This window comes from Pseudochaenichthys georgianus, chromosome 11 (assembly GCF_902827115.2).
Source record: "Pseudochaenichthys georgianus chromosome 11, fPseGeo1.2, whole genome shotgun sequence".
Taxonomy (NCBI): Eukaryota; Metazoa; Chordata; class Actinopteri; order Perciformes; family Channichthyidae; genus Pseudochaenichthys; species Pseudochaenichthys georgianus.
This window is the reverse complement of record NC_047513.1, coordinates 20,379,707-20,451,795: the sequence shown is the minus strand read 5'-3', so window position 1 is coordinate 20,451,795 and position 72,089 is coordinate 20,379,707. Positions and strand designations below refer to the sequence as shown.

Sequence of the window (72,089 nt, the reverse complement as noted above, 5' to 3'; positions counted from 1 at the left end):
CCCCCCCTCCTTCCACCGTCAGCGTGTCCCTACCTGTGCAAGGAACCAGATCAGAGCCCATTCATAAATCTCTCTGTCGCTGTCTCCTCTCTTGTCTGTCTGTAGACTCAGGTGTAACGAATAGTGAATGAATTAAGACATATTTTCGCAGTCTTTTCTCCACTTTTATCACGCCTTTCGGTCAGGTGTCTGTTATTTTGGACTTTAACCTTCCACAACTACAAATCTCCGACCAGAAGCACATTCCTTAGTTATGTATCAGGTGCCCATTTGTGCTTTGAATACCTCCTAGTAATCAGAGGAATGCTGCGCAGCCAGGCAGAGAGAGGGCGGGACAGTTATACAGTAGTGTGTGTGTCTGTTATCACACACAACTCTGAGATTAAGAGAGGATCCAATCACGAGTGGAGACTAATAGATAGAGTATGTTTGGCATCTGGGATGCACCTTCGAGTAAATATGCGTTATCAGGAAAATACTTGCACTCCATCACTGACTTATCATCCTTATTAGGATTTATCTCACAGTGGTATTGGTATTTTAAATAGAGATAGATGCCAAGAGTTCAGCTGGTACAAATGACTCATTGGATGAAACTATGCGGCCTCATGGCTTCATGGAGAGGACGGGGATCGGAGGTTCCTGTTTCATCTACAGCGTCAGAGATTGACACCGGGCCAAATGGTCCTAATCGCTTGTGAATAAATCCCTTCTACTGGAGGGTTGATTAGCAGGTTTACGTAACCTGCCTGTAATCCAAACTTGTTCTACAAAGAGTCCACAAGTATTTCAATTGCAGTTGTTATATTGTGGGCAAATAATAGCAACACAGTCCCACTGCTGCTGCTCTGATCTGAGTTTTAAACAGCTGTTTCTTGTATTTTACTCTAAATCCTGTTTTACATGATAGGCTGACACTCATGAATAATGGTTTACTCTAAATAGGAATGTTTCCTCAATCAATCAGTTCTGTCAGAGTGCACCCGTAATTAAGCTGTATTTACTTGACTCTGTTTTTCTTCCTGTCAGATGAACATGGATCCTGAGGCAGAGCATCTTCCAAGCTACTTCAACTCAACAGAGAAGTGGCCCGGAAAGATTCACGAACCGCTGGACCAGGGAAACTGTGCTGCATCCTGGGCTTTCTCCACCGCAGGTAGAATAGCTTAAATGAAGGGGAAATGCAATGTTTATAAGATGCAGGAAAGACAAAAAAGGGGGACATTGGTTAAAAAAGAAATCCCCAAAGACTAAGGTCTTGTTCCAAACACTGTGATTTTACATACCATAAACATACTTACAGGAGGATACAACCATTATTCTTAGAATCATCCGTTTCAGTTTTAAAATAGTTTGTCAGTTTTTTGCATGACATGTTTTAATATTGTCCATCCTCTTCACTAGCTGTGGCATCAGACAGAATCTCTATCCAGTCCATGGGTCACATGACTCCTCAGCTGTCACCACAAAATCTCATTTCCTGTGACACGCGCAACCAGGGAGGCTGTGCGGGGGGACGCATCGACGGAGCCTGGTGGTACCTCCGGCGTAGAGGGTAAGGGTTTTATATAAATGGGAAACAAAAAAGGAAAGCATCATACAATCTGTTGGGGGATTTCTGATGAAACAGTTCTTTCCATCCCTCCTCTTCTCTCACAGAGTGGTGACTGAGGACTGTTATCCGTATCAATCCCCACTGGAAGCCCCCGCGGAGGTGGGCCGCTGCATGATGCAGAGTCGCTCAGTGGGCCGGGGGAAGAGGCAGGCCACCCAGCGCTGCCCCAACACACACAACTACCACAACGACATCTACCAGTCCACACCGCCCTACAGGCTCTCATCCAATGTAAGCAGTGCACAAACACTAAACAGTACGTGATGTAGTCCCACTGACTCCCCTCACACGCTCATGTTAACCCTCCAGAGAAACACAACATGTTTTAATCTCCAGTGAACATTCAGCTGTACATGTGTGGGATGTCCTCTTGCTACACTGGACTGTAATCTTTCACAAGTGTGTTTCTGCACATTTTATCATGCATTCCTGACTGCGTTGAGAATGAACATGATCAAATGCTCAACAGCACTCTTCACTGAATCAGTGAAGGGCAAGGAGTTTAATTTTTATGAAATATAATACAACATTTATTGAATTCTAAATGTAGTTACATCAGCTTAAATTATACTGGATTTACTGGCCGGTGAGTGGATAAAAACAATTTACAGAAAGCACTTTAGATATCCTTATTAATAATCATTATCTGTGTTGCTGGAATTAGATTTCTGTGCTAACCTCCTTATATCAGGTTACTTGGTTCTTTCTGCAAACCAGAGGGCATATTGAGGTCGAAGAAGCAAAACAGAAACGGAGAAACAAAAGTGTTGCATATACATTTAAATGATATCTCCTAAAGCTTGAGACTTAAATACCTACATAATTATGAGCTCTAAATGGTTAATGTTAAAGGAAAAGTGTCCAAAGTGTTTTGAGAAATGGACGTTTATCTAGCATTTCAAAAGCTAGATGATAGGGATCATACCTTTTTCAGTTTGAGACCCCAAAAGACAACATTTGGTATCTCCATAGGACTTACACTTACAACAATAAAGCATGAATACAAGCAGCCCTTATCTTAGATGAACAGACACGTGTCATGAGGAAGAAAGCGATTCTTTAGGACTGTTATGCATTATACTCTGCCAATTAGTAACCCAATAAAAACGGGTCACGACCCATCTTGGGATCGCGACCCTCACTTCAGGAAAGACTAAATCAGATCTTCTAGTAGTCCGCTTCATGGAGAAAGCACCTCTGCCCTCCGTCTTTAGCACAAAGTATCATGTGACATCCTCTAAACTGTTTCCAGAAGCCGTCTCTGCATGCAGCTTCGTGCATCTTGTTTGAAATTCAAAGTTGACCACTGAGCTGCAGCCGACCTGTGGTTTTATCGGCCAGCATCCATCTCCACTAAACGACGGCTAATGCCTCTCAAAACCTTTAGTGCCTGTTGTTTTTGTCTCACGATGGCCTCTGAAGTCAATAAGCCAGGCATTAAGGCCTGGGGCCCTGCTGGACTCAATCTCGTTATCTGACTTTAAACATCCAGGGGGTTTGTTTTCCTCCTCTCCATTTCACTGACATGTAATGATCTGTTATCCCCCTCTCTCTCTCTCTCTCTCTCTCTCTCTCTCTCTCTCTCTCTCTCTCTCTCTCTCTCTCTCTCTCTCTCTCTCTCTCTCTCTCTCTCTCTGCCTACAACATTTTCTTCCATCGTCTCTCTTAGGAAAAGGAGATCATGAAGGAGATTATGGATAATGGCCCCGTGCAAGGTAAGGCGTGAACATTTGCTCCTCTGTGTGTTACATGTTAAAGTTAAAAACAACAACACTCTCAAGAGACTCACAAATAAAAACACGTGCACCATGAAGCCTCGTGTTCGGTATCTGACTTGGGTGATGTCAGGGTTGACCTTGTCATCCTGATGGTTTTGTCCCAGGTTTCCACTTTGACCCCCAGTCACCTGGTCAGAGATGATAGGCCTGCATGTCAGTGTGGTTACAATTACCTTCACTTACTAGCCCGCCTCAATGTCTGGTGTGTGTGTGTGTGTGTGTGTGTGTGTGTGTGTGTGTGTGTGTGTGTGTGTGTGTGTGTGTGTGTGTGTGTGTGTGTGTGTGTGTGTGTGTGTGTGTGTGTGTGTGTGCGTGCGTGCGTGCGTGTGTGTGTGTGTGTGTGTGTGTGTGTGTGTGTGTGTGTGTGTGTGTGTGTGTGTGTGTGTGAAGTCGTGAGTAACTTTTTCTTATTCCAGCTCACTGGAAAACATTCTCGGGATGCAAAAAGAAATTCACTTTATCGAGGGTTACCTGCCCCAAATCCAGTGTTCTCAGTCTGAAAACCTCCACACACACACACACACACACACACACACACACACACACACACACACACACACACACACACACACACACACACACACACACACACACACACACACACACACACACACACACACACACACACACACACACACACACACACACACACACACACATATTCAGGGGTGACATTGGAATTTGTTTGTTTAAATTACATCATTATAATACTTTTAGATTATTTGCTGTTTGAATAATATATGTATAACTCCGTTACAAGAGATTTTCATCAGCTGAAAACAAACATTATGTGTGTGCTTGTGTGTGTTATATCCGTCTGTTAATTCACCATGCGTGTTTGTTCTTGCAGCTATTATGGAGGTCCACGAGGATTTCTTTGTCTATAAGAGTGGGATCTACAAACACACTGACGTCAGCTTCACCAAACCTCCACAATACCGCAAACACGGCACACACTCGATCAGAATCACCGGGTAAGTTGCCAGCATACAGTAACAGTTCAAACCGTTTTAAGTGTTGTTGCCACTGCTCTGTGAACCAACAGTCTATTAGTCATGGCATAACCGTAAGTGGACATTTGCTCCGTGCACAAACACGATAAGACTCAATATAAACTTCTTTGAGGTTGTGCTTGTATTTTGTGCCTTTTGATGATAAAAGGTTTTGTTCAGTGGGAGTTATTGAAAGGAAAAACATGTGTTACACAAGTAGTGAATGGGGTCCGGACAAAAACATCAGCTTTCCTTCCTCTCGATCCAAGTCTGCTGGTTTCCTTGTTGCTACATGCTCCACAGATGCCGTTTCAGCAGAAAAAGTGTTTATTAAGGATGAATCGGGTTTTAATCTGCGCAAATCTAATCTTCACCTGCACGTGTTGCACACTGCCGAGAATTTACGTGACAATAAGCTTCCCTCCCCGTCTGTTGCTCTTGGAGACACACCTTGGCTCCACTCCTCTGTCTGGCCCAGACGAGCGCCTCCTCCTCCCCCCTTTCTCCTCTATCTAGAAACTACGGCAACCACAAATATGCAGACGGGCAGACGGCTGACACACCTGGATTACCTGCCCCCACCCATCCGCCTCTTGTTATTCCCCCTCGCTTTCCTGCCCCGTCTCTTTGGTGTCTCCCTCATCACTCCTCAGCTGGCCATCACACTCACTCTTCCTCCTCCTTCTCTCCTCTCCTCACCCAAGCCAAAACACTCTTACTATCATGTATCTGCACATGGACAGGTAGTGGTTTGCTGCTGTTTAGGTGTGTTGTTCGGAGGGCAGTGGGAGGTGTTTGACCTGTAAAAAGTCTGACACATCGTTCAAACATGTTAAATATTTGACAGGGATTTTCTCTGCGCGTCCAGCTGGTGTTAAAGTGTGTCTGTCTTGACAATGATAGGTTGCCGCTCACTATTCTCACTTTACAAATTAGGAAAATTAGCATTTACCTCGTAATGGTTGTCTAATGGCTGCGGAAGAATGTATTGAATGTTTGGAAGCATTTGACTTTACTGTAGAACCTCAGCATCTGAGCTTTCCCATCAACATCAGGAATGACTTCACAGCGCTATGATAAAAGCAGTCTCTCTACTTTGATCTGATTGGCCTTTGGTGAAGACCCGTTTACAAGCAGCTTTTGATGTGCGTGTATATTTGATGACATTTCATTTCATATGGCCTGTATAGGCATGTGTATGATAAAACCCTCAGCCTCCAACCAGTACTTAACTTGTTTTTAAGTGTCTTCTTGAAAGCTATAGATGCACATGTATGTAAGACTTCGCTTTGTGGACAGTAATTACATCTATCAGCCTGTTTGTCATAAACTCTGGAGGTATGCAGGGTATTCACAGTTTTCCTGAATGACTCCTACTCTTTGGTTCCTTATACTGACGCGGTCCTCACCACTGACTGGGCGACTGGATGTGGATGTACCAGTGACATGGGTTTAGGGACGGATGGAGCGAAATGAAGAGTGAGGGGTCATGGTGGTTTGGGCTCCAACCCGCCAGCCACAGGCATCAGTGTGTTGACATAGGCCAAATCCCATAGCGATGCGTTCTTTTAAGCCCAGGGCCTGGGAAAGTTTGTGTGGAAAGCATTGAGGTCCACTGTGGTGGAAAGGGCATTGTCTGGGCCGCTGATCCTGACTGCAGCGGACAGAGAGCGGGGGATCAATCCTCGGAGAAGGGGTCAGGGGTGGGCCGAGGGGCGTTGGGGAAGGGCGGGGCATGTGGGCACAGCGGTATGCCCATCATTGTCCCGGAGTTAGCAAGTGAGCCGATTGGAGGCCAGATAAGAGATCAGCAGTGGTCCGACTCTGTCTGCCTCTGTCCATGCCAACAAATATGCAGCAAGGCAGGCATGCATGTGGGATCACACACACATATACAGGTGTGAATGCTCCCTTTCTCGCACACACCGATCCCATCCTTTCTCCCGTCGGTTTTCTGATTGTATTGGGCATCTGTTGTTTACCCAGCTGTCTTTTATTGTGACTGCTCCTGCTCTGTGTGACATCTGACATGGGCTAATAAAGATGGTCGCTGACAGAGGGTTGGCACTATCTGCCAGTGTTGTGATGGCGGGCTTCTGAGTTTGGCAGAGTCTGATCAGAGCCACTCTTATTTCCCAGCATTCCTCTCTCTTCTAATAAATAACAAGCGATTGGGCACTGTCAGTCTCTTGGGAACCGAAAGGCCTAGAGTGCAAAAACAGGATGGGAATTGGCTTTGAGAGACTGTTTTGATCATGACGAGCAGAAGCGGCGGGCGTCTAAAAGTTGGCAGTGGCAAGGCTAAGACCAAAGTGCAGGGCGTGATGGGAATGTATGGGCATTGGTCAAGGTGCCTGAGAACGAAGCTGCTGGAGAGGATGGACGGTAAAGATAGGCCTCTAAGTTAAGATACGCACTTGTGTGTTTTTTGTCCTTTTTTCTTCTGCTCTCTATGCTGGGATAAAGGTGTGCACTTCCTCATGAGCTTCCCTCTCCCTCCCGTTTCATACAGAAAGGAAGGAAAAGGGGAATTCCATGTTCATTCCATGTTCATTGGAATGGATGTAGGAGTGCAACTAGGCGGTGTCCAGATATAAATACTCTGTTTTCAGGATGTTGTTAACAAGATGAAAGAGTTTTCCCCCACTTGAACACTACTTATGTCTCTTCCTGCCTTTCTTTATCAATAATGCCAAGCCTGTTCTAGGGAGACACATTCCTTTGAAGTGTTTACTTTGACAAGTTTCCATAATTCGAAAATAGCTTCCCAACTCTGATACCGCTGTTTTGACATGTTCTGATATTTTTGTTTTCATGTTGTTTGACTCCAATGCATGTTAAGTAACCTTCTTCTCTGCTTCCTGAACCAGGTGGGGAGAGGAGAGAAACTATGATGAGTCATCAAAAAAATACTGGGTAAGTAATTTCAGTGTGTAAAACAAACCGAAAACCCTTTGCTCAAACCCTTTGCTTTTTCTAATGAATAAAGAAATACATTTAATGAAGGTGTTTTTTGCCTTATGTTCATGATTATAACCTGATACTGTACATGCATTCTCAAATCAAAATCTGCATCATCTGTACTAAGTTTCATACAATGTCCTCTTCAGATTGCTGCCAACTCCTGGGGAAAGAACTGGGGAGAGAACGGCTTCTTCCGTATCGCCCGTGGGGACAATGAGTGTGAGATTGAAACGTTTGTGATCGGTGTGTGGGGAAGGATCACGATGGAGGACATGCACAAACATCATCACCAACATCGTCGCCGACACATTTAGAGACACAGCAGATGCTAAAACCCCACAGAGAACTTTGTTTTGAATCCAACATATAGATGTGTTTTACCCCAGACGAGAACCGGACAAAGAGTCTCAGAACTTCAGCACATCCCGTACCTGTCACAATGGCTGGGACAGACACAAAATTAACCCCAGAGCCCCTGAAACCCTCTCTTTTTATACCTTACATCACTCTGGGGGTCAATACACCCCCTTGTCTCCTCCATGTTTACCCTATAAAGAGACTAACCCTCCCCTCTCCCTGTAACTCAAGGTTTTTGGCACAAAAAGCAACAAAGATAAACTCAACTAACCTAAAGCTCTTAAAAATAGCCTTACAACCTCAGGTACCAATGATCCAAAGACCACACTTCCCAGAATCCTTAGCGTAACATCAAACCATGCTTATGTCAAAGTTTGGCGATGACAGGAGAAGAAGCTCAATCTTATTCCTCTTTGTCCTTCTTTGTCAACATAACCCTTTAGTCTTTTCTTAATCTAGGATCTAGTCAGACTCAATTTCAGAGGGACGGTTTGGAAAAGAAGAAATCTGAGAGCCAGATTATCAGACTTCAGAGAGACGCACCCAGCAAAGTGTGTAACATGATAATGTAATATACCTTACTGACATTAACCTGTCAGCTATACAGACGCACAGTGTGGCTGATTCCCCCACTTTTAGAGAGGACGCTTGGATGGAGTTTGTAGACGCAGGCGTTAGAGTTTCTCACACATTCCAGTAAAAACATAAAGTCTAAAACTGAAAACAGAAGATTTGATGTGGAGTATAATATTACAAAAACTCTGATTTTGTATTTTCTGAAGATACAGAGCCACAGACTATGACCTGCCATCAACATGAGTCCCAACACCACCAGTGAATCAGGCTTAATCTTCACCCTTCTTCTACACATATTTATACAGTGTTCATGCACAAAGTAAAATGTGTATAATTTTGCTGCAGGTGAAATAAATATTTTGTAGACAACACAATTAACAATCAAATGTAAAAAAAAAAAAGCCATGCTGCCATTCTTGACTCCCAAATCTCATTAAAAATATGAAATTGATGCGTAAAGAGGGTAGAAAGATTTGATTGCCTTAAAAACCGAGTTGTTTTGACCACTGCAAAGAAAGAAAGTTTGTGTATAGTAGTCTTAAATTGCTCCATTCTGTGTACACTGTTACAATTTGAGCAAACAAGTTATTTTTTTGTAGCTGTTATATTGTGAAGTTTTATTTTACTACGTGTTTTCCGATGTACTGTATGTAGTAACTTTCAGAGAACACACTCATCACTCTGTTGCTTTTCTGCTACTGCATAATGAGGAGGATGGGGGGGGATACTGCTGCTGCTGAGGGCCACTCTGCTAAAAGTCGCTGCAGAATCCGTAGTTTTAAATGTAATAAAAACCCCTTTTTAATAAGGGAAGAAACACCTTAAGACATTACGTTTGCAAATGAGCTGTTTGGCTTAATGTCATCCTTTTTATTAAGAAAGCATAACATGTTCAAACTTATCAGATGTGTGTTCTTTATGATGTTTTTCAGATCTTTTTGGAGCAAAGCCTCACTTGGGAAAAATAAATCATGGTGTATTATTACCCATTACCTTAGATAACATCCCGGTGCACTTCAGCTGTAACTTCAAAAGCCTTTTTCATTTCTATATCATCACGTCTTGTGATCTTAAAGGTCCCTTTATCTCTTTCCTTCAGGCGTGATGAGCAGATAGGCATAAAAGCAAAGAGAGCTGTCTGGATGGACAGGCAATGTGCAATGTGGTGGAGAGATAAGCAGCTGTGGCAAGTTTCTCATGCAGCGTCCTGGATCTTTGTTTTCATTCGTAAGTAAGTGAAGACACGGGAAGATGGCAAGCAGCCTGTTAACACGCAATAAACCACAGATTTATAATAAATGACAACAAGGATGTATTCGAATCTGAGACATGATTTTGTCAGTGTCCATTTATTTAGCTTATAGTATGTTGGATTAACGGCTTTACGGTTCATGTTACCTTGGAACTAAATGCTATATATGACACTTGATTATGTAGAAGAGGGGTTAAAAGAAAACAACCTCTGATCTAAGTATACTCTCAAGTAAATGTTCAGGAACAATACGTGCCACATTCATTTAGATTATTTGTATTTCAGATGGGACCAATACTTTATCTTTATTACAAAAGGTGATCTGCAAAACCCAAATATATATTCCACAGCGACTTAACTAACATTCAGCAGCAGTTTTCTCCAACATCACAACCTCTCCTCCGAAACAAACAAACAAACAAACAAACAAACAAACCGGGAGCTGCAACAGAGATCCACTCGGAAGTTGTGTATTTTATGTAAAATGAACCACTCCATATTCAGTGATGTGTAGACTTTATTTATGACCAGATGTGTAAATTATATACTTTTATTCCTCGTTTGCCTGTGCAATCTTTTATTATCTTCCTGTCTCTTGTATTGTGTGCACTAAATGCAATACCACATTAGTGTTCACCTGTTTGGCACAATAAAGTCTTTCCCAAACGTAGTCTCATGGTGTCACGCCTATTGTCTCATTGAAGTATTAAAACGGAAACGCAGTATAAAGCTCGCAGTAGGTTAAATGGTTAAGAAGGAGTTATTTTTAGGAACATTAGGGATCAGGGAGTCACAATGGGAGGGTGTGGGGGGATCGGGGGAAAGCTCCATGGGACGAGGCTGGGTGGGATGAGGACAGTTTTTATAAGATCCTGCTGTGTCAGCATACTTTTCCGTCACTGAGGGCAATTACTCTGACCGTCAGTCAGTGGGAGACCAGGCCAAAGAGTTAGAATAATCCTTCATAAATATTACAAATGAAACAATTAAAAATAATGTGGGGAATATATGTTTTGAATCATGTCATATTTTAGCAACTAGAAGCAAAAGATCTAGAAGCGGAGCCTTCGTTCACATATTCATGTGAAATGGTGAGATTTGGGGAAAGTGGAAAGAGTCCCTTTTTCTTTTATACAAACTTTGAAGATTTAAAAAGTATTATGTTTTTCAATGAAATTACGTGACAGAACCAAAAAGAAAACAGAAAGATAGATAAAATAATAGATATAAAGATAAACGTTTGAGTTTGTTTTTCCTCCGTTTTTTATAGCAAAAAGAAACAATTGTCAGTGATTTATGATCTTGGAAAATGGATATTGATTGTGAAAGTTGGTTTTGGACTCATTAACTTTTTAAATGTGTAAATGTGTACACCAATCTAGATATGGCTTCCATTCATTTATGTTGTCAGCTTTGCTTGGTATGAATGACTTTTCCAAATTAACAATAACACTGCTCAAACACACAGACATGCCCACTGCGGTGTCTCTTTCCTGTGTGCTTGTGTTTTATTATTATTATTAGTATTATTATTATTATGTTTGCATTTTAGCTAATTGTGTTACCACCCTATTTCTTTAATTACACAATCCACCTTTCTGCATTTTTTAGCATGTTTGAGTCTCTGTATACCCCATAAACAGCTGGGGCAACATCTGCCTCGGAGACTAATTGCAGGTCTGTACATTTAACCACATTTAGTCAATTGTCACATATATCAACAGGCTGTAAGTGAAAACTACCAGGTGTCATCCCACACTGAAGTTCAAGAGACACTTTGGCTAATAGAGGGGTGAGCAGACGCCTCGGCGGGTGACCTTCACCTTGCATTCCTGCATTTAAACCTCAACTATGTACTTTTGAATGACATTTATATACATTGGTCAAGTTAAACTAAATTTACACTGAAAGCACATATTTGGTCTGGCCAGTTTCTGTTAGTATTAATTGAAATAAATGTCTGTTGTTGCAATTGTATATTCAATTTCAGCCTTAAAAATATATTCTAGAGATCTAGCAGTGTCCCTCTCAAATGCAACCACAATAAAGTATAGCTTTAAACTGTAAAGCAGAATGAGGAATTTGTAATGGCAATACTTAAAAAAAAGAATCTCATATTTTCCCCTTTTACACTATTTTTTTACACAAACATACAGAAAGTTAAAGAGTCTATGAGCAACCTGCTTACCTTGTTATGATCAAAAAGATCATAAAAATGTTAGGGCCTAAAATACTTTCCAATGCTTTTGAAGATGATTTCGCAATGTGATTTGAGTTGATGAAGGCTTTGACCTGAAAAAAACTAATACTGTTTAATATATTTCTAATAAAAAATGCAGTCATATAAACTACATGAGAGTTAAATAAAGACATTATTTTAAGTAACTTTAGATTAATGAAATATCAGCACCATTCTTGTTTCGTCAATTTCTACAAATCTGGTGCTATAAAACCTCATATTATAGCCTCGCAAAAAGTTGCCAAGTTATCCCACTGGCCATTAGGACCTGGCCTGAGTGGAAGCTTGACAGCGGGGTTATGAAAGAATCCGCAGAGAAGCTCACAATATTACAGAGCTTATCTCTCCGCAGCAGCCACAGAGACCAAGTATGGAAACTTGGATCAAGGGATCTGTCCTGTAACTGTTTACATTTCTCTCATTGTTTCTACGTCACCAAGTAGCCGAAGCATTCATTACCCTGGCAGCTACTGCTCCTCTCCTCCCAGCTGATGGTGAAGTATGGACGAGTACCAAGAAAAAGGAGGAAGCCATTATTAAAGACGGGGGCAGGGGAACAATCAGAGGCTGGAGACCCCACCCTGGCCCCCCCCCAGTACAGGAAGGGGATCCTCTCCTCAGGTTGTGCTGTATGTACTCACATGCAGGCACAAACAACACTTTTCCATGAGCTGACTGTACTTTAGTGTACCGTGGGGAGAAAAACAAACATATTGTGGAAGATCGTGCTGGCTGCCACAAGCCAAGCTAGTTAGCATCGAGGACAAACTACACTGAACAAAAATATAAATGCAACACTTTTGTTTTTGCTCCCATTTTTCATGAGATGAACTCAAAGATCTAAAACATTTTCTATATACACAAAATAACCATTTCTCTCAAATATTGTTCACAAATCTGAAAAAATCTGTGATAATCCATCCCACCTCACAGGTGTGGCATATCAAGATGCTGATTAGACAGCATGATTATTGCACAGGTGTGCCTTAGGCTGGCCACAATAAAAGGCCACTCTAAAATGTACAGTTTTATCACACAGCACAATGCCACAGATGTCGAAAGTTTTGAGGGAGCGTGCGATTGGCATGCTGACAGCAGGAATGTCCACCAGAGCTGTTGCCTGTGAATTGAATGTTCATTTCTCTACCATAAGCCGTCTCCAAAGGCGTTTCAGAGAATTTGGCAGTACATCCAACCGGCCTCACAACCGCAGACCACGTGTAACCACACCAGCCCAGGACCTCCACATCCAGCATGTTCACCTCCAAGATCGTCTGAGACCCGCCACTCTGACAGCTGCTGCAACAATCGGTTTGCATAACCAAAGAATTTCTGCACAAACTGTCAGAAACCGTCTCAGGGAAGCTCATCTGCATGCTCGTCGTCCTCACTTGAGTGGGCAAATGCTCACATTCGATGGCGTCTGGCACGTTGGAGAGGTGTTCTCTTCACGGATGAATCCCGGTTTTCACTGTTCAGGGCAGATGGCAGACAGCGTGTGTGGCGTCGTGTGGGTGAGCGGTTTTCTGATGTCAATGTTGTGAATCGAGTGGCCCATGGTGGTGGTGGGGTTATGGTATGGGCAGGCGTATGTTATGGACGACGAACACAGGAGCATTTTATTGATGGCATTGTGAATGCACAGAGATACCGTGACGAGATCCTGAGGCCCATTGTTGTGCCATTCATCCACGACCATCACCTCATGTTGCAGCATGATAATGCACGGCCCCATGTTGCAAGGATATGTACACAATTCCTGGAGGCTGAAAACATCCCAGTTCTTGCATGGCCAGCATACTCACCGGACATGTCACCCATTGAGCATGTTTGGGATGCTCTGGATCGGCGTATACGACAGCGTGTTCCAGTTCCTGCCAATATCCAGCAACTTCGCACAGCCATTGAAGAGGAGTGGACCAACATTCCACAGGCCACAATCAACAACCTGATCAACTCTATGCGAAGGAGATGTGTTGCACTGCGTGAGGCAAATGGTGGTCACACCAGATACTGACTGGTTTTCGGACCCCCCCAGACCCCCCCAATAAAGCAAAACTGCACGTTTCAGAGTGGCCTTTTATTGTGGCCAGCCTAAGGCACACCTGTGCAATAATCATGCTGTCTAATCAGCATCTTGATATGCCACACCTGTGAGGTGGGATGGATTATCTCGGCAAAGGAGAAGTGCTCAATATCACAGATTTTTTCAGATTTGTGAACAATATTTGTGAGAAATGGTTATTTTGTGTAAATAGAAAATGTTTTAGATCTTTGAGTTCATCTCATGAAAAATCGGAGCAAAATCAAAAGTGTTGCATTTATATTTTTGTTCAGTGTAATAAGAACAGGCGTAGTTTGGCAGAAATAAGGAAACAGGAAGCAAATCAAATACCTCCATGCGGAATCCTGAGACAGACAAATGGACTGTATAGCTTTGATGTATTGTTCTCTGCTGTGTAGACTAATATTTCCACATCGTATACTTCCCCACATATTAAGCACTCCCCAAGGGGAAACATTCCTTTAGTTGTCTGAATTTGCTCCAGTATAAAGAGAAGATTATGACTGTAGATAAAGGATCAATGTTTCTCAACAGTCTGCATTTTTATCTGATATTTAATCCTGATTCAACCTGTAATGCAAGGCCCAATTCCCTCATTGAATCAAAGTGCTCTGCTACTTTAAGTGGAGTGGTTCAGTGCTGCCATCTTCTGGCGGCCTTTCAGTTCATCAACAAAAATCTCACCAATATTTGAGGACCAGCTTTATTGAATTTGCCAAATTACAGAAAGATTTAAGAAAAAGGAAAGTTAAATAATACCATTGTTCATTTACAATCATTTGACACATGATTATGTTATGTTCCTCATGACTACTTCTAAAAAACAAATCCATATTACAAGAATATAACTTTAGAAAACATATCAAGCAGACCGTGAAAGGCCTCCAGCATCAGACGTCATCTCTTCAGTAGATCAGTCAACACTGCGCCGTGTCTTTCCTCGACTCAAAGTGGTATTGTCCTCTTTTAAACAAACTGTCTGTCGCCCTCTATCGAGGGCCGTTCCCTCTCCTGCACTCACACATCCTGTAGGCACATATGTAGAAAATACCTGCAACGGACAAGAGCAATATGTTAAGTGATTTAAAGTATTTATGATCAAAACCTCACATTCAGTAGGTCTAATAAATGAATATGGTTCTGAATACATTTGAGTCAATGTAGGTCAGTTTTTATGTGATTACACTGATGATTTTTCTGCTTGAAATCTCATTAGAACTATGTAAAAATATATTTTAAGATTTGACTCATACTATGTCAATCAGACTAAATATGGTGTCAAAATACATTACAAAAAGGTCATTTTCTTCCTTTAACTCTGGACAAAGCCTTGTCCTTTCTCACCTGCAAAGAAGTTCATGAGCATGGCCACCCAGCCCAGGATGTAGGACCAGGAGAAGCGCCAGTCCCCAAAGCGTCTCCCGAGGAAGTTAATTGTCACTCCAGTGTAAATGGCCATACCGAGCAGAACAAAGAAAGCTGTGGGGAGAGGGATGTAAATGTCAGTAGGGATTGATGTTTCATTTATGGTTTGTGTGTTGATTTAGAAGAAACCAGACTCACTGGAGATGAAAAACATGATTCCTGCAGCAAAGGAGCGGTTGAACCTTTCAAAAGAGGAGAAGTGAGCAAAAGACATGATGCCAGCTATGATGCCGGCAAAGCAAAACATCCCTGAAAGGATCATGAAGGCCCGGGTCGCATTCCAGTAAGCTGGAAAGAAACAGGTAGAAATCAGCAGAGCATCAATATAAATAGCTTTACAAACATGTAAATACCTTTAAAGGAGACATAATTGTATTTAGGTTCATACATTCGATTTGGTCATCTACTAGAAAGTGTTTGCATGCTTTAATGTGGAAAAGAAAGAAAGATTATTATCGACATATTGTCTGTCTGGAAAGAACTGTATTTACCCTCTGTCTGTAACGTTACATTCAAGCAGAGTTCGAATAAGTACTCAAATTAGCTGAGTGGAGTAGAATTATATGTAGTATAAAATGGAAATACTTTAGTAAAGCAAAACAAGGTCAAAATAATCATTACATTACTTAAGTAAATGTAATTTGTTACATTTCATCAATGACATTTAGCACCTGTCTCTTTCAAACCCCCTTTCAAATCTCAGTCTCTTCCTTAATTACTGACATGCCTTTTCACTTCCTCTGAATAAAACTACAATTATTGAGTTGTTTTTTTCTTTTCTTTTCACTTTAATGTTCACTTAATTACCTCCATGTATTGTTCTGTGAAAGGAACTTTAAATTCTTCCCATTATGATTTTGGTTTTTAGCTCAGGCATGCTCTAACCACTTCATCATTGGGCAACTTAATAAAGCTATTCAACCGTTTGGCTTTAATTATTCTGAGAAACAAACTTGTTATTTTCATACTCAACAAACTCAAACCCAAATATCAGACGCACATAATGAGGCTGTATATGGAAATCAGAAGTGTGTTTCTTACACAACAAAATAAACATGTATAAGCATATAACAAGCCTAATCTGGTGCATACAGGAACTTAAATTAAAAATGATTCGCAAGGGGTTTAGGCTCAGAGATCACTGTCCAGACACACAGCGGTATATCAAAACCTGCATGGAAACAGAGCAACCCAACACAAATTCCTGATAGTCATCTTATCCCTAGGCGTCCTTACCTATGCTGTCAGTCTGCATGTAGCACTTGTTGGAGATGCAGTACCTCCACAGGCCCTGATGGGCATAGTTTCCAGAGAGACGGTACTGCATCCAGTAGTCCGTTGCAGTGGAGACCACCAACAGGATATTACCAACTATGGCACAGAAAAGGCCCCCTCCCATAAAGCTGTACATCTTGAGCTGAGATAACGGGCCCGCTGCAGAGCAACTGTAACATAGGAAGGGAAATTATGGAAGTTAAGGATATTGTATAAAAATCATGTACTGCACACAAATGTTCACCCACATAATTTCAATGTTTCAAATCTAATTTAAGAGATTTTGCACTGAAGACAAGGATAATTTTGTTGTCAATATGCAACAAAGGAGTTGCTTAACACAAGACCTGCAACCCCAAAGGCTGATTATACAATGCTCAAAAAACACACTATGAATTAAAATATGTTCCAGCATCTTCATACAAATTCTCCAAAAACGAAACAAATGATCCAATAAAAAAAAGGGATGTGAAATCAAATTGAACTTGATCATGCCTTTGAAGCTCTGTCTGAATAGCACACTTGATGCCAGCCTATCATACATCCATACCCATTAGGACAACCACAGAAATATGAAGCATACATCCAAATTGAAAATATTATTTCATAAATGAAAAATACACAAGGACACTTATAGTTGCCCGTGCGTTATGTACAATAACATATTGTACCAAACTTTTACTTAACCATATTTACCTCTGCTTTAGTGGAACCATCACTACTAGTTGAACTGATTAGAGGAATAGCTTTGATGTTGCAGTTTGTTGTTCCCCTTCCCAATCCTCAGTGCTTGTTCGGCTGTAATGAAGTTTTATCTGATTCTGCCAGCCTCTGTCCAATCAAAATGTATTTACACACAAAAAGCACCCTGATATTGTATCCCTTACCTTGTTTCTGGAAATACACCCTCTCTACTGCCCACCAGGTAAAGATAGAAGCGGGTGGAAGGGAAAAGAGAGAGAGAGAGAGAGAGAGAGAGAGAGAGAGAGAGAGAGAGAGAGAGAGAGAGAGAGAGAGAGAGAGAGAGAGAGAGAGAGAGATGCTGCTCACTTTGGGGAAAAGAGGGGGAGTCACAGACAATACTACAACCAAAAAGTTGTCCCCTGGTTTTTCTGTCGATTAAAGCAAAATCCTTTGCAGCAATCACCCTCACTGTGTGGGATGCACTTGAATGAGACACCACAGGGACCACAGTGAATGTGACCTTGTACATTTGAGTGTGTGTATGTGTGGGGTTTGTGGGGCCTCGGAAAAGGGGTGGTGACCCATGTTTCTTTTTTTTGTTTGTTTATAAATGGTGTGCTCTAGAACAGGGGATATGCATAGGTATGCACTATACTGTCTGCGTCAATGCAACATGCTGAAACACACACTTCTCTTTCAGTGCTGTCACTGTGTCGGTGGGACACATATAGAGGCAGCGCTCAACACAGACAGTGTTTCTCTACCTGTAGTGTCGGATCTATCATGTATTTGTATTAAATAATGAGATCTGTAGGTTATGGAGTAGACGGAATAAATGACTATATCCTACATCTTAATATTTAGCAACAAATGTGACTCGCAGAAACACAAATAATACATGTGCTTTTTAAGTGTCTATTCCTCTCTACACACACACTTTATTATTCTCCAAAAATTCAAGATAATACCGTATTTCAATATTTTTCAATCCAAGTATTGTTGTGTCTCGTCAAATGTATTTCCTGTTTTATTTTGTATTTACCTCTTGCCTTTCATTTCAGGCCCTGTTTTCTTCCTCCCCCTGTGTGTTTTTCCCGCCATCATCAGTGTATGCCCCGCCGCTGATTGTTTCCACCTGTTCCCACTCACCTCATGTTTAAATAGTCCTGTCTCTCCCCTGTCCTGTGTCAGTTCGTCTTGTTTGTTTCGCCGAATGGTCGTGCCAAGCCTCAGCTAAGAAAGGATCGCTTTTTCACCCATGTCAGGTTTTGTTATTTTGTTTATTTTGTTGGCTTAAAGGTGGGGTAGGTAAGTTTGAGAAACCGGCTCGAGATATACTTTTTGTTATATTCCATGGAATGTTCTTAACAACCCGATAGCAATGAATATCTTTTAAGTGCTTTGACACAAAATCCATAAAAAAATGTCATCTGTGGAAGCCGTAGTACTGTAAAAAGCACGACCAATCATTTTAGCCGGCCCAGCTAAAATAACTGGATGGCCTACCTGCCTGTCAGCCTTCCATCTGTGCACACACTTATCTCGTGCCCTCATTGGTCATGTGCACATTTGTGTGTGTTGGAGGAGGGGCTCTGTAAGGAAGTGGCAGATTTTTTTTCAAATTCTAGCGCACTCGAGCTGGTTTCTCCAAAATTACCTACCCCACCTTTAAGGTTTTATTAAGTCGTCTTTTTGTTACGTTTTTCCTCCTTGTGAGCACCTACTCTGTTTAAGAGGGATTACCTGAACTGAGAAAAATAAATATACTTTTTTTATATATTCAAGACTTTGTCTCTGGGTCGTGCATTTGGGTTCATCAATTTGTGTCGAGGTCCTGACAAGTATAATTCTATAACAACTGAGGACAGGGATTATGACAGATTCTCAGATTTTCTGTTTGTCTGCATTTGTTTGGGTGTAAGGGAAACATTTTGTGTTGCAGCAGCATAAAAAGACATGGCATTGTACAATACAAATTAAAAGACAAGAAAGTAGAAGATATACATGATATGACATTTTACAATAACAAGAGATAAAGCAAGGTATTATATTTACATAAGTATGTGACGGATGGAATATTAAATATTAGACTCAATATATAAATGTAAAATGTACAGTGAAGAGAAACTATGGAGCAGAGTTCGCTGCCAGCCAGAGGTGATTTGTTGTACAGTGTTATTGCAGTGGGCAGGAATATTTTCCTGTATCGGTCCTTGTGACAGCGGAGCTGCAGCAGTCTGTTGGAGAAGGAGCTCCGCTGTCCGTCCAGCTGCAGGTGGGGAGGATGGGTGGGGTTATCATGATGGACAACAGCCTGTTCAGTGTCCTCCTCTCCACCATAACTTCAAAAGTGTCCAGCTTGATGACGATGATAGACCCAGCTTTCCTGATCAGTTTATTGTTTCTGCTGATGTCACCGGCTCTGATGCCCCCCCCCCCCCCCCCCCCCCAGCAAAGAAGAGTGCACTGGCCACAACAGACTGTTAGAAGATCTCCAGCATCTTGCTGCACACGTTGAAGGATCTCAGCTTCTTCAGGAAATAGTCTGCTCATCCCCTTCTTGTACACAGCGTCAGTGTTGATCCTCCAGTTCAGACCGTTGTCTAAGAGCACTCCCAGGTATTTTTAGTCCTCCACAACAGCCACATTCTCTCCCAGAATGCACAGGGGCTGGAGACGTCCTCTTCCTCCTGAAATCAATGACCATCTCTCTGGTCTTAGCCACATTCAGAAGCAGATGATTTCTTCCAGTCCACTCCACAAAATCACCCACCAGCGCTCTGTACTCCTCCTCCCATCCATCCCAGAGTCATCTGAAAATGTCTGCAGATGGCAAGACTCAGAGTTGTATTGAAAGTCTAAGGTGAACAGGAAAGGAGACAGTACAGTCCCCTGTGGGGCTCCTGTAATACCAACCACCACATCAGACAGCACACTGCCCAGCCGCAGAGCCGGCCCAACCCACTAATGGCGCATTTCCACTGCAGCGGGTAGCCCCGTTTAAGCGTCCTGGACCGTCCTCAAGCGGCCAGGCCAGTTTTTGGTGGCATTTCCATATAGCCTAGTACCGGCTAGCGGGTACTTTTTCTCTCTTTTTCCGGCCCCATAAAATCGTGGTTCTATCAGACCAGGCCAGGGCTGTGACGTCAACACTCGACTGCTGATTGGTCAGAGAGAATCGTCACAAGATCGCGCGCGAGATCATCCCTCGCGTCACATATATATCAAGAAGCAAGCTTGCAGCATTTTGTAAACGGAGGAGCTACAAAAATGGCAACGTCGAAGAAAAGCACACCGTGGTCGACCGAGGAGGTGACGACGTTCCTACATCTCATTGGGGATGATACAATCCAGCGGGAGCTCGACGGAACAACGCGAAATGTGAAAGTGTTCCAGGATGTCTCTGCACAGATGTCCGAGCGCGGATTTTCCTGCGATGTAGGGAAAACGGAACGGCTTTACTGGAGTCCCTGCAAGGTACGCTCACTTCTAACAAAGAAGTCTATTTTATCCTTACATTAATATTCGACAACCCGTGCTTTTATGGAGCCCCGAAGAGCTACATAGCTAGCTAAGGCAGATAGCCTAGGCAGATAGCCTTAGCTAGAGCTATTGTTTGCTAACACCATATGTGCCATTGTTTACATTCAGTTTTTCTTTTCTATAGTTGTTGTTGCTATTTAGTATTGTGCTGCAGTAGTTTGTGGAATTAACAAGTCATTTTGCTGTTCTAGATGATTACATTGGGACTCGTGAGGAGGAACATTCCCGAACAACGGCAGTGTTCCGTCCACATCGTCATCGAATCCAGAACGGACCCCAGCCGAAGAATCGACACCGACTCAACCACCAACACCGAGTGCCATCACGACACCGCAGCGTGTGGTTCTAGGTAAGAAATAGAAATGGCAAAACGACTGGAATTGTGTTTTTGTTTTTTTAAACCGTGGATCATCCATCGTCAGTAATTAAAATAAGCTATATCACTGTGTGGAAATGCTCTGTTACAAGTAAAGTCTTAGCTAGTAAGCAGCTAGTACAGTTGTGTGTGACATCCTATCATATACATATATTTATATTCATTATCAACAGGCTGGACATAATGTAATTCACTTTCACAATCATTGTAAACATCTAGGGCCAGAACTTTCTTTAGTTCACCTTACTGTTGTTCTGTTTATACATGTTATTCTTATATCCTTGTGTGAACTGTACCTGTCCTGTGTGTTTTCCTTATTGCTAATTATTATCTTATTGTCACCCAGGCAAGAGGAAACGAGGAGGAGAGGATCGGGCCCAGCATGAACGGCACCATGACTGGGCAGCCGACGTGGCCCGTCTCCTCCCTGATACTTCAAAAAACCTTAATAGTTATTGTACATATTATATATTTGTTATCTAGTTAATTTTTAAATGCAACATTTGTACTTCCTTGTTTATTTATTTTCTTTAAAATGTTCATTTTATATTTACAATTCCATGTATATTTATGCTGGCTGCAATACAGTTTTACATTTTTTATTTGTATTGTTTAATGGCATGCCTTTTTGATACAACATTTGTATTTGTATACTGCCATCAATAAAGTACTTCTTTGACTTATCTTATCTCTTGTTGATAATGAATGGCACCCAACATAAAAAATTATAAACATACATGAATTTATAAAGCAATAACAAACACCATCAGTTAGGAAAAAGCCCCTTACTTTTAAGAGATTTAAAGCAAGAAATTTAGTTTGCTAGCTTGAGGTCCTCCTCTAAAACATTATTACATGTTTATTTTGTAATAGTATTAAGAATACATGATAAATACATAATACATGTAGAAATTGCTCAATTGTAATACCCTCGTTCTACTAGACTCAAACAACACATTCCTTATATATTTAAAAGACGAGAGAACAAAATAAACCTATAACCCATTCAAGCAAGCTTTTAACATGTCTAGAAGAAAGATTGAGGTTATATTTAATATTATTTTATGTTGTGGATACTTTAGTCTCCATCCATGTTTACAATTGTCCACACTATTTTACACTTGCATTTATGAATATAGTTTTGCTGTGTTTTACACTTTAGTATTTATGTTTATAGTTAGCTTTGATATTTGCTTAATTGATTAGAAAGATTTTCTTTTCATGATCTGATATTTCCTCAAATGTTATTATGGGGCAGTACTTACTGGTGCTTGAAATTCAAATATTCAATTCAGATATTTGTTTAAAACATTTGACAAACACATGTATATTGAAAAAAAAAAGGATTTATTTATGTTCAATACAATGAATACAATACAATGCTTGCTGTGATCACTTTCCTTCTTGCTGTGATAACAAGCCACACACCAAGAAACAAGTAAACGATCGCTTCCACATCCTCCATTGTTGTGTGTGTTTTGTGAGTTGTGTCGCATTGAAGATGACGCCACTGCAGTTTTACCCAGCGTCGCTCCGACCAAAAAGCTGATCGCCCCGCCTACACTGCGTTGCTACCCCAGGTCCTAAACTGTAATGGAAATGCGCCACGGCCTCGGCCGGCCAGCGAGGCAGCCCGAGGCCTGAGCGAGGACGCTTAGGGACGCTTAAACGGGGCTACCCCGTTGCAGTGGAAATGCGCCATAAGCGACATAAGCAGCTGCTTAGGGCCCCGCAGCCACTAAGGGCCCCCCAAGCACAAAAAAAAAAAAGAATCCCCGGTACACCGTCGCCATGATAAGTATATTTAATTAATTGTGTTAATATGCCTAGATTGCCTACTCTCAAAGTCATGTATTATATTATTGAGTCAATAATATAATACATTAACCGTGCTTTACCTGAACCTCATCATGACACTAGAGAGGACGGCAGGATTGTAATTTCCCGTGTTCAGTGAATGCAACAGAGGCAAGACACCAGACCAACCAGAGAGTTGAATGGAAATAAACATCTGTCTTATTGGCTGACAGGTACCTATCCTGTGAGCTGTGACAATGTTTAAAATAAACCGTCAGTCGGACTCAGTGTTTTTGAAGATGGACATAAGAACATTTTTTCTTAAAAAAGACGACAATTCTCAAGTGGTGGCTCACACAACAACCCCAGAGCCACCACTTGAGCCAGGTAAACAAGGTATGTAAATGTCAGTAAACTTCCAAGTTATGCGAACATGTAAGCAAAGCATAAATTACAGCTACTTTGACGTTACTTTGAATCGCGGGGTAAGTTAACCGTTAGCAAGTAGCTATAGCTAGCCAGATATATTAAATAAACACTTTGTCATACAATCTAAATGTAATGTTTTTTAGCATTACCTGGTGATTTCAAAGAAAGCTCTCTGGGAAATGTTGACTTACTGTTCAACATGAAGCTAGAAGCTACCTTACAATAAACAGTTGATCCGGAGTCCTGTCAGTTAAAGTGTTTCATGTTTTTAGCACTGAAATATATGGATGTTATGTGACAGTATTTCTGAGAAAAAGTCAGCTGAATTGGTGGCATAGTTGCCACTGCTTTACGTATCAACAGCATGTTTGAACGTATTTGCGGCAGTAAATGTGGCTGTTTGGCCACTGACGTTGCCATAACAACACCTGAATTTAAATGTGCAACCTCTTTTTGTAACAGATTTTTGAAAGAAATTATAATTCTCCGGAATGATATTCCTATTGACAGCTAGTTCCTATGTGAACATTATGAGATGGACAGCTAGAAAGAATAAATGAAAAACAATTATGAAAAATACTATATGACAAAACAAGAATAGTTTAAGTGATTTGTAAAATATCCATAAAGAAAAATCTGTTTACAGTTCTGTTTCATATGGGTGTTGAGAGATGTATCCATAGATCTCTTAATGTTGCTCTCAAAGTGCATCAGATTGATGCTTTTAACTTCAATATTTAAAAAAAAATCTTCCTGGGGGAGGATGCCCCTGGACCCCCCTAGAGGAGATTAGGTCCACGGTGTTTACATGCTTATTTATACAATATGTGTGCTTATGCTAACATCATAAGCAGGGCTGCATATAACTGGTGCGCAGGTGCACCTCCGCCAAAAAAAGAGCACCGTGTCATTTGAAAAAAGGCACATTTGCGTACCAACATTGAGAGAGAAAAGAGAGAAGAGAGAGAGAAATATATTTGCGAGTTGCATATGAACCTATGATATGAACTCAGGGCCGGCCCGTAGCACTTGCGTAATAGATGTTCCCCTTGGGCGCCAGACCTGGGGAGGTGCTGCGCTGGCAGTTCTGGGAGGGTCGAAAACATTTTTGACCGTTGGTGCTCATCCTAATTTTCGGCCTTGATGTAACAATATTCATAATTAAGTAAAATTAATGTAACACCCTTTTCCCCCCGGTTACACGTTTCATTTGCCCTGTACGATGGGCAGTGGCGGTTCTAGACCAATTTGACTGGGGGGCCAGTTATTTTCTGACGGGGGCACAATAAATGAAAAAGAGAACTAGACAGTATGAAGTAATTGTGCATAAGAAAACAATGCAATACAGTTATTGGTATTTGTTTCAGTACACTTATTTATTTCAGATAGATCTTATAGTTATTACCGTTAGCTTCAGCTTAAGTTATAGTGCAATGTTTGCACTCACACCATATTTATATAAAAATAAAGGCAATGAATAGTTACATCTCTACTTTACATAAGGGTGTCTGCACAATCTCACATTACAGCAACAAAATCCTGCATTTTTTTTGGCAAACCGACTACCAGAAAATCTACATTTAAAAAAAAAAAAAAAAAAAACTTTTCATTGTTAGGGGGGGGTCAGAGGTCAGTGTTAGGGGGGAACTGGCCCCCCCCCCTAGAACCGCCCCTGACGATGGGCGCTGTAAGTGATGAAAATGGGGGATGTTGGCAGGGACGTGCACAGACATTTGGAGGGCCTATTGTTATACTCTCACATCGGACTTTAAGAATCCCAAGCAATTTTGGACTAAAATTAAATCTATTTTAAATAAATCAGGTAAACATTCTATTAATAAAATAAGAACTGCTGATACAATAATTCATGACCCATTATCCATTGCCCAAATATTTAATCAGCATTACGCTAATGTATGTTCCACACTACTATCTGACTCCTATTTGACGACTGGTATTTCTAATAGTGACTCATACTGCAACAGTTATTTTTCTTTTAAGAAAATTCTACCACACGAAGTTCATAATGCTATCACAGAATTAAAAGTGGATGGCAGTGCAGGACTCGATGGTATAGAAAACAGGTTCATAAAACTGGCGTCCCATATTCTCATGTACCCACTTGCTGATTTGTTCAACCTGTCTTTGTCCACCTGTGAGTTGCCGACTATTTGGAAATGTGCACGCATCATTCCACTGCATAAAGGTGTTGATTTACTTGATACAAATAATTATAGACCAATCTCTATAATCTGTTCTATTTCCAAAGTTCTGGAGAAAATTATTTATAATCAACTGTCACATTATCTCAATACTTATATGTTATCTCCGGTTCAATCTGGTTTCAGGCCTAATCACTCCACAACAACTGCCCTACTTAAATTTACGAATGACTTGTACTCTGCTGCAGATGATGGTGAACTCACAGGTGCCATTTTTATTGACTTGACAAAAGCCTTTGATTTCATTGATCGATATCTGCTCTTGGATAAACTTCACGGCATTGGCCTTTCTAATAATACAGTGTTATGGTTTAACTCGTACCTTCACAGTAGAAAGCAATGTGTGGTTGTTAATGGAAAACAGTCTGACCTGTTGATCCAACAAAAGGGTGTACCCCAAGGATCAAGTCTGGGCCCACTTCTGTTCTCTATTTACATAAATCTTCTTGTCTCATTAATTGTTGTACTCACCTTTATGCTGATGACACTGTCATATATACATCCAAATCAGATTTTTCACAAATTCAGATCTCTCTTCAATCGGATTTTAATATCTTACAGGACTGGCTATCACACAATAAACTACTGCTTAACAAAACAAAATCTTATACCATGGTCTTTCGTACCAGGCAGAAGCTCAAATCCAAACCTAATGTAGTAATGAAGCTTAGCGCAAGTTCAATAAGGAAGACCTAACACGAGTCACTTACACGTCACTCGATGGCTCCCTTCCCCCCTCATTAAATATGAGGGCGTCACCCTTCAGCAGCCAATAGCTGCACATGCTAAATTCCTTAAATGCCTGCTCTTCCTCCCTGTCAGTTGTCATTTGCAGATGACCGCAAACAGTAGCAGTACCACAATACTCCTCCTCGTGAGAAAAAAGAAAAGAAAAAAAAGCACAAGAAAAACTAGCTCAAGATGTCCAACTCGGACAATTCAGATCACGAACATGGTATGGAATTATTCGATCCCGGTTCGGCTCCCCACAGCGGCCTATCACCAGAGGCAGACTTCCTCATCGCCCGGCTCCTGCAGCAGGACATCCCCACAGCCCCAGGCCTCACTCTCTCGCAGCTCCGAGAGCTCTCGGATCAGGTCTCCAGCACAGCTCCCCAGTCCGGGGCAGCAGCTCCAGTCAGCTCCCCAGAGAGCAGGGCGAGGACGCTGCCGCAGCCGCGGAGGCTCGCCAGTCCGGGAGCGTCACTAACACACCCCTCATGGAGAGTAGCGTGGCCGGCTCCCTGCAATCCCCGGCTAGCTCCATGATAGCTATCGATGCTCGCCTCCAGGCCCTGGAAGACTCGTCACAGGAGCTTCGACTTCCCTGGCACTCAGGTCAGGTACTAGTGTTAACGAAAATGTTTGCACTCACCCACACAGGGTCGGGTTGTAACGGAATAGATGTAACGGCGTTACGTAATCAGAAATACAAAATCATGTATATTCAGCGGGCGTTACATTTGAAAAACGAGTAATCTGAGTCAGTTACTTTCGTAAACCTGAAGTGAATACTTATTGGAACTATTGGTTGAGAAGTTTCCTCACAAAATGTAATATTCATTACCAGCAGAACCGTGTGCACACTGCACAGCGCCGCAGCGTGTCTGTAAACGAGAGATGCAGCGTGTCCGTGAGGCCCCACCCCCGCACGCAGATGAGAGAGAGAGAGAGAGTTCTCTTTCAAAATATATTGAAAGGTAGAAACGGAGATGGTTAGATAAAATGTGGAAGATAACGTTTATGTAGCATTTATTTATTGTCGAAATGATGACAAATTCATGACCGAAAGAACGAGATCGCGGATACAAGCGGCCGAGATGGGTTTCCTCCGCCGGGTGGCTGGTGTCTCCCTTAGAGATAAGGTGAGAAGTTCGGTCATCAGGGAGGGACTCGGAGTTGAGCCGCTCCTCCTTCGCGTCGAAAGAAGCCAGTTGAGGTGGTTTGGGCACCTAGTTAGGATGCCACCTGGGCGCCTCCCTAGGGAGGTGTTCCAGGCACGTCCAGCTGGGAAGAGACCAAGGGGTAGACCTAGGACCAGGTGGAGGGATTATATCTCTTCGCTGGCCTGGGAGCGCCTTGGGATCCCCCAGTCAGAGCTGGTTGATGTCGCCAGGGAAAAGAAAGTTTGGGGCTCTCTGCTGGAACTGCTACCCCCGCGACCCGACCACGGATAAGCGGGAGAAGATGGATGGATGGATGGATGGATGATGACAAATCAAATCAAAGTGAATGGCCTGCGAATGTATAGGGCAAGTGACTGAAAAAAAAAAAGAAGTTATTACATCGTTTCAGATAATAAATAATAATGATAATTCATTCTATTTAGGGGCGCCTTTCAAAGCACCCAAGGACACCTTACAATGCATAACATATTCCAAGGAAAGGTTTTAAGACAGTACAAGAATGCAGTATGGGTGAGTTTTACGTGTGGTGCAGATGAGAGCTGTCCAGAATGACACTAAAATGTCGTGTTGTGCTCTTGATAAAACAGTAAAAACTCCCGTTCACCAAAACATACCCATCTGTGAAGAAGAAGAAGAAGAAGAAGAAGAAGAAGGGAACCCGGAAGTATTCTAAAAGTAATCTGCCAAAAATCTGGCCCACCCTATATTTTTACAGGCCCACCCTAAAGTACATTTCTGCCTACGCTACTGTTTTTTTTGCGAGCAACGTGACCAACAACCAATCACATGAATCTCTTGCCCCCGAGATACAAAGCAATAGCAATGTTAAAACGAAGTAAACGCTGACGCTTCTGCCGAGGCGCCAACAAAATTGAACATTGCTCAACTTTTGAAGCGAGCAACACCAGCAACGCTCCACGTCGCTTCCCAAAATACAGTCCTGCTAAAAGTGACGTCACCCTATTCAAAATGAATGGGCAGAAGCGTCGGAAGCTTTAACGCGCGCCACCGTGTGGACGGGCCGTCACAGTAGCTCTGCGCCAGAAACCTCGTGGAGGAAGAAAAAATAAATAAATAAATAATAATAATTGGAATATCACCCCTCCACTCCCATTATCATCCCTCAGCTAGCAGCTGCGCTATCTACTCACCCAGATTCCGTGTTCGTTGACTATCTCTCCCAAGGCTTCAGGGTATAGGGGTCCTCCCATCTCCCACAGTGACTTTCGTAGCAAGAAATTTACAGTCAGCCGCTAAAGAACCCAACATAGTTTCCCAGTTCATCGACAAAGAACTTCTCAAAGGATATATAATCTGCCCTTTTAGCTCTTCCCCCTTCTCAGTGTTCCGTTCAAATCCCATCGGAATAAGCCACACGTAAATAAAAGGCTGATTTTCGATCTGTCCGCTCCCCGCTCCGGCCATTCAGCCAGTGATGTACCTGAACGCGTTCAATGAACGATCGTTCATGAACGCGTTCATATTTTGGGCGAACGTGAACTGACTGTATTTCCGCTAGATGAACGTAATTGAGAACGCGTTCATTCTCAGCGCTGTATAACGGCGTTCAAAAGTGCGTTCATTCTCAGCACTGTATTATAACGGCGTTCAAAAGTGTGCCAGATTTCATATGCCTTTCAGCCGCAAACCCAGTTAAAACACACCGTAAACAGGCTTCAAAATAATGCGGAAAACCACCCAATCTAGCAACAGCAAGCTGCCTGTGACGCGTACGCGCCTGTCACCCCTGGCTGTCGCACTAAAATATAAATATACTAAATATATCAGACTCCTCACAACAAACAATGTGGAACCGCGGAACCGGCGAGCATTGAATTAATTAATTAATTAATTAATTAGTATGGACGAAGCCGAGAGCAGCTGCATCAGCACTCGCTCAGAGTGAGACTCTACGGCAGTGGTGGGGAACCTCCGGCCTCCGTCCGTATACGGCCCGCGAGACAATTTGGTACGGCCCTCGAGGTAATTTATAAACACACGCAAAAAATAAAAAAATGAAAAATCTAGACCGCAAAAAAATTAAACAAGCTAGTGCCTGTTTTTCCTGGCCACGGTCAGGGTCCTTGAACACAACACGAGCCTAACGTGTCATCACGTGGTATATGTCTCGACTGACAGGGGTGCAGTTCTGACGGAGAGCACCAGAACGCCACTCCAGCACTTCAGAAATTGCAGTACCGATAAGGCCATACACATGCCGCAGTTTCTGCGTGTCTGTGTCTTTAGTTGAAAGCCCAGTGGCGATCTGCTCATCTGTCATACAGTCAATAACTTTGTTGTTATCATTAGCATCTGGTTAGCTAGCTATGCTAACGAATATAAGAAGCTTTGTCTACAACCAGTGAGGTAAAGGCACATCTTTATATGATCATTATAGTTATAAAAAAAACAAGAGAATAAAGTAAACAGGTATAAAATACTATATGACAGTTATTAATAAAGAAGAATACAGTTTCAAAGGGGAGTGATTTGTCAAATATCCATAAATTAAAAGAAAATCTGCTTACAGTTGTGTTTGGATGTTGAGAGATGTGTCCATAGATCTCCTAATGTTGCTCTCATAGTGCAACACATCTTGCCAGGGGAGCATGCCCCCCGGACCCCCCTAGAGGAGGTTAGGTCCCCCCCACTTAAATCATGTTCACATGGATAGGAAACTAAATACATTTGCACACATCTTGTGTCCATATCTTTCTGTTTTGGTGGTCACGCCTCACCCTGCAAGTGCATGCATACGCGAGTCATGGTGAGATATTTGGATTAAGAGGTTGCTTTTTCTTTGCACAGAATGAAATGAATGGGCTGTGATTTTAGTTTTTTTAAGCAGAGGTCAATAACTTGTACGGCCCTCTGAGGATATTGTAAACATTGAAATGGCCCATTAACATCGTACAGGAGACAAATAATAGCTCGCAGCAACGTATTGAAAAAATAACTATGAACTATAAATTAGTTCATTTTTGAAACCATGAACTTTAGTTCAAAATTTTGAATTATGAACTATGAACTGAACTAGTTCATTTTAAAATGTGTGAACTGTGAACTGAACTAGTTCATGTAGAAAGTGAACTTTCCCAACACTGCATTCAGCAGCGTCAATAGCATCATCCCTCCAGATCAGTTCTCCCTTCACCATGCCTCAGTGGATAATGCAATAAAGATGATCAAGTTCACAGGGCACGGAGCTCGGCTCTCCAAAGCGGACATTACCGATGCCTTCAACATCATCCCCATTCATCCGTCTCAGTGGAATTCGTTCGGTATTAAGTGGGAGTTCAAACTCTATTTTCGCAGAAGCAGCCCCTGCATCTTCAATTCCTTCTCGGAAGCGCTCTGCTGGATCCTGCTGAATCCCGCTGAACATCGTCAGAATCCCCTCCGTCCTTCACCTACTGGACGACTCCTCCCCATAGACCCGCCACAGGACAGCTCAGGGATTTCACTGGCCAAGCTTAAACACTGCTTCAGGAGTTAGGTGTCCCTCTCTCCAAAGAGAAAATGTTAGGTCCCGACACACGCTTAGAGTTCTTAAGCATCATCCTCGACTCCATAGACATGAAGGCGTCTCTCCCCTCCGACAAATTGCAGCGCATCCGGGACATCACTAAGTCATACTGCGAGCAACACGTTATCACAAAACAACAGTTGCTCTCCCTTCTCGGACACCTCAACTTCGCCATGCATGTCATCCCCCAGGGGCGCTCGTTCATCTCCCGCCTCCTGGACGCAGCATCAGCGGTCGACAAACTCCATGACTGCGTTTTCTTAGACGAAGGCTGCCGCTCAGACCTACGTTTCTGGTCCCTCCTGCTCGCCCACTGGAACGGAGTTACTTTCTTTTACGATGACCTCGTGCGTTCCTCTGACTCAATGAGGTTCTTCACGGATGCCGCCCCATCCGTGGGTTTTGGGGGTTTCTTCCAGGGAGAGTGGTTCGCAGGGTCATGGCCCCTGTCAATTTCTACCTCAAGCAAGTTCTCATTAAATCCGGCCTATCACCTATATCATACCTGGGACATTCCTTCAGGATAGGTGCAGCCACCTCTGCTGCTAATCAAGGTCTCTCTACCTAATCCCTACAACAACTAGGACGGTGGTCCTCCTCCGCCTTCACAACCTACATTCGCCCAGACATCAGCGCCGTACTGGCTTCCCAAAGATCTCTCAGACCCTGACTATGGTATCTATGCATATAACTGGTGGTGGCTCATAAACACATTCACAAGTATACATGTCTCACTAAGGTACCTGATATTCAAACTGCATTCCCGTCCTAATTCCGCGGGCCCCGCCCACAGGGAATAATGTCTCGTCTCACGCTGCAACTACATGTAACGGGCTTCATCTCCGGCACACAGGTATTTCATTCCCAGGCCTTGCTCAAACGTATCAGTGTAAAATGTATTTCCTGCAGTCAGGCGTGGACTCGGGCCACCGTACACCCCCGTGTCAGTTACAAAACAAAGGAAAGAAAGAAAGAGAAAAGAGTAAAGAAAAAGATATATATATATATATATATAGCCTGCGAAGTCAGGCGTGGCGGAAGGCCACCGTACACTTCGGTGTCGTGGACGTTGGGCCACCGTTACAAAATGAAACCGCTCGCTCCTCGGCGTAGTCAAGCCCTGCTGGCCAGGCATGCGACCCGCAGGTCGTTTTCAGGTAAGACAGGCACTGATTTCGGCAGTCAGAGTCTCAGCATGACCCGTAAGCTCCGGCAGTGATTCCGGCACTATGTCGCTCATATACGTGTTAATCTATTATCTTTCCTTCCCAGATCACCAGTCACCCCACAAGGTAAGCAACTCAGTTCATCTCAGTATTTCATACTTCACTGGTTTTGGGGATTTCATCGGAGCGGTGCTTTCCCTCCTGAATGATTATCCTGCAAACCGGGGCCTAATCGCGAAACACCATTACATTCTCCTGTTGTATTATCATGGCAATCATTTCATTCATATGACGTGTAAACAATAAATATGTAATTCTTACATCACGTCTCTCCGGTTTGAAATACATGTAAGGATGGCACTTCTCTGCATAAAGTTGATAGCTTTAAATATCTTGGTGTATGGCTAGACTCTGAACTTTCATTTAAACTACATATAAAGCATGTAATACAAAAAGTCAATTACGGAATCGGTGTTTTACACCGCTCTCGCAATTGTTTTACGCTCAGTGTCCGAAAGAGAATTGCTTCTCAACTTATTCTTCCGATTATGGACTATTGTGATGTCTACCAAAATGCACATAAATCAGATCTTGCTCCACTCAACATAGCCTACAATAGACTATGCAGATTTGTTCTTGGTTGTCCTTTTCGTACACATCACTGCACAATGTATAACCAACTTAAATGGCCTTCTTTAAATGTAAGAAGACACACGCATTGGCTTTAGCTGATATTTAAATGCATTTATCTTAACTATCCCCCTTATTTAAAGCAGTATTTTGTACCCTACTCACCAAATCATCAAGTTAGACATTCTGTTCAGATTTATTTCCCTGTCCCCTCTGCAAAAAAATTGATTTGCAGAAGAGCGTTCATGTTCAAAGCCCCAACTGACTGGAATACTTTACCTGCTGCTATTAGATCTATTGCATCATTGGGTATGTTTAAACATGCATTATCATCTCACTTTCAACTGGTCTGTACTTGTTATTTATGAAACTGATATTGATAAAACTGATGTGCTTGACTGTCTCAAATTGTAATGATTGTATGCATTGCTTGAATTTTACTTAACAGACTGTATGTGGTTTGTCTTGTGTGTCATGTTTTGCATTTTGTCTTTTTCCAATCCAATCCATTTTATTTCTATAGCACATTTAAAAACAACAGAGTTGAACAAAGTGCTGTACATCAACAACTGTATAAAAACATAGCCTAAATACATAAAAACAGACGGGGCATGAAACAAATGTAATACACGAGACAATGAAACCAGATCAGAAGCCACCGACTGAAAAACTCTCCTATATGATGTAAAAACAATACAAAACACTAGTAAGGTAAAAAATAAATAAATAAAAACCACATTTAACAGCACAAGTGTCACCTGGTCTGTACAGTAAAAGCCAGGGAAAATAAGTGGGTTTTTAAACGAGATTTAAAAACAGGCAGATTTGGAGCAAGTCTAACCTGGAGGGGTAATTCGTTCCATAACTTTGGAGCTGCAACAGCAAAGGCTCTGTCTCCCCGCTGCTTTAGCCTCGATTTTGGGACTACCAGAAGGAGTCTGTCAGCCGACCTCAGTGACCGTGTGGGTGTGTATGGTTTTAAAAGATCTGCCAGGTACGGTGGGGCTAAAGCGTTCAGGGCCTTGTATGCGAACAGCAACATTTTAAACTGTATTCTAAAATGGACTGCTAGCCAGTGTAAAGAGGCCAGTACAGGCGTAATATGTTCATGCCTGCCTGTCCTTGTAAGGAGGCATGCAGCAGCATTCTGGACCAGCTGTAGGTGTGACAGGGAAGCCTGGTCACTCCAATATAAAGAGCATTGCAGTAATCCAGTTTAGTGGATATAAAACAATGTATTACTTTCTCAAAGTCATTAAAAGAAAGGAAAGGCTTGACCTTTGCTAAAAGTCTTAGCTGAAAGAAACTGGATTTTACCACAGAGTTAATCTGTTTGTCTAGTTTAAAATCACGATCAATCCGTACACCCAGGTTTGTGACAATGGGTTTCACTAGAGATGTCCCGATCCGATCACGTGATTTTCAAAAGATCGGAATCGGGAGGAAAAAAATCGGGGATCGGGATTTTTTTTTAGATAAAACATTTTTATTATTTTATTTAATGTTACAAAACAAAAATGACCATGTTCACGTCTTAAAGTCATCCTAAGGCCTTAGTTTGGGTTTAAAATTACACAACATCATGTATGTGTTGCTTCTTTTGGGCTTGTTTTCATAGACCTGGTTGCTTATTTCTCTCAAATCTGGCAACAGAGTGGGCGCAGTGTCTAATAGTAGCAGTAAGCTAACAAGAAGCTACGTTCAGCTGGTGACTCGGGACAGAGAAAATGTCAGGAGTTTGGAAGTATTATAACATTTAAAGCGAAGGCAGTGTAACAGCCAGATGCAATGTTTGCAAGGCGGAGGTTCCGCGTGGTGGAAAGAACAGAGCTACATTCAACACAACCAATCTAATACGCCACCTGAGAAACAAACACCAACAACACAACGAGTACACAGCGGCCACTCAGGTAACGGCACTGAAACAACCAACACTTTCAGAGACTTTTAAAAGGAAAGAGAAACTGACCCAGAACAGTGAAAAGGGCAAAAAAATAACAGCCAAGATAGCTGAATTCATCACGTTGGATGACTAGCCGTTATCTGTTACCTTTTTTTCCTCTTAATGCATTGCATAAAGATCGGATCGGGAAAAATCGGTATCGGCAGATTGTCAAAATCAAATGATCGGAATCGGATCGGGAGCAAAAAAAGGTGATCGGGACATCCCTATAGTTTCACATATGGGACAAGAGAATCCAGCACAGGTGGGGCATTGGGGCCACCACTGGGTCCAAATATTATGACCTCTGTCTTTTTTTCAAGGCCATCCAGGCTCTGATGTCCCGCAGACAGTCAGACAGACGTTGCTGAGGGTTTGGGTCATTTATTTTCAGGGGCATGTAGATTTGCGAGTCATCTGCATAAAAATGAAATGAGACACCATATTTCTTAATGATAGCGCCCAGGGGGAGCAGGTACAGGGAAAATAAAATCGGCCCAAGAATGGAGCCTTGGGGTACCCCGTATGGGAGAGGAGCAGAGGAGGAAGTAAATTCATTAAGATTTACATTAAAACTTCTTTCAGACAGATACGACTTAAACCAGTCTAGAGCAGTACCACTGATTCCCACAAAATGTTGCAGGCGAGAAATGAGAATACTGTGATCTACAGTGTCAAAGGCAGCTGTCAGGTCTAAAAGTATAAGAACAGCACTGTTCCCAGAGTCAGTAAAAACAGGTCATTAAAAACTTTTAAAAGAGCAGATTCAGTGCTGTGGAGGGGTTTAAACCCAGACTGGAATACCTCAAGAATGCCATGCACATTTAAGAAGGACTGCAACTGCTTCAGTACCACTTTTTCTAAAATGTTGGACATAAAAGGAAGTTTAGAGAGAGGTCGAAAATTGTCAAAAACAGAGGTGTCCAGGTTTGGTTTTTTAATCAAAGGCTGGACCACAGCATGTTTTAGGCACTTTGGTACTTTTCCTGTAGTCAGGCTGCTGTTAATTATATTAAGAACGTTAAGTCCAACAATGTCCCAGATTTCTTTGAAAAATCTCGCAGGGACAACATCTCTGGGAGAACCTGAGGGTTTCAATTGAGCAACCATTTCTATTAGAGCAGGATGTGACACAAGCTCAAACTGATCCATAGCAGCTGAGCAAGTGTCCATGACAGATGGATCATGGGAAGGAAGTGAGATGTTTGCTCTGATGACGGCGACCTTATCAATAAAAAACTGAAGAAACGCCTCACAGGTTTCAGTGGAGGTTACTAAGTTGATGGATTGTGGGACATTTAGTATACAGTTTATAGTGCTAAAAAGAACACAGGGTTTATGACAGTTATTACGTATAACATCTGAAAAATACTGCGTTTTTTCCGCTTTAACAACTTTCTGATAGCTACGCCAGGCCCTTTAAGATATCATAAGACACATGCAGCCTGTCTTTTTTCCATTTGCGTTCAGCCCTTCTGCACTCCTGTCTGGCAGTACGAGTGGACTCATTTAACCATGGTTCAGACTTAACTTTAGGGCGAACAGCTTTTAGTGGAGCAATAGTATCAAGGATGTCTTGACAAGAGGAGTTAAAGAAAGAAAGTAACTCCTCTGTATCACCAGGAGGATATGCTCTGTCATCCACAACATTTTTGAAGGCAGCAGAAAACTGAACAGCGGTGGAGGGTTTAAGCATGCGACGAAAATGAGCAGACTGTGGACACTGTTTACCAACAACACAAGGGATAGTGACGTCAAATAGAACAGGCATGTGATCGGAGAAGATTGGGTCGCATATCTCAACATTACATATTGATAGACCATAAAACAGGACAAGATCAAGAGTATGCCCGTGTTCGTGCGTGGGGCCAGAAATCGATTGAACAAGATTAAAGGCATCAATAAGATTTAAAAAGTCTCGAGCAAACGGTTTGTTAGGACCGCAAACATGTATGTTTAAATCCCCCAAGATAAGAACCCGGTCATATGTATGCATAATGCCGGTCAGGAAATCGGAAAAATCGTTAATAAGGTCCTTGTTGTACTTTGGGGGACGGTAAATCACTGCACACAGGACCGGATCAGTGCGGCCCAACTCAAATGAGTTCAGTTCAAAACTAGAGAACGAGGCCGGCAACTGTTTACAATAAAAGTTTGACTCATAAACAATCGCTATTCCTTCTCCTCGACCAGTTATCCTCGGGGTATCCTCAGGCTGGACTCACCCACGTCTAGCCAAGTTTCCGTCACGCAAAGGAAATCCAATCCACGGGAGATGAAGAAGTCGTTAAGAATAAAAGTTTTATTTGCTATCGACCTAGCATTAACCAGTGCCATCTTGGTGGGAGCCGGAGCAATAGCCACACGGTGGGCCCGATCCAAGCGGACTGCGGTCAACTCAGCAGTCTCTCGCATAATTTGCTTGGTCAAATAAGCAGCGCTTCATTTATGAGTGCGCGATTAATAGCGTATTTACAGTAATCGCCGAGAAGTGGCGCTGACGGTAGTACAATTGCTTATGCTATATTTGTTCAATCAATGTTTATTTATATAGCCCAATATCACAAATGTTACATTTGTCTCAGTGGTCTTCACAGTTTATACAGAATATCAGTATGACAATACGACACCCTCTGTCCTTAGACCCTCACATCGTACAAGGAAAAACTTCCAAAGAAAACCCAGTTTAAAGGGAAAAATGGGAGAAACCTCAGGGAGAGCAACAGAGGAGGGATCCCTCTCCCAGGACGGACAGACGTGCAATAGATGCCGTGTGTAAATTGAAAAGATAATACATTTGCAACATAGGTAGTCCAAATGTTTGGAAATGCATGTGTGTATAATAGGAAGATGAATCCACGAGGATATCCATCCAGGACCTATGATCCAGGACCACAGCCACGACTCAAGATCCAGCGCTCGCGATCCAGGACACAGGACCGCAGGATCATCCATGACTCCGGATCCCAGCGTATATAGACACCAAAAAGAAAGACATTTGGGGAAGCTGGGTTAATCGGAACATGAGTGTACACGGGTATAGACAGAGAGAAGGAAGAAGTAAGATGTCCCCCGACAAACTAAGCCTATATCAGCAAAACTAGGGGCTGAATCTAATCAGCCCTAACTATAAGCTTTATCAAAAAGGAAGGTCTTAAGCGCACTCTTAAAAACGGATAGGGTGTCTGCCGCCCGAACACAAACTGGAAGCTGATTCCACAAATGTGGAGCTTGATAAGAAAAGGCTCTGGCTCCCATTGTACTTTTAGAGATTCTAGGAACAACCAACAACCCTGCATTCTTGGAACGCAATGCCCTAGTAGGACAGTAGGGTATAATGAGTTCTTTAAGGTAAGATGGCGCCTGCCCATTAAGGGCTTTGTAGGCGAGAAGAAGAATTTTAAATTCTATCCTGTGTTCTATAGGGAGCCAGTGTAAGGCAGCCAGAACAGGAGTAATGTGGTCCCTTCTCCTAACTCTGGTTAGTACACGAGCTGCAGCATTTTGAATCAGCTGAAGCGACTTGATTGACTTCTTGGTACTCCCTGATAATAAAGAGTTACAATAATCCAGCCTAGAAGTAACAAATGCATGGACTAGTTTCTCTGCATCGTTTTGAGGCAAGATATGCCTGATTTTTGCAATGTTACGTAGATGGAAGTAGGCGGTCCTTGAAATTGATTTTATGTGGGCGTTAAAGGATAAATCCTGATCAAATATAACACCAAGATTCCTTACAGTCTCACTGGAGGCTAAATTAATGCCATCCATAGTTAGTATGTCTTTAGATAATTTGTTTCGTAGATTCTTCGGGCCAAGTACAATAACTTCAGTTTTGGTCGTGTTTAACATCAAAAAGTTTAAGGTCATCCACGTTTTTAAGTCCTTAAGGCAGTCTTGAATTTTATTTAGATGATTAATTTCATCAGGCTTGATTGATAAATATAGTTGAGTATCATCCGCATAACAATGAAAGTTTACAGAATGATTCCTTATAATATTGCCTAACGGAAGCATATATAATGTGAACAAAATAGGTCCGAGCACTGAGCCCTGTGGCACTCCATGGCTAACTTTGGTTTGCGTGGAAGATTCATCGTTAACACGTACAAACTGAGAGCGTTCAGATAGATAGGACCTAAACCAGCCTAAAGCAGTTCCCTGTATGCCAACTAAGTGCTCTAGTCTTTGCAATAGGATATCATGGTCGATAGTATCAAATGCAGCACTGAGATCGAGCAAAACAAGAATAGAGACAAGTCCCTTGTCTGAGGCTATTAGAATGTCATTTGTGACTTTAACCAGAGCTGTCTCTGTGCTATGATGTGTTCTAAAGCCAGACTGAAAATCTTCAAATAAATCATTGTTTTTTAAGTAATCACACAACTGTTTTGCGACCGATTTCTCAATAATTTTTGAGAGGAACGGAAGATTAGAAATAGGTCTATAGTTGGCTAAAACCTCTGGATCGAGGTTGTGCTTTTTAAGAAGCGGTTTTATCACTGCTACTTTGAATGATTGTGGAACATAGCCTGATAATAAAGACATATTCATAATATTTAATAAAGAAGTGCTAATTAATGGAAAAACTTCCTTCAACAGCTTAGTTGGAATTGGGTCTAACATGCACGTTGATGGTTTAGAAGAGAGAATCATTGAATGTAATTGTTCAAGGTTAATGGCTGAAAAGCATTCTAGTTTACTATCTAGTGTAATATTAGAACTTACGATTCCGGGAGCTGTTGATAACACTATACTGGTCGAAGGCAAGAGGTCATTAATTTTGTTTCTAAGAGTAACAATTTTATAGCACTATCAACAACATGATCAATTTGGGGTGGTGTACATTTTGTATAAGTTTCCTCCCCTACATGCAGACATGCTATCGAGTTAAGTATTGGTGGAATCTCTTCCTTAAATGTGGCTATAGCACTAACAGATAGGTTTCTGCTGCAAGAGCTTTTGACTAATGCTTTGTAGTCTAGTAACAGTACTTCAAAAGTTACTAAGAAATGGTCGGATAAAGCAGGATTATGCGGTTCGACTAATAGTTGCTCAATTTCAATACCATAAATCAGAACAAGGTCGAGAGTGTGATTATAACAGTGGGTTGGTTTATTTACACTCTGACAGAAACCAACATAATCTAATAGAGTTAAATGCAACAGTAAGGCTCGACATTAAGGATGGCCCGATGGCCCGGGGTCATCTAGCATTTAGCTCGGGCAATGAAGCCTCACCTGCTGGTGGCCCGATCGGGCAATCTATTATGCCAGTATCATGCAGCTAGCGGATCCAGTAATGAGTGACCCGACAGTAAAACTAAACACATCTATAACTAGTTTAGGTAGTTTGAGAAGTAATTAAAATAGCTACGTGTGATATTCTAACCTGAAGTGTGTGTATTGTCCGCTCACCGCTGCATGTGATTATGCAGAGCTGCGTGTCGACTCGTCAGCAGCAGCAGCAGCAGCAGGTGATCTCTCTCCCGTCAGATTAGACTTCACTCGCGTTTATGTCCATATCGATCAGATCCAGCTAGTTCTAGCTAATGATAGACTACCTGCTTATTAAAAGACACCTAAACAATAAGTGTCGCTATGCAACTGGGTGAGGCCACAAAGTATAGCGCAGCATTATGCATTTGTTTACATGCCCACCGGAACCCCGAGGCATTACCAACAGATCAACGCACAATCAACCCATACAGAACATCTCTTTCTCCACGTGTTCGACATTAGAGTTGACTATTCTTGTCTGTCACATAAGTGGCGCAACTGAATACTACCCGGACAATGAATCGAATGCAACCACATTTTCGCGGGAATTTCAGTTTGTTACGGATTCTGATGCTGAATACATAATGATCAAATAATTTAAAGTCAGAGTGTATTACAATGTGAGCTGCAGCCCCCCCCCCCCCCGAAAAAAGAGAATCAAAGTCATAGGTATGTGCCCAATAATATTTTCTTCAAAGTAAATATTCAATATTTTTTCTTCAAAAGTAAATATTTTCTTCATAAGTAAATATGGGCATAACATGTTTTAATAGATAATTTGTTTATGGTGGTCCCGAGACAGGAATATAATTTCACATTTGTTATGATATAAATGATTTTTTTATGGTGGTCCAGAGACAGGGATTATAATTTGACATTTTGTATGTGTTTGCAGATGTGCTCATCAAGCACCTGGAGAAAAGATTCCAAGATCTCCAGAAAGGGAGTGTCCCTTCAAAATGTTCCACCTTCAACCCCAGTCAGTGGCCCTCTGACAGACAGAGGGCCATTGAGTCGTTGAATCAGCAAACACAAACAAGAAGAAGTGAAATTAAGAATAAAATTGAAATTGTACAATATAATATTGTGGTGGTTCATCTTATAATTCTAGAGAATGCACCAGACAGCATCTAAGACCTGCAGGTCCCCCAAACCTTTCGTGAGTCATTTCGTCCGCGCGCATTTTTCAGGGCCATCTCTATTGGACTCAGGGCCATCTGTAAATTAGCTTAGATGGCCCACAGGGCCATCTCCCAAAATCCTTAATGTCATGCCCTGAAGGCTATTTTTATCATCGTCAACATGAATATTAAAGTCACCTACGATAATTACTTTGTCTGTTTTAAGAACCAAAGTTGATAAAAACTCAGAGAATTCTGATAAGAATTCTGAATAAGGACCTGGTGCACGATACACTGTAACAAATAAGATTGGCTGCAAAGTTTTCCAGGTCGGATGCGTAAGACTAAAAACCAGGCTTTCAAAAGAGGTATAATTACATTTTGGTTTAGTATTGATAAGTAAACTTGAGTCAAAGATTGCTGCAACTCCACCTCCTCGGCCCGTGCCTCGAGCAATATGAGTGTTGACATGGCTGGGTGGAGTGGCCTCATTTATGCTGACATATTCTTCATGTCTCAACCAAGTTTCAGTGAGACAGCATATATCAATATTATAATCTGATATTAAATCATTTACCAATATTGCTTTAGATGCTAGAGATCTTATGTTTAAGAGACCACATTTAATCTTCCTGTTTTGTTGCACTGTAGTAGTTGTTACATTTACTTTTATTAGGTTATTATGTATGACACCTCTATTAGGTTTTACCTTAAATTGTCCTTGGGCAGACACACACACCGCTAATATTGGGTATTTTATTGGGTTCGGGATTCCTATGGGTGACTGCCTAGGAGAGAGCGCAGAGAAGCGTGTAATTTTAGAGAAGCGCTGCGCCGAGCCGCTTCTGGGACGCGACTGAGCCGTAACACGGCGCGTGTGGTGGAACAGCACCCATTGACTAGAGTGGCCGCGATCCTTACGACCGCCGCGGCGCGGCCGTAACGCGGCGCAGACGCTCCTGGTGCGTTTAGGGGGTAAGAGGAGCTACCTTTTACCGGTCCGCACATGCTAACATGGGCTTTACTTTAGCTGAGTTACTTTCTAAGATGCGGAGCCGGGCTTCTATGGCTATGATTCCCGCCTCCAACCTAACAACTATACTACATTTAACACATGTATCCTTACCAGTAAGGGAGGCCGGGAAGTAACCAAACATGAGACAGGAAGAGCAGGAAATAGCACCAGAAGGTGGGGAAAGAGCCATGGCTAGCTATCAAGCTAAAGTAGCTACCGTTAGCAAACCCGAAAAGAGTGTAGGCAACTGTGGAATTACAGTCGCTAAGAGAAGGACAGTTGTGAGTGCTTAAGCTGTAGTAACGTGTGATTACAACGTCAGGCAGTTGCCGTGATCAAGAGTTTTAAAACGATCGATTAAGTTTAAGTTAATAAGCTATCAGCAACAGAACAGGCACACGGGATACCCGGAGATGACAACAACAACCGGAAGTTACAACGTGCAACGTGCTCACCGCAATAGGTTCCTCCTTCCGCTCAGTCAGGAGAGGACTCAATGATATTTGATGAGGGATCAAATAATTTTTAGCCATAAGTTCTTAATACAATTGGTATTGTTCGACTCAGTACATGTTAGACTACTACCACAAATACAATCAAGTACTTTTACTGTGTACTATTTGAGTAATACTCTGTCAAACTCCCCTCCAGAGTACAATAATACATGTTTTCTGTCATCTTTGAAGAGAGATCAAATGATTTTGTACAATAAGTTCTTAATGAAATTGGTACTGTTGGATTCAATACTACTTGGACTAGAAACACAAGTACAATCAAGTACTTTTACTGTGTACTTTTTGAGTAATCCTTTGTCAAACTCCACCCCTGAGTACAATAATGCATGTTTTCTGCCATCTTTGATTTGAGATAAAATGATTTTGTGCAATAAGTTCTTAATGCAATTGGTACTGTTGGATTCAGTACTACTTGGACTACTACCAAAAGTACAATCAAGTACTTTTACTGTGTACTTTTTGAGTCATCCTTTGTCAAACTCCACCCCTGAGTACAATAATGCATGTTTTCTGCCATCTTTGATTTGAGATAAAATAATTGTGTGCAATAAGTTCTTAATGTAATTGGTACTGTTGGATTCAGTACTACTTGGACTACTACCAAAAGTACAATCAAGTACTTTTGCTGTGTACTTTTTGAGTAATCCTTTGTCAAACTCCCCTCCAGAGTACAATAATGCATGTTTTCTGCCATCTTTGATGAGAGATTAAATGATTTTGTGCAATACATTCTTAATGAAATTGGTACTGTTGGATTCAGTACTACTTGGACTACTACCAAAAGTACAATCAAGTACTTTTACTGTGTACCTTTTGAGTAATCCTTTGTCAAACTCCACCTCTGAGTACAATAATGCATGTTTTCTGCCATCTTTGATGAGAGATAAAATGATTTTGTGCAATAAGTTCTTAATGAAATTGGTACTGTTGGATTCAGTACTACTTGGACTACTACCGAAACTACTACGCTGCTTTTAATTGAACTATTCACATCTTAGACTGCACTGTAACTTTTATCCATGTATTTTTTCTTGTAATGTTTATTTTATTAGCTTTTCTTTTTAATGACTGATTTTAAATGCCATTTTCTTAATGTCTTTAATTTTTTGTAAAGCACTTTGAATTGCCTTGTGTTGAAAAGTGCTATATAAATAAACTTGCCTTGCCTAATAAAGATTTCATGTGACACATAAAATGGATTTGTTGATGGGAATTAATGTGAATAAATTAACTCTAGGTTAACGGTACTCTTGCTATCACTACTCACCGACACTATAAACCTTGTCCCTCATGCTAGCCCTGACAACACCGGTAAGCACACCTTCATCTGGCTGCAGTTTTACGTGTCCTGACTTGTAGTGGTTCTCTCCTCTATCTACACTCTTCTTGTCATCTTTGTAAAACGATATCAGACTGGTAATTGACACAGCCATGACTTCTAGTTAAATTCAGTGTTGCTAAAATGAAAAGCTTTGTTAAAATATGCAAGCACGCGGAAGTCAAAGTCAGCTTTATTGTCAAAAATTCAACCCTGTCTCCGAAAAATTACATTCCCACAGAACTAAACTGCATTCTCAATTACGTTTAGCTAGAAACGTATTTTCTCCCACGTTACGTTCGTTATGAACGTATCTTAAATACGTTTATTTTCTACATATCTTTGCCATTTATTGTCTTGCTTATAATAATGATAATAGTCATTTATAAAAATCATTTTAGAGCACACGTTTGAAATCGAGAATCGGGCTTGATATATGGTTAAATTAAAATCAGTAGGCGAGGCTGTAATTTCGGCAGCAGTTACTCTCATGAGCGAGGCAGAAAATAATAGTTTTAACATGCCAAAAAGCTGCTGTGTCGTTTATTGCACCTCAAACATTAAAACAAATCCAGAGTTACGTGTTTCTGTACTTCCTCTAAGAAGAAAGGACAGTAACAGAAGAGCTCTGTGGCTTCAGGCTTGATCGCCGTTCAAATGACAGCGTCAGCAAAGATATTAATAGGAGGATGTGCAAAACAGACAAACGAATTAACCTTTATTAACACATTAAAGAATACTTTAGGTTAAGGTCTTATTTTAAACAAGAAAAAAGCTTTCGGGGTATCTATCTACCGATGAATATTAAGCCTGACAAAGTACTTAACGTCTAATGTATTGCTTTCCTGCAATGTTAACCATGTTGAAGCACTTATTTTAACTGATATTATACACATTAATTATACTCTTATGTATGTAGATAGTATAAGACATGTGCAGAATATGACAGTTTAATGGTGGAGGTACACACATATTGATAGATGTCTTCTAATGCACTGTTGAGGAACCTGCGACCCAAGTTGTGTATATGATCAATACACCTTAGAAAATCTTGAAAGGGATGTGCAAAATAGTCATTATACAGTTTTTAATGAACTATTAGTAGAGAATAACGAGTAATGAATATACTTTATAAAGATCTGCAGATAAATGTTTAGTCTTCTCAAGCACCAACTATCAAATATCTCTCCTGATTGTGGGCACTTGACAATCACCTTCCCTGAATTTTACTCGGGTGTCACTAAAGTCTGCTTTAAGGGTTGTTTATATTTCACATCATTAATCAGAATCTGCAAAGTAACTAAACTAAATGTAGTGGAGTAAAAATACCAGGTTAACCTCTGAATTGTAGTGGAGTAGAATTACAAAGTAATGGTGTCTAGACATTTGTGTTAAGTTAGTTTATTTAGTTCAGTCCTTTTGTCTTTTGCCTTGTCTTGTGATTTCCTGTTTTATTTTGTAGTAACCTTTCCCTCTCGGTTCAGAGCATTCCTGCCCTTGTGTGTTTTTCCCTCCAGTGTGATTGTCAGCCCCTCCCTTAATTGTTGCCACCTGTGTCCCCTTACCTAGTGTGTATATATAGTCTGCGTCTCCCTTTGTCCTGTGCCAGTTCGTCTTGTCTCGTCAAGCCTGCCAGTCATTCCTTGATCGTGTGAAGTATATTTTTGATAGTCCATGTAGATGTTTTTTGGTTTAGAGTTTTTGATCCTCCAAGTGAGCGTTTTGTGTTTTGACCTTAATTAAAAGACCTTGTTAATTCTGATCTGTTTCTGGTGTTGTGCGTTTGGGTCCTGAGCCTTGTGACATTCTTAACACAATGAGCTGTCGTGTGGGTATATATTAATGCTGCCCATTATGGATACAAGCGATTTTCACCCATTTAGTAATTACATGTTTTAAATTTGTACACACCAATGTGTTTCATATCGCCTAAACCTCCAGGGCTGTACACAGTTTAATACTGGCAACTTCTAATTCTGGGAAAAACATCTTTTAAAACTACAATTCCCAGTAGATACGTGCCATAGAGAACATGTTGCGAAACACAATAGCCAGCATGTGTATTTCTCGGGGGGCGTTCGAGTCCAGTTTTGAATAGTCTGCCGTGATTTCGTTCCATTTCAAAGAGCTTGACGCTTGGCGTAACCTTGGCGCACTGCCACTCCAACATCACGGGGTTTGTCAACGGGACTGTAGTCCCAAACGATAGCTGGGGATTATGGGTAGGGTAGTGTCTTCGGCCATCCTAAATCTCGAAATGTCCCATCTCTTTCTGGTGACTTTATTTACGGCTAAAGAGCATGCTAAAAAGCCCAAGATTATAGAATTAAACGAATAAATAAAAACAAGGATAATTGTGTGTTATTGTTGAGTAAATAACAGTGTGTTATTTCGAAAAGAATAACAAATTAGAAGGAAAAAAAGATTTAAAAAAATACAGATTTCAGTATTTTGAGGCTCTAAGCCCCATTTATTTTCCTCACAGACGACAAAAAAAGTCCGACATTATACGATTTAAAATAAAAACAATATAAATAAAAAGATAAAACACTGGCATGTAATTTACGTTAGAATAAATAGAATGGTTTTGAATAATAGATGAGAGTAAAATCTACGTCACTTTACAGCCCCGCCCACTTTTGGGGAAACCAACGCTGTCATTTGAACGGCGATCAAGCCTGAAGCCACAGAGCTCTTCTGTCCTTTCTTCTTAGAGGAAGTACAGAAACACGTAACTCTGGATTTGTTTTAATGTTTGAGGTGCAATAAACGACACAGCAACTTTTTGGCATGTTAAAACTATTATTTTCTGCCTCGCTCATGAGAGTAACAGCTGGCGAAATTACAGCCTCGCCTACTGATTTTAATTTAACCATATATCGAGCCCGATTCTCGATTTCAAAGGTGTGCTCTAAAATAATATTTATAAATGACTATTATCATTATAAGCAAGACACTAAATGGCAAAGATATGTAGAAAATAAACGTATTTAAGATACGTTCATAAGGAACGTAACGTAGGAGAAAATATGTTTCTAGAAGATATGTAGAAAATAAACTTATTTTAAATACGTTCATAACTAACGTAACGTGGGAGTAAATACGTTTCTAGCTAAACGTAATTCAGAATGCAGTTTAGTTCTGTGGGAACGTAATTTTTAGGAGACAGGGTTGCAAAAAGTACACAGTAAAAGTACTTGATTGTACTTTTGGTAGTAGTCCAAGTAGTACTGAATCCAACAGTACCAATTTCATTAAGATCTTATTGCACAAAATCAATTTATCTCAAATCAAAGATGGCAGAAAACATGCATTATTGTACTCTGGAGGGGAGTTTGACAGGGGATTACTCAAAAGGTACACAGTAAAAGTACTTGATTGTACTTTTAGTAGTTGTCCAAGTAGTACTGAATCCAACAGTACCAATTACATTAAGAACTTATTGCACAAAATCATTTGATCTCTCATCAAAGATGGCAGAAAACATGCATTATTGTACTCTGGAGGGGAGTTTGACAAAGGATTACTCAAAAGGTACATAGTAAAAGTACTTGATTGTACTTGTGCTACTAGTCCAAGTAGTACTGAATCCAACAGTACCAATTACATTAAGAACTTATTGCACAAAATCATTTTATCTCAAATCAAAGATGGCAGAAAACATGCATTATTGTACTCTGGAGGGGAGTTTGACAGGGGATTACTCAAAAAGTACACAGTAAAAGTACTTGATTGTACTTTTAGTAGTAGTCCAAGTAGTACTGAATCCAACAGTACCAATTACATTAAGAACTTATTGCACAAAATCATTTTATCTCTCATCAAAGATGGCAGAAAACATGCATTATTGTACTCAGGGGTGGAGTTTGACAAAGGATTACTCAAAAAGTACACAGTAAAAGTACTTGATTGTACTTTTGGTAGTAGTCCAAGTAGTACTGAATCCAACAGTACCAATTTCATTAAGAACTTATTGCACAAAATCATTTAATCTCAAATCAAAGATGGCAGAAAACATGCATTATTGTACTCAGGGGTGGAGTTTGACAAAGGATTACTCAAAAAGTACACAGTAAAAGTACTTGATTGTGCTTTTGGTAGTAGTCCAAGTAGTACTGAATCCAACAGTACCAATTTCATTAAGAACTTATTGCACAAAATCATTTTATCTCTCATCAAAGATGGCAGAAAACATGCATTATTGTACTCTGGAGGGGAGTTTGACAAAGGATTACTCAAAAAGTACACAGTAAAAGTACTTGATTATACTTTTGGTAGTAGTCCAAGTAGTACTGAATCCAACAGTACCAATTACATTAAGATCTTATTGCACAAAATCATTTGATCTCAAATCAAAGATGGCAGAAAACATGCATTATTGTACTCTGGAGGGGAGTTTGACAGGGGATTACTCAAAGGTATACAGTAAAAGTACTTGATTGTACTTGTGGTAGTAGTCTAACAAGTACTGAGTCCAACAGTATCACTTTTATTAAGGATGTATCGCTAAAAATCATTTTATCTCATCAAATATAGCAGAAGTTGCATGATTTTGTTCTCAGGAGGGGAATTTGAGAGTATTACCCAGAAAAAAGACAGTAAAAGTACTTCATTTTATTGTACTGAGTCAAACAGTGTTAGTTTTCTTAAGAACTCATGGTAAAAATAATTTGTATCGCATGAAGCAGAAAAAACATGCATTATTTTACTCTTGCGTTAGTGCCGCTTCTCAGCGATTACCGTAAAGGCGCTATAAATCGCGCACTCAAAAATGAAGAACTGTTCATTTGACCAGGCAAATTTGAGAGACGGCTGAGTTGACCGCAGTTCCAGCGGCCGCAGGTTCAGAGGATTCACTCCACGTCTGAACGGGAATGACAGCGGCGGGGGGGTTGGGTTTCCTCAGCAGAGCCGACGACAGGTACCAGCCAAGGGTCGATAGGATCCAGTAAACGCCGAGAAAAAACGAGTCGTTGAACCGCTCCATTTTCAGTCCGGAGGGACGAGGATAGTGCCAACCAAGCTTTCAGCTTCACCAGCTGGCCTCCAGCTGGCCTCCGCGGAGGAGCTCGGTATAAGTGAGCAGGTATCCCAGACAGGAACGGGGGACAGAACGTTTTTTGATCACAACGATCAAACTCCTACAGGTTCTTGGCAGAGAGGCGAATATCCAGGAGTGTTTGACGATCATACGCCAGTAGAGAGCTTACACTATCAGTGACAAGTGACATAAATAGTATAAACATAAACCAGGTTGCGAGCGACAGACGGCAAGCCACATACACTGGCGCCATCTTGGAACCTGATGAATCAATTTTTGTTTATGTCTGTAAGTTGTTGCTATTGTCGGGACCCCCTTGAAAACGAGATGGTGCATCTCAAGGGGTTTATCCCAATCAATAAAAAATGTCTATATAAAAAAAATGTCTATATATTGCTCTAAACTGCGTCATTGGCGTCAAAGCTATGAACTGCATTGTTGTAGTTTAGCTGCAATATAGGCTATATGTAACATCTAACATTTACAAAAGTCACCTGTAATAGTTAGCTTATTTAGGACTAGATAGATGCTGTTTGCAAGGTGATGAAGGGACCTTTAAAGACAGCGCCACTGCAGCGCATGCGCACTTCTTATCTCATAATTATGACTTTTTATCTCATTATTTCGCACTTCTTATCTCATTATTATGACTTTTTATCTCATTTTGACTTTTTTATCTCATAATTATGACTTTTCATGGGGATTTTTTTTTTCTTCAAGTGGCGGAAATGGGCTTCCATAGCACTGTATGCATCGCTAAGGTTAATTTAAATTGGCTATGCTCGAAGTAGTGTATGTGAAATCAACCTCACAATAAGATGTGTATATTACAATTATTAATGTCATATTGCAAGATGATTACTTAGATATTACAATATGGTTGGTTGAGCTGGAGCATTATTGAGCTTACACGTTAACGTCACAGTCATCTGAAGAACGAACCCAAACCTTGTTGTTTTTATTAATTGCATTACCAAATGGGTATCAAATAAACAGTAAGCATTGGTAACACAACTTCCAAAGTTACAGTAAAATAAAAAGGACCCTGACTCGGACAATACACAATCCAACATGTTGAACAGAAGAGAATCAGTTATATTGTTTGTACACTTGGTACTTTACATATATATATCTGCAGTGGCGACTGGTCATTAGGGGCAGGTGGGGCACAGCCCCACCTAGTGTCAGCAGAAAGTATTAAAATAATGATTACAACAAAATGCAAAAAATAAATTAAAAAATATATAAAATATATTTTAAGATCATGTTTAATCATCTGATTCGTCTGTACATTGCTGTTTTAGTCTGTGTTCTTCTAATTAGTGTCTACAGTGTGCCTATTGAGCTGTTTAGAGCCATGTGGGACAACCTGATCCTGCCCCTCCCTCTGACTGTCTAAGTGAACGGTGACTGTAAATACTACACTGCGCATGCTCAGAGTATTTTCCTATTTAATATGTGTGGCAAAAAATAATGACCATAGGGGCAAAGTGCTGCCATCCCCACCATACGTCATCTCACATAATTCAGAGCTGATTGGCTGTAAGTACGTGTGCCGCGAAAAGTGTGGTGTGTGAAGAGGAGGAGAGAGAGCTGCAGTGAGGCGTCCTAAAACCAGGAAGTAAGCTGCGCATGGCTTCCCTCCACAAACAAGCAACGAGATTTCTCCATAGGATTTTAGAAAATAGCTCAAAATAAGATCTGTGGGAAACGTAGCTGTTAGATAAATGTACGTTGTGTTCAGCCGGATAATATCCACATGTCTACCCTACTTTTATCATTTTCGAATCAAAAATCTATTGATTAGATTAGATTTATGATAGACTTTTGAAACTACAAGAAGATAAGGAGGACTTTTACAAAAAAGTAATAGAGATTTTTGTCCAGAAGGATAGGCAAATGGACTTAATCTTCAAGTCAAGGTAAGACTGCAATTTTATTGAAAATGGGATCTTACTAAGAGAGAACAATTCAATATTTAAATGATAAAATTACATTTTTTTTGGGTATCCTTCTGTTGAACTGTCTGTTTAAAATGAATTGAAGCATCAGACAAAAAAAGCTTTTGAAAATAATATTATATTTTGATTTAATATATTTGTAAACCTGAAGAGTCAGTGACAGTGCCTCACCAGCCATGAACCTCTCTGCAGAAGCTTATATATAGACATCTGAGTTTTTTGTGCCCCACCACTTTTGTACATATAGAAACGCCACTGTATATCTGTTTGTTTAAGGCAGGGGTCGGCAACCCGCGGCCCACGGGCGGCCCTTTAAGCCCTCTGCTCTGGCTCCCTTGAGCTTAGACAAAAATAAGAAGGAAATAAAATAAAAGTATTTGTAGGACTATTTATATTTTGTTGGATGGTTGAAAATGTTTCGTATGTTGTATTTTGAGGTGATACTGTGACACATAAATAAAAAACAAAACGGTTTTAATTAGGTCAACTAAAATATGCGTCACATCCTGCTCCGGTCCCGCGCGAGCGCCTTTTCTTGGAGGCGAATAACCTGACCCCCGGCTCGATGAGCGAACTATGGATAAATCAAAGAAAAGTACCGGAGGAACACAGGATTTAATTCTGTGTGGACAGAGTTATCTGCTTTCACAGCAAACGATGCTGGTTTACCGGTATGTTTGATATGTAGAGAGAAGTTGTCAACGGTGGTGCAGCCTTTACGAGGGAGAGGAAGACAGCTGACGACCGTCAGTCATAATTCAATGGGGTATGTAATTTATTTCAGAAAACACTTTTTGTTATATTCCATGGAATGCTCTTAACGTCCTGATAGCAATAAATGCTTTGACAATAAATACATACAAAAAGTAATCTCTGGAAGCCGTAGCGCTGTAAAAAGCACGACCAATCATCTGAGCCGGCCCGGCTAAAATAACAGAATGGCCTACCTGCCTGTCAGCCTTCCATCTGGGCACAAACTTATATCTTGCCCTCATTGGTCATGTGCGCGTTCGTGTGTGTTGGAGGAGGGACTCTGTAAGAAAGTCTGAAGGAAGAGGCATATTTTTTCCGGTTGTGTACTTTCAAATTCTAGCGCACTCGAGCTGGTTTCTCCATTCTTACCTTTAACTCTTTTTAGGGTGCAGATATATTTGTTTTATTTATTTCAAAGTGGGCCCATTTAATAATATTTGTTTCCCCTTCAAATGTGCAGAGGACTCCCCAAGTGCTGTGTTTAATTTATTTTAAAGTAGGCCTGTGTATTATTTTTAATTCTCCTTATAAAAGTTCTTTGTTTCTTATTAGAGGTTAACAGTTTTATATCATGTAATAAATAGCCTAATAAATGCAAAAAAACTGTAGTTTTTGTCTGATATAACAATACAAAACTATGAAATATGTTTTGCGGCTCCAGACAAAACATTTTTTGGAAAAAAGGAGCGAAATGGCTCTTTTGGTCAAAAAGGTTGCAGACCCCTGGTTTAAGGTGTCCACGTGATGCAGACAGGCTGGACCAGAGAGTGAGAGACAGCAGTGAACTTCAGCACAGGTACAAAGACTCTTTTTTCATACTGTACAAAGAATCAAGAAAGATATTGGTTTAAATGAATGAAGTATTGACTTTAATACACTAATATACATTCCATTAAACAATACTAAATACTAGATCACCTACACATCAGTTAAGTTGAGGGTTTTTTCCATGCAAAAAGTTACATTTAGATGTTAACAAGCACTATGATTTTGTCAGCTTTCTAATGTAATGTATTGAAGGCAAAGATATTTCACACATAGTGAGAACTGCTACTATTTATCTCTCAATATTGTCTTTAAAAAACGTGGTAAAAGTTATTCTTTCAGTGAGACAACAGAGCAAGCTTCGACAGTTGCACTACGTTTTGATAACAGTTAAATATTATTTTGATAATAACATATATTTCAATGTTGATGAACTTCATACTGTTCATTCTCTGATTGTCTTTGTAGCTCACTGTTGAAATAAAAAAAAAACATTACAATTACAAAATAATTATATCTACAGCCCCTAAACACACAAACACACTGCTTTCATAAATAACACACTTGTTCTGCAATAATGTGTTTTATATTTCCTATCATTTTTCTTAGGAAAGGACATGCCTGAAAGACAAGGGTCAAGAAGAACATCCAAGAGGAACATTAAAAGCTGATGTTATGAGATTTTAAGACCAGTACACTAATGGCGCATTTCCACTGCAACGGGGTAGCCCCGTTTAAGCGTCCTCGCTCAGGCCTCGGGCTGCCTCGCTGGCCGGCCGAGGCCGTGGGGCATTTCCATTACGGTTTAGGACCTGGGGTAGCAACGCAGTGTAGGCGGGGCGATCAGCTTTGTGGTCGGAGCGACGCTGGGTAAAACTTCAGTGGCGTCATCTTCAATGCGACACAACTCACAAAACACACACAACAATGGAGGATGTGGAAGCGATCGTTTACTTGTTTCTTGGTGTGTGGCTTGTTATCACAGCAAGAAGGAAAGTGATCACAGCAAGCATTGTATTGTATTCATTGTATTGAACATAAATAAATCCTTTTTTTTTCATATACATGTGTTTGTCAAATGTTTTAAACAAATATAATCTGAATTGAATATTTGAAATTCAAGCACCAGTAAGTACTGCCCCATAATAACATTTGAGGAAATATCAGATCATGAAAAGAAAATCTTTCTAATCAATTAAGCAAATATCAAAGCTAACTATAAACATAAATACTAAAGTGTAAAACACAGCAACACTATATTCATAAATGCAAGTGTAAAATAGTGTGGACAATTGTAAACATGGATGGAGGCTAAAGTATCCACAATATAAAATAATATATTAAAATATAACCTCAATCTTTCTTCTAGACATGTTAAAAGCTTGCTTGAATGGGTTATAGGTTTCTTTTGTTCTCTCGTCTTTGAAATATATAAGGAATGTGTTTGAGTCTAGTAGAACGAGGGTAGAACGAGGGTATTACAATTGAGCAATTTCTACATGTATTATATATTTATCATGTATTCTTAATACTATTACAAAATAAACATGTAATGTTTTAGAGGAGGACCTCAAGCTAGCAAACTCAATGTATTGCTTTAAATCTCTTAAAAGTAAGGGGCTTTTTCCTAACTGATGGTGTTTGTTATTGCTTTAAAAATTCATGTATGTTTATATCTTCTCTAAATCAAGATTATGTGAATCTGATTTTTTTCTGTTGGGTGCCATTCATTATCAACAAGAGATAAGATAAGTCAAAGAAGTACTTTATTGATGGCAGTATAAAAATACAAAAAAAATGTTGTATCAAAAAGGCATGCCATTAAACAATACAAATAAAAAATGTAAAACTGTATTGCAGCCAGCATAAATATACATGGATTTGTAAATATAAAATGAACATTTTTAAGAAAATAAATAAACAAGGAAGTACAAATGTTGCATTTAAAAATTAACTAGATCAAATATATAATATGTACAATAACTATTACGGGTTTTTTAAGTATCACGGAGGAGACGGGCCAGTCGGCTGCCCAGTCATGGTGCCGTTCCTGCTGGGCCCGATCCTCTCCTCCTCGTTTCCTCTTGCCTGGGTGACAATAAGATAATAATTAGCAATAAGGAAAAAACACAGGACAGGTACAGGTCACACAAGGATATAAGAATAACATGTATAAACAGAACAACAGTAAGGTGAACTAAAGAAAGTTCTGGCCCTAGATGTTTACAATGATTGTGAAAGTGAATTGCATTATGTCCAGCCTGTTGATAATGAATATAAATATATGTATATGATAGGATGTCACACACAACTGTACTAGCTGCTTACTAGCTAAGACTTGTAACAGAGCATTTCCACACAGTGGTATAGCTTATTTTAATTACTGACGATGGATGATCCAAGGTTTAAAAAAACAAAACACAATTCCAGTCGTTTTGCCATTTCTATTTCTTACCTAGAACCACACGCTGCGGTGTCGTGATGGCACTCGGTGTTGGTGGTTGAGTTGGTGTCGATTCTTCGGCTGGGGTCCGTTCTGGATTCGATGACGATGTGGACGGAACACTGCCATCACCCGTTGTTCGGGAATGTTCCTCCTCACGAGTCCCAATGTAATCATCTAGAACAGCAAAATGACTTGTTAATTCCACAAACTACTGCAGCACAATACTAAATAGCAACAACAACTATAGAAAAGAAAAACTGAACGTAAACAATGGCACATATGGTGTTGGCAAACAATAGCTCTAGCTAAGGCTATCTGCCTAGGCTATCTGCCTTAGCTAGCTATGTAGCTCTTCGGGGCTCCATAAAAGCATGGGTTGTCGAACATTAATGTAAGGATAAAATAGACTTCTTTGTTAGAAGTGAGCGTACCTTGCAGGGACTCCAGTAAAGCCGTTGCCGTTTTCCCTACATCGCAGGAAATTCCTCGAAAATCCGCGTTCGGACATCTGTGCAGAGACATCCTGGAACACTTTCACATTTCGCGTTGTTCCGTCGAGCTCACGCTGGATTTTATCATCCCCAATGAGATTAAGGAACGTCGTCACCTCCTCGGTCGACCACGGTGTGCTTTTCTTCGACGTTGCCTTTTTTGTAGCTCCTCCGTTTACAAAATGCTGCAAGCTTGCTTCTAGATCTATATGCGACGCTAGGGATGATCTCGCGCGCGATCTTGTGACGATTCTCTCTGACCAATCAGCAGTCGAGTGTTGACGTCACAGCCCTGGCCTGGTCTGATAGAACCACGATTTTATGGGGCCGGAAAAAGAGGGAAAAAGTACCCGCTAGCCGGTACTAGGCTATATGGAAATGCCACCAAAAACTGGCCTGGCCGCTTGAGGACGGTTAAGGACGCTTAAACGGGGCTACCCGCTGCAGTGGAAATGCGCCATAAGAAACTACTTTTATTGTAAAAACAGTCAGCTGATCGAATGCACCTATTTCCACATCTACACTCCATCAGCTGATTATTTCTATTTGCCTCACTTTATGAGCTTCACATTGCTTGTGCCTTGTACCGCAGAGTTTGCAACATCACAAATAAATGTGGCCAATCTTCAGTCAGATGTGAATGTGTAATCTAACATTTTCAGTAAGAATAATGGGACGGGTGGCGCAGTGGTCTGTGCATCTGATCATCAGATCAAAGGGGTGCTGGGGAACTCCAGTTCGAAACCCGCTCCTGCCGCCACTGCGTCAGGCCGTTGTGTCCTTGGGCAAGACACTTCACCCGGATTTGCTCCTGTGGGTATTGTCCACAGTCCACATGTATAATATCAATGTGTACTTGTAAAAGCGCCTCGATGACTTCGAGGCGTGAAGATGGACGGTGTGGCGCAGTGTGCTGTGCAATGATCATCAGATCAAGGGGTGAAACCCGCCGCTGCTGCGTCTGTAAAGCCGTTGTGTCTTTGGGCAAGACACTTCACCTGAACTTGCTCCTGTGGGTATTGTCCACAGTGACCATTGCATGTATATAAAAATATGTGTTAAGTGCTTTGAGCACATAATAAATGCTATAATAAATGCAAGGAATTATTATTATTAATGGACGAAAGGAGTGCAAATACAAATATAATTTATTGAAATGTGAACCAAAAGTTAATCAAATGTTTTAAATAAAAAGCACATATGGACAGAAGGTGTAAACCTATTACATTTATAAGTAAACACATTTAGTCAAATAAAGTGACAGACTAGGCCTGTGCAGTTGGTATCAGCTTTGCCCAGCATGGGCTCCTCCATCAGGCCTGGTCTTCCTCGCTGAGGAAAGACCCTCAGTCCTCTCCACACCAACAGACTGGACGTCCATCACACGGAGGTTTCTCCCTGAAGTCTCTGCAGCTCTCTGGACACCATGCTGTCTCAATCCGTCCACACTGAATATGAGAGGGGGAAAATGAAAATAATAAATGCTTTAGACAATAAGAAACATAAAGTTGACTGTTGAGTTGCTCAGTTTTTTTAGATTGTAAATACTATTACTGTATAACTAATATATCAGGTTAAGAGGCACATTCAAATAAAGATTGGTCTTTAAATACATTTTGTCTCTTGAATTGTTTGTCTAAAGTCAAGGATCTAGAACTGGTACTTAGTTGTAATGATACAGTCTGGTTATTATGCTGTTTGGAGGAGGCCTCACAGGTAAGAGCACTAACTAGGTACCATCACATGTACCTTAGCATGACTTAAATGTATTAAACGTGTAGTTAAGTGATATCAAAATACAAATAACTAATGTCATGCAAACATATTAATATTTGCTTTATTCCAGTGTTGAATTTAGCACAATTGCATACAAACATTAAGGGGTTTTAAGATTCTGAAGTATTATGCTAAAAACTCAATAACTTAGATTATTATTTATAGTTTTGCTGAATAGTTTAATGTCCGCTTACCTTAGAAACGTAAAATGCGACGGCAGTGTGCAGATGGGGAGCATGTTAGCTTAGTTTGGTAGCTTCAGCTAGCTCTGGAACTTCCAGCTCGGTGGCAGCAGGTCCCGCCTCGGCTCCGCCTCTTTTCCCTTATTTGGAACAGGCTGGAACAGGCGGGAGTTGAACTCTGACGTCACTGTCGAGCCGTTAGTGGCCGACTCCGCCTACTAAGGGCTTCACGGCAACTCTGCAGAATTCTATGGGTGACGTCACGGACCCTACGTCCATTTATATATACAGTCTATGAGTTTGACCATTGTAACTTCTGTGCAGTCCAGACATACTGATAAAATAGGGCCTCTAACTAATTACCTTAAAAAAACACACTAATTAATTAAACCAGTTCAATACCCATTATTCTTATCATTCTTTATGAGCGCAGACAGTAACGGTAAGGTATCTAATTACTTATTTTTTTAGTATTCCATAACTTAGTAACAGATGGTCAAACTAAAGTGGAGACATGGCAGAAATCCTACAATGAAGCGGGACATTGAACTGAACACCCATGAGAGGGCGATCAAGAGAAGAGAGCGGCGCGTTGAGGGAGTTTACAGATGAAAAGACACAGAAAGACAGAAGCACAATAACAACAAGTAGGCTATATGTAGGTGTTTTTTTTGTAAATAACCGCCGGTATCAAGAGGAAGTAAAGTCCACTGGTTTGTCCCTTATGAAACACGGTTTGCCATCAGCCCCAGGGCCCCATTTCAGCGACCAGAGAGAGGGGGGGGGGGGGGGGGATATATCCAGTCTCTGATTGTGTTACGTTATTATGAGAGTGCTCTCATACTTTAAATTGCATATATTTATATAAATATATATGTGTGTGTGTGTGTGTGTGTGTGTGTGTGTGTGTGTGTGTGTGTGTGTGTGTGTGTGTGTGTGTGTGTGTGTGTGTGTGTGTGTGTGTGTGTGTGTGTGTGTGTGTGTGTGTGTGTGTGTGTGTGTGTGTGTGTGTGTGTGTGTGTGTGTGTGTGTCCGCATCTGTAGCCTGTTATTGTCTCATTATACCGCACTCTCAATGAATTCAAAGTAAATATGTGGGGGAACAATGTTCAGATGATCTAACAGAGATTATAAAATATGACAAAACACTCGCCAGCTGATGCAGCTGTTGCCACGTAATAATGAACGGACGTCACTTTAATATGACCGCTCAGAGGAGAGGAGTTCTCATTTCTTTAAACGTCTGCTGCTTCCCCTCCTCTCTCCTCGGTTCCCCTCCTCGGTCCTCCGCTCGCATCTCCTGTGGGCGGGACTAAGTCTCGAGGAGGGGAGTCGAGGAGGAGAAATTTAAGAATTGAGAAGCCTCTCAGGATTCAAAAGTTGAGCAATGTTCAACTTTTGAAGCTGAGCTGGAAGCGCCAGCCAATCAAACACGTTTATGCAAATCTGACAGTAGAAGCGCTAGCCAATCAAACCGCGTGTAAGCAGGGAGAACCAGACCGCAGTTAATTTCCTCATTATTCCAAACGAGAAATTACGTTAGCAAATCACCCGGTTCTTTACGACCAGAACTATTAACGGGATACAAACCGGAGGAACCAGGCATGGAGGGAGGTGGCAGAGACAGTGGGTGAAACTGGTAGGTTTTCGCCTGTTTGGGGAGTTTATATATATATATATATATATTGCTCGCATAAAATCCCCGGGGTTTTTTGCTTTGTATATCGGGGCGGGAGATTCATGTGATTGATTGTTGGTCGCATTGCTCGCAAAAAATCCCCAAGCTGTCAGACACGCCCAGCTCCAAAATTTTCAAGATTTTTGAAAAGCTGCTGTGTGGACGTACCGACGGAAAACTCCTTTTCTCCCCCTCTTCTCCCGTTGCAGCCTAGCAGCTGTTCTCAAAGCAAGCTCCCCTCTCCTGCAGGGGGGGCGTGGTCAACTGCAGCTCACAGAATCAGCCCCCTGCAAAAACAGGGCTGGAAAGAGCAAATAGAGCGAAATTAGGCATGGCTAAAATGCAGGATCTTTTTGGTATTTTGAAAAAAATACTATACTTATATAGGTAAGGCCCTACAATATATTGTTCAAATATAGCATGATAGGTGTCCTTTAATTAAACCTGCATCAACAACGTACAATTCAAGGGAGAAACTTATTTCCAATCTTGGGATTTAGATGAGCCGACGGACATCATGGATGAACAGGGGGGAACTTCATAAGCTTCTTTCTGGAAAAAGGTTTGACCTCTTATGACCCGGAAGCTGACGCCAGACCCGAGCTGTTCCATCGGCGGAGTAAAGATGGCTGACCAAGGCGCCGCAGATCCTGGAAATAACAACAATAATAAACCTGAAGAAGCAGAGGGAACTATTATTAAGGTCACAGTGAAAACACCTAAAGACAAAGAAGAAATCGCCATCGCAGAAGATGCTTCTGTCACTCAGGTAAGTCGTTTCGCAGGTGGGAAGCTGCCTGCTCTAACGTCATGCCCACAACTTCAGCTAGGAAGCTAGCTAGCCCTGTTAGCAATTATCGTCACTTTTACCGGCTAACTGATAGTGTGTAAAACCAAGGTGTTTGTGTGTGATGAAAGTACTACTGCTTTGGTGAACAACTTTGTGGTCTTATAAACGCCGTTGATATCCGATATGAGAGGTATAGCCACGTTAATAAAGGAAATGGCTAACCGGCTAACGAGCTAACTGTTAACAGTTAGCTAGTTCGCTAACTCAGCTTGCGAGCTAAGTCTACGTTAGCTAACTGTAGCCAAACAAGTGTCAGCTGACGGGCTGTACTGAAGCCACGATGTCTTGATAAAACCATGGAAGTGATTTTGGATAAATGGTGTGATGAATTGCTTTCATTTCCCATTTTAGCTCAAGAGCTTAGGGTTAGCTAAGGATTGCTATCACTCTAGTCTAGAACATTCTCACTGCTGCCACTGAGTCATTCGGCTTTCCAGGGAATAAACCTACTCTCAAAGCTACTGTTGGCTTGGCGACGTGTTACAGTGAAACCATAAGGCGACCCATGCAGCCACAGTGGTTTCTTTAGCTTTGTTTTCCGTATAGACTAGTTATTGTAATTACAGTGTGGTCTTAAGTAGCCTCTTATCTGGTTGTGTGTGTTTCATGTTCAACCATTGGACTTGGATCCCTCACTTCCAAGTGTGTGTTGTCATCCTTATCTACATGTGGCTTTAAATTGGATAATAGTAAGATTTTGAATTTTGTGTGACACATAATTTATATAATTTTTAAGTGCTTTGAAATAGTTAAAGCTAAGGAATTAAGTGAATAACAGCATTCTTTGTTCATTTTTTACTTAAATCCTCATCTACCACACAGTGGTTACTAGTCTGCCAGGGTGTACACAAAACAATAATTAAGGTCATCTGCTTTTTAAAAACACATGTTATCAATGAAACTATACTCAGGGAGAAAAGAACATTAAGGATTTCCAAAACAGCATCGACTATTACAAAAATAATGACACTATTTGCGCGATTCATCAGCTTTGTTTCAATTTCTCTTGATCTTGTAGCTGTTGTTTCACCTTTAACATATCAGATCATTTGTGAATGTCAACATTTGAGTGTGTGGCCCCATCAGCACAATATAAAACTGACTGGGATGCTGTGATAAGATATGATCGCCCTTATTTACTGTTGAAAATAACTTGTCATAGGAAAGCAGCTTTGTATTGGATAAGACTAATTTCTGTACAAATGACACTTTACACAGTAGTCAAAGAGCAACCGTGAATTGGCAGATTTGTGGCGTGTTCAAACTGCTGCTAATAGGATAAGTACAAAGGTCTTTCTTGGAAACTGGCATTTAAAGCCTGAAGGTTGCAACAGAACATAAAAAGATTCTAACAGCCATACTGAGGTGTAACCATATTATTCTTGATATTATCCTTTTTTAATTTCCTGTTTCTTTTCCACCTTGCTTTTTTTGTCCCATTTAATCTAATCTCTCTTCATTTCATGCTGTTTTTTAGTTTAAAGAAGAGATCTCAAGGCGGTTCAAAGCCAAACAGGACCAGTTGGTTCTGATTTTTGCAGGGAAGATCTTGAAGGATGGCGACAGCCTCAGCCAGCACGGCATCAAGGATGGCCTGACAGTTCACCTGGTCATAAAGACGGCACAGAAGTAAGGCTCCATTATTGTACAAAGCATGCTGGTTTGACCATCGATTTGTTGTAATAATGTTCAACATGTAATACAATCTTGGTGTGAAATTAAGTGAACTGCACTTTATTTAACTGAGTACTAATCTTGCCATACGCCTTGAAATACTCTTTCTAGGGCAGGAGATGGCGGTAGCACCTCGGCCTCTAGCTCGACCTCCACTCAGGCAGGCAATTCCCCCGCCTCTAGTCCGGGTATCAACCCCTCCTCCTCAGCAGGCTCTACTGGCACTGACGCACCAAACACACAGACGCCCAACATACTGAGTGAGTCCAACTAAGTGTAACTATTTACATTGAAACAGCCAATATTATCTCCGTGAATTAGTTATTAACCATCCGACCTTCCTCAGCTGGCTTTGGTGACCTGGCCGGTCTGTCTGGAATGGGCATGGGCTCGGCTAACTTCATGGAGCTGCAGCAGCAGATGCAGAGGCAGCTCATGTCCAACCCAGAGATGCTGTCTCAGATCATGGAGAACCCGTTGGTACAGAACATGATGTCCAACCCAGACCTGATGAGACAAATGATCATGGCCAACCCTCAGATGCAAACGCTGATGGAACGCAACCCTGAGATCTCCCACATGCTCAACAACCCGGAGCTCATGAGACAGGTAAAGTATTTGAATATGGGCTGAATAGCACTTCGGTAGTGAACACAGGCACAACTACAGTGAGTTCCTACTGCAGTTGGATCTGTATATTCAGGATTTTACTATCTTGGTTTAGAATTAACGTTTACTTGACTTTCCCCCCTCTCATCATCTCTCACCATCAGACCATGGAGCTAGCCAGAAACCCAGCCATGATGCAAGAAATGATGCGAAACCAGGACCGGGCTCTGAGCAACTTGGAGAGCATCCCAGGGGGTTACAATGCGTTGCGGAGGATGTACACGGACATCCAGGAACCCATGTTTAGCGCTGCCAGGGAACAGGTACCTGGGAGTGATTATCCCCTGATCTATTTCCTTTGTCTATCCTTTTAGGCTAACGGTTCCACACATTCCACAGTATAACCTTTGTCTGGTTTAACTTGCCATTGTTGTGTGAATTACTAAATGTCCACTTTTGTTGTCATATCTCTTTTTCTATAGTTTGGCAACAATCCATTCTCAGCTCTAGGTGGGAACTCTGAGTCTGGTGCCCAGCCATCACGGACAGAGAACCGGGAGCCCCTGCCTAATCCATGGGGGCCACAAAATTCTTCTAACCCATCTGAGAGTGGAGGGGCCACCACAGGAAGCACTAGCACCCCTGGGGGCACCAATCCCAGTGTATCCAACCCTCTGGGCATCAACGCTGGCAGCCTGGGCAATGGTAAGAACAGAGCAGACTAAGATTCTCAATACACCTTGTTTTCAAGTCATTTATTAAATTACCTGTGTACACATACACACAAACAAACACATTTATGTTCCTGTGCGTTTCAGGAATGTTCAACAGCCCGGGCATGCAGAGTCTAATGCAGCAGATCTCGGAAAACCCTCAGCTGATGCAGAACATGCTCTCGGCTCCCTACATGCGCAGTATGATGCAGTCGCTCTCTCAAAACCCAGAGTTGGCCTCCCAGGTATGCAACAGCAAGATGTGAACAAGCAAACACAAACTATACATACAAAACCCAGAGTGCAGAAAACAGGCACACGTCACATTACAGTGCAAGTCCCGGTTATTTAGATTGTGTTAAACCTCTTTGTTATTCACATTGCATACCACATAGGGAATCGATTTATTATGTTAAACTCTGCAGTTGGTAAGGAATTGTAAATAAAATGATCTGGCTAAGCCTGTTGTGCATTAGGCCAGTGAGCCCAGCTATTTAGTGACTTACTCAACAGAAGGGATGTCTAGTAATCTCCATCTGCATTTGCAGCAAATATTACAAAGCAAAACCAACACAGCCCTTATTAACTTGGTTTTAACAAACAATGCAGACTGTACGGAAAAGAACCTCCCAAGGAGACTCCAGAGCTTTTATTTCTCTGATTGAACATTCTGCCAGCAAGAAAGTGTTAAACCAAACAGTATATCATTTGAAATGTTACTTTAGTGAGTGAGAAGCGTAGCCAGATGTTGAATGATTCATAAACTAGGTTCTCTTTCTTTCCCTCTCTGTACCAGGTGTTGATGAATAACCCGTTGTTTGCTGGAAACCCACAGCTGCAGGACCAGTTTAGATCTCAGTTACCCATCTTCCTGCAGCAGGTACCACACACACTTCAGTCAATACCCAGTCCATTTATCCTTAAAAACACAACAGTGACACTGTAACAAGCTTTGATTCCAGTATTGTGAGACTTAACACAGATGTTTATCTACACATGCTGAACATTTCTGTCTGAAGTACGGTATACAGTATAGGTGCCATTCATTTTTGGCATTTTTAAGATTTTTTTGATGAACCACAAGTCCTTTTCTTATAAACTCAATGTCAAAATGTTCCTTATTGTAACTGCACATCCAGTGATTGGTTGGTTTATTCTAGGGCTGCAGCTATCAAACATTTTTCGTGGTTCGATTAATTGGCAGATTATTATATCAATTCATTGTTTGGTCTTTAAAATGTCAGAAAATAGTGAAAATTGTTCATTCCAGTTTCTAAAAGTCCAAGGTGATGTATTAAAATATTTTGTCTTGTCAGTCCCAAACACAAAGATGTTCAGTTTATTAAGGAATAATACAAGCAGGGAATCGCCATACAACACTAGGGGTGTAACGGTTCACAAACATTTCGGTTCGGCACGTACCTCGGTTTTTAGGACACGGTTCGGCACGTTTTCGGTACAGCAGAAAAAATTATCGCAAAACATAAAATATTTTTTGGGTTTTTTTTTTATTATTATTAAACTGTGAATAATGTATTCACTCAAATACAGACAAAATATAATACAATAAACATTAAGGTGCAGCATTTCGATTAACTGAAATAATCTGTATTTGTACTGTACTGTACTAGTACCTAAGCAGCCAGTTTGACATTAGGACTTGCTTGTCATTGTATTTTCATGTTTTTTTAAAGAAAAATGTACTTGTCCACATTGCTTGCCGAAAGGGCAGATCTACTGGCACTAACAATGTCTCCTGCCGTGGAGAAACACCCTCTCGCTAGGAACAGAGGTAGCAGATACAGCCAGGTAGCGCTTTGCTAACATGGCAACATAAGGATATTTGGCGTCTGTAATAGCTTTGGCTCGGTCTGAACTTTTTGCGAGTGGTGGAGGCTTAAATGCTAGCGGGAGTTGGGTTTGCACTTCAGTCTTTTTTCTTTTGGTACCAGTGATATTCACGTTCGGGTGATGCCTTTTCAAATGAGTGTGCAAGTTTGATGTATTTCCAGCCGAGTAACCAATTTTAGTTGAACAATGCCGACAAACAGCTTTGGTTCGGTCCACTTGTCTTTGTCCGTCATCCTTGTACGTAACTGCGAAACCAAAATGTTCCCAAACCGGAGACTTCAATGATGCTGGAGGATTTTCGAGCTCAACTTTATCTGCGATCGCCAGTTCCTCAAATTACTGACTAAATTTGAACGCATCCCTGTGACCAGCTCTCTTGGTATGCCTCTCGTCCAATGAAATGACTTGCTCGCTCTATGAGGTGCTGAACCCAATGTGAGCAAATTAGTCTGAATGCTGCGACGCAGCACCTGAAATTACTTCCAAGAAGTTGTTCACGTTCTCAATTTTTTACGTTTAACGTTATATTCGTTCGCTACACTTCGGTACACACGTGTACCGAACCGAAGGGCCCGTACCGAATAATGTAGGTACGTATACCGTTACACCCCTACTCAACACGTAACTTTCTGCCATATTTACGTACAAAATAATATTATAATATAGTTGGCCATTAATTCTCAGTTGATCAACTCGTGAACTGATTGTTACTCTCTCTGTCTGCAGATGCAGAACCCAGAAGCCATGGGAGTGATGACCAACCCCCGGGCCATGCAGGCTCTGATGCAGATCCAGCAGGGTCTACAGACGCTGCAGACAGAAGCTCCGGGCCTCATGCCCAGGTACGGATCACTCGCACCTAAAACATGGTGCTTTATGTTGATGATATAGTTTTTCTCAACTCCTCTGCTTTTTGATTTGGTGTAGTTTGATGACAGGTGGACTTCCTGGTGGTGGTCCTGGTGGTGTTCCTGGTGGTGTTCCCGGTGGTGTTCCCGGTGGTGTTCCCGGTGGTGTTCCCGGTGGGATGCCTGGTATGATGCCTGGTGGGATGCCTGGTGGGATGCCTGGTATGATGCCTGGTATGATGCCTGGTATGATGCCTGGTATGATGCCTGGTATGATGCCTGGTATGATGCCTGGTGGGATTCCTGGTGGGATTCCTGGCATACCCACAGGTGGGGGCCTGCCAACAGATAACCCGGCCTCCTCACCCGGCGGTGCAGGAACAAACGCCGCCCAGCAGCAGTTGATGCAACAGATGCTCCAGATGTTTGCTGGTGGAGGAGGAGGAGGAGGAGGAGGAGGAGGAGGAGGACTAGTAGGCGGACTAGCAGGAGGACTAGCAGGAGGACTAGGAGGAAGTGCAATGGTACAACCACACACACATGCACTGATGTTACATCCTTCAATTTTGTATGAATGACTAATTGTAATCGCTTTGGACAAAAGCGTCAGCTAAATGTAATGTAATCATAATTTTTTTAATTCCATTTCTGTCCCCTCTGCAGCCCCAGACCCCCGAAGTGCGGTTCCAGTCCCAGCTGGATCAGCTGAGCTCCATGGGCTTCATCAACCCCGAGGCCAACCTGCAGGCCCTCATCGCTACTGGAGGAGACATCAACGCCGCTATCGAGAGACTGCTGGGCTCACAGCCCTCGTAAAGACATACAGTACATACTGATCCACAGACATGTGCATTCAAACATACCTAAGTCATAAACACACCCAGCATCTACAGAGAACCAAGAGAAATTTAAGTGTATTGTCCCAAACTTTACAGAAGAAACTTGGGCAGGATCTGTCAGACCCTCATTCTACATCTGTTCTCAGATTATTTCCCTAGTCCCTATTCTTTTTGGCGTCGTCCAGCCAGATCTCTGTCCCAGAGTGCTGCTGTAGAGCTGGACTGAACCAATCTCACCTTGAGGGGTGTTCTGGTGCAGAGAAAAGGAGCGAAAACCTCTCCTGAAAAGGGACTCCCAAGCATTTCTTCATTCATTGTCTTCTTCCCATTAAACTGGAGTCGAGTGTTGCAGACAAACATTTGCATAATACAGATTAAACCCATGTGATGTGATTGGCTGTTGGCTCTGTTTCACACACGGCCATTGTGTTGCAGTTTGTTAGCATTTATCTAGCTAATCAGTTCGTGAAAATCTTTTCTGGTATAGAGATGGAAATCATGAACAAGACCAGGAAGATATCTTGTCCATACAGACGTTCAAACCCATTCCTCCCTCTTTCCCCGCTTTCGAGATTCTTCATAAATAGCTGTTTTTGCCCGATGACTTTCACTATTTATTGCAAGCGCTTAAGAAAATTAAGGCCTCCACACTTCCCTAAACTTGTAATTTGTCATTCCAAAAATAAAGTGCCCACTCACGGGTGTCTTTTCCTTCTGAGGCACCGCTGCTGTGCCTTCTGTCCCCCCCTGCCCTATAAGAGCATTGTCGGCAAATGACACTCCCCCTTCAGTGGGTCAATTAGACGCCCTAATAAATCTCACACATGATCATCCAGGACCGTAACCATAACAAAATATCACTCTGTAGCCGCTCCGGAGGACGCTGTTAGGATGAATATGAATGAAACCAACGTTCTTTTTAATCTGATTCTTCTTTTTTAATTATATTTTCTCTTTTTTTGGGGTGCAGTTAGTACCTAGAGATAATTGTGATTTGTCTCGCATAAAAATAAACAATGAAATCAATTGAGTAAAAAGTAAATGAATGGAAAGGCTTTACAAACATGTATGGTATGGTGGCACCATACATTTCTAAAATCAAGTTATAGGTTGTCTTATTTTTTTTCTTCCTTTTTGAAAATGTCAGCATTGTAGTTGTGGTAACCTTGGCAACTGCTTCTATAGCTTTGCTTTGTTTGTTGACCTCAGCTTAAAAAAAAAAAAATCCATCTCACAATTGAACATGTTGAAACTAACTTTTAACAGTACTGTACTAAAAAAGAATAAAACATGGTCAAAATCATTCTACGCCCTGTGTCAGGTGATTATAGCCTTGTGACGGTGTAGATAGGACTGTGTAGCTTTTCATTCAAATGTCCTGCTCTTGAAGTTCATATCAAGTCATTATGTTTATGATCTGCTTCTGTTTGTTGTTTGATATGAAAATGTTCTACACTGAGATATCTGTTGGGCCATATTGAAAGGTAGTTTAGGCACAGGTTGTTTGGGTGACACTTTATTTTACATGCCAATAGAAAGCATCTTATATTTAACCCTCAATTTATAGAAAACTTTTCTTTAAAAAGATGATTCAGTTTTATTTAAATAGCTTATTTGCCTACAAACGTTGTTTAATAATAGCGTTAAACTCAGAAATGTGAAATAATTTCTACATGAGAGCCTAAACTTTCCTAGGTTTCAAGTCATAACTAAACTAGTGAATTAATATTGACTTAGTTTTCAATTCAACTACTTTTTATTTGACTGAACGCAATTGCCTTTTGCAATCAAATTGCTTCCAGAAAACATTTATAAATCTATTAAATAATGATGTATTGACCTGAAAAATTAAGCCTTACCCTCAATCTTTTATTACGCAATCTTGTCATGGTATGAATGAGTCAAAGTATCCATGACCTAGTATTTTAACCTGAAAGAAAACGTTAAATATTATCAACGTTATTGTGCTACAAATGAAAGGATGGGTGGGGTCTGTGCCTAATAACTAGCTGCCAGTGGTTCTACCTGTTCCACCTGCTCTCCTCCCCCAGCGCTCCCTCGGGTGTCAGCTGATGAGGGATCGGCAGGCAACAGGACTCTCGCATGCCTGTCCTCAATCTGAAGTTGCCCCTATCCACAGATAAAGGAGGAAGTGGTGGAAGCAGCTAAACCTCTTCTCTTTTTCTCTCTTGCTTTTCACATTGGAAGAAGAGGAAACCGGAGATCATTTGTTTTTCTTTCTCTTTGTTTTCTAAAACTCTTCAAAAATATTGCAAGTGGCTTCAGGATAGTTACTAGGTGAAAGAGGAAAGCTACTAAATGCACCATGGGGACTGATGAGTTGTACAATTTCGTCTTCAAAGGTGAGTCGTGTTTATTTGAGCTGTGATTGTTTAAGAAGAGGTTAAAGTTAAATAGTGTGCGTTACTTCTGTACTAACAGAAGCTGGCAAGATGTCAGGTACAACCCTCCTTTGTAACTTCCTGCTCTATATTCTGTGGAGGTGATGTCTCTGTCTTTTTGGCTGTAAACAATTTAACCTTTGACCTACTGAACAAACATCTGACATTTCCTGCTCCACCGAGAAGCTGTTATTTGGTTTGTATAATATTTAAACTATAGGATTTTTGATTCCATTCATTCCAAAGTAAAGTCAGCCACTGAGGTGCCACATTTATGGGATGTCACAGGGTTTGGTGTCTCGTGAGGGTGACAGCAAGTATTAGATCCGATCAAGTTAATCTGATTTATCCCAGAAAGTTATAGTTTTGACCAATTAACAGATCTATTTTTGAACTCCATGTGCCATAAAACTAGTTCACGTGTTAATCAGCGTGAGTATTACTAATGACTGATTTTCATCTTCTCCCGTCTGTGCTTGTTTCAGTGGTTTTAATAGGAGAGTCTGGCGTAGGAAAGAGCAACCTTCTGTCTCGCTTCACTAAGAATGAGTTTAATCACGAAAGTCGCACCACCATCGGCGTGGAGTTCAGCACGCGGACCGTTCAGCTGGAGAACTACACCATCAAAGCCCAAATCTGGGACACAGCCGGGCTGGAGCGCTACAGGGCCATCACCTCAGCGTGGGTTCACACACACACAAACAAACACACACTCACGTATGTACAAGTAATAAAGACACTATAAAGTAAGAGGCAATTCTCATATTTGGTGCACACATCTTTGTCAGTTTAAGTAACACTGCATACAATTATCAGTCACACTTTTTGCAATAAGCAGAGAGCTGCCAGTTTGAATAATTAAATGGAACTCATGTTCTCTCACCTGGTGGACTCAGGTATTACAGGGGAGCAGTTGGAGCTCTGTTGGTTTACGACATTAGCAAGCACCTGACCTACGAGAGCGCAGATCGATGGTTGAAAGAGCTGTTGGACCATGCGGACCCTCACATCGTGGTCATGCTGGTTGGGAACAAGAGAGACCTGGAGAACCTCAGGACGGTGCCCTCAGTGGAGGCCAAAGACTTTGCCGGTCTGTTATATGATGAGGATTTTGTGAAAGGTTTCCTGTGAAAATAAAACGTGTTTAAAGCTCACTTGTGGTAACACCGCTCCTTGGAAACGACAGTGTTTGTTTATTGTGATTTTTGATTTCCTCCCCCCTTGGAACAACCCAGAGAAGAGAGGTCTCATGTACATGGAGACGTCAGCCTTGGACTCCACTAATGTCGAACATGCTTTCAATGAAGTCCTCACAGGTGTGTTCAGTCTCTCTGTCTATAGTACATCCTCTTTGAACGACCTACTGATGCAAACCTGCAGTCTTCCTTTCCTTTTTTCCAGCCATCCATAAGAAGGTGGCCAGCAGAGAGGTGACCCGTGGCTCCATCAGTGCTGTGACCCTGTCCAGCCCCACCGGACTCTCCGGGGACGGGCAAGAGGAGCGCAGAGGCTGCTGCAAGAGCTCCTAACACACTGCTGTTAAGATCTGACCACCATGAACCCACAAAACGCTCGACTGCCTTTGAAGCTAAAGCTCGACATCATTCACAGCCCATTTGAAGAGTGAGGTACCTACTTGACACCGCTGTCAGTGTACAAACCTCTTAAATATACAAACTCTAAAGAATGTAACTAAAAACTAAATATTAAGATAAGCAAATATTGAGAAAATCTTTATTTTATACATACGATTTATACTTGTGGTGGCACGTTTTACTACAGATAGCTGTTCGATTGTTTTCTATCAACATGTTTTTTAAAGAGGCTTTGTAAAGTTGTTTTGCTTTTATGAAGAAATGCACTGGGATTCCCTTGGAATACATTATTTATGTTATTCTGTCTGCATGTAATTACCGCACAAACATATTAGACACTTAACTAGATGAGGAAATAGGAGAGAGGGCTGATGTGAGACAAAGACAAACTCAGAAGCTTTACTTTAATAAAAGTTGTGATTCCCCAATGTCAAACAACTCTGTTACCAGTGAAGGTCCTTCAAATTGTTACTTAAATAAGGGTTAAGAAGTTTTATCATCCAAATATAGTATATATGTTGTCAAAATATTGGCACAGGTTTTGTAAATTAACCCATTTACACTATTGCATATATTACAGTGTATTATTGGGATGATATTATCAACACATTGGGATGTAAGCAAAGTTTAATGTTGGAGCTGGTCTGACAAACTTATATTCTGTTAGGTGGTTGAATCGATTATTTTATCGATTTTTATTTATGTAAATTATGTATTTAAAATGTGGACCAGCCACTGCAGATGACATAGTGTTGTGGATTTTCTTTTTTTTCCCTCCTTTGATGTTCAGGAGTGTGACTTCAACATGGTACTAGTGTAAGTGCAATAGTAGTTGTTAAGATATGTAGTGTGATTACATGAACAAGTAGAATATATATCACATAGTCAGTTTAGAGCAGTGGTTCTCAACCTGCTGATCGGGACCCCCGAAAGAGTCTTGAAATTATTGTAACTGAGGTAGAAATAGTTAATAACAATCTTTTTTGTTCTTGTTGAAATGCAATTTTACATCTAAAGAACCTAAAAAGAATTCAGATGAAACAGTCAAAGGAGAAACAAATCACTCTTTGATGAAAAGCCATACATCTAGCAGACATATCTTGTTGACGGTTGAAAGTAGATTCATATTAAGGGTAAACATATATATATACAATGGGGAAAAAAAGTATTTAGTCAGTCACCAATTGTGCAAGTTCTCCCACTTAAAAAGATGAGAGGCCTGTAATTTTCATCCTAGGTACACCTCAACTATGAGAGACAGAATGAGAAAATAAAATCCAGAAAATCACATTGTCTGATTTTTAAAGAATTTATTTGCAAATTATGGTGGAAAATAAGTATTTGGTCAATAACAAAAGTTCATCTCAATACTTTGTTATATACCCTTTGTTTGCAATGACAGAGGTCAAATGTTTTCTGTAAGTCTTCACAAGGTTTTCACACGCTGTTGCTGGTATTTTGGCCCATTCCTCCATGCAGATCTCCTCTAGAGCAGTGCTGTTTTGGGGCTGTCGCTGGGCAACACAGACTTTCAACTCCCTCCAAAGATTTTCTATGGGGTTGAGATCTGGAGAGTGGCTTGGCCACTCCAGGACCTTGAAATGCTT

General features: G+C 41.2%; 4 protein-coding genes across 4 annotated transcripts in view; 3 read left to right on the top strand and 1 right to left on the bottom strand.

The window, feature by feature from the left end:
* The window catches only part of tinagl1 (tubulointerstitial nephritis antigen-like 1), a 22,805-nt gene extending 12,601 nt beyond the window's left edge, over nt 1-10,204 (top strand). The window contains exons 6-12 of the mRNA XM_034094276.2: nt 1,030-1,156; nt 1,405-1,555; nt 1,660-1,846; nt 3,285-3,330; nt 4,244-4,367; nt 7,256-7,301; nt 7,496-10,204. Coding sequence (XP_033950167.1) covers nt 1,030-1,156; nt 1,405-1,555; nt 1,660-1,846; nt 3,285-3,330; nt 4,244-4,367; nt 7,256-7,301; nt 7,496-7,663 — 849 coding nt within the window. The 3' untranslated portion in view covers nt 7,664-10,204. The remainder of the gene's footprint in view (nt 1-1,029; nt 1,157-1,404; nt 1,556-1,659; nt 1,847-3,284; nt 3,331-4,243; nt 4,368-7,255; nt 7,302-7,495) is intronic.
* Nucleotides 10,205-14,827: 4,623 nt separating this feature from the next.
* On the bottom strand, nt 14,828-16,674 carry LOC117455624 (lens fiber membrane intrinsic protein-like). The gene is made up of 4 exons (XM_034095192.2): nt 16,500-16,674; nt 15,402-15,551; nt 15,183-15,317; nt 14,828-14,889 (listed from the first exon to the last, which is right to left on the bottom strand). The coding sequence occupies exons 1-4, from the start codon at nt 16,672-16,674 to the stop codon at nt 14,828-14,830; spliced, it is 522 nt and encodes a 173-aa protein (XP_033951083.1).
* A 42,986-nt stretch (nt 16,675-59,660) lies between these two features.
* LOC117455090 (ubiquilin-4-like) lies at nt 59,661-67,788 on the top strand. Its single transcript, XM_034094451.2, has 11 exons — nt 59,661-59,870; nt 61,429-61,580; nt 61,737-61,885; nt 61,972-62,234; nt 62,399-62,557; nt 62,717-62,939; nt 63,053-63,192; nt 63,744-63,827; nt 65,525-65,640; nt 65,726-66,170; nt 66,310-67,788. Exons 1-11 carry the CDS (start codon nt 59,676-59,678, stop codon nt 66,460-66,462), a joined length of 2,079 nt encoding a protein of 692 aa, XP_033950342.1. The 5' UTR covers nt 59,661-59,675; the 3' UTR covers nt 66,463-67,788.
* Nucleotides 67,789-68,607: 819 nt separating this feature from the next.
* On the top strand, nt 68,608-71,728 carry LOC117455263 (ras-related protein Rab-25-like). The gene is made up of 5 exons (XM_034094694.2): nt 68,608-68,848; nt 69,373-69,568; nt 69,784-69,977; nt 70,123-70,203; nt 70,289-71,728. The coding sequence occupies exons 1-5, from the start codon at nt 68,812-68,814 to the stop codon at nt 70,414-70,416; spliced, it is 636 nt and encodes a 211-aa protein (XP_033950585.1). The 5' UTR covers nt 68,608-68,811; the 3' UTR covers nt 70,417-71,728.
* The last annotated feature ends 361 nt before the right edge of the window (nt 71,729-72,089 follow it).

Bases quoted from the DNA above. Each gene is read 5' to 3' on its own strand.
- LOC117455624 (XM_034095192.2), bottom strand. From the start codon at position 16,674: ATGTACAGCTTTATGGGAGGGGGCCTTTTCTGTGCCATAGTTGGTAAT. The intron at 15,552-16,499 runs GTAAGGACGCCT...GTTTCTTTCCAG, and splicing joins CATGCAGACTGACAGCATAG to CTTACTGGAATGCGACCCGG. The intron at 15,318-15,401 runs GTGAGTCTGGTT...CTCTCCCCACAG, and splicing joins AATCATGTTTTTCATCTCCA to CTTTCTTTGTTCTGCTCGGT.
- LOC117455090 (XM_034094451.2), top strand. From the start codon at position 59,676: ATGACCCGGAAGCTGACGCCAGACCCGAGCTGTTCCATCGGCGGAGTA. The intron at 62,235-62,398 runs GTAAAGTATTTG...TCTCACCATCAG, and splicing joins ACCCGGAGCTCATGAGACAG to ACCATGGAGCTAGCCAGAAA. The intron at 66,171-66,309 runs GTACAACCACAC...TCCCCTCTGCAG, and splicing joins GACTAGGAGGAAGTGCAATG to CCCCAGACCCCCGAAGTGCG.
- LOC117455263 (XM_034094694.2), top strand. From the start codon at position 68,812: ATGGGGACTGATGAGTTGTACAATTTCGTCTTCAAAG. The intron at 69,569-69,783 runs GTGGGTTCACAC...TGGTGGACTCAG, and splicing joins TACAGGGCCATCACCTCAGC to GTATTACAGGGGAGCAGTTG. The intron at 70,204-70,288 runs GTGTGTTCAGTC...CCTTTTTTCCAG, and splicing joins TTTCAATGAAGTCCTCACAG to CCATCCATAAGAAGGTGGCC.